Genomic DNA, 70,121 nt, shown 5'->3' on the forward strand with positions numbered 1-70,121 from the left:
AATGCTTGGTGCGCTCCAGTCTGGCCTCTAAGCACAGAGACCTCATCTTCTATGTGGTCAGAGAGAGGGTATACTCTGTGTTATTTCAATTATTTTAAAATCATTGAGGTATTTAGTGTGCTCTATCTTGGTAAATGTTCCATGGGCAATCAAGATACATTCTTCTGTATTTGGGTGAAATATGGTATAGATGTCAAACAGATCCTTTTGGTCAATGATATGATTGATCTCTCCTATATCCATGCCGATTGTCTATGGAGTAGTTCTATCAACTGCTGACAGAAAGATTCTGAGGTCTTTAATTATAATTGTGGATTTGTTTATCTCTCCTTTCAGCACTATCACTTTTGTTTCATAGATTTTGATGCTCTGTTGTTTGCACAAATGTACAAATTTGAAAGTTAAAATGAAAATACAACATACCAGCCAGGAGCAGTGGCTCACGCCTGTAATCCCAGCACTTTGAGAGGGCGAGGTGGGAGGATCGCCTGAGCTCACAAGTTTGAGACCAGCCTGAGATAGAGTGAGACCCCATCTCTAAAAATAGCTGGACGTTGTGGCAGGCATCTGTGGTCCCAGCTACTCGGGAGGCTGAGGTAAGAGAATTGCTTGAGCCCAAGAGTTAGAGGTTGCTGTGAGCTATGACACCAGGGCACTCTATCAGGGGTGACAAAGTGAGACTCTGTCTCAAAAAAAAAAAAAAAGAAGAAAGAAAGAAACGAAAATACAACATATCAGAATGTGTGGGTTGCAGCTGAAGCAGTGCTGAGAGGGACAATAAATGCCAGAAAAGAAGAAAAATTACAAATAAATATTCTACATTCCCATCACAAGAAACTATTAGAAAAAAAACAAAATAAAGCCAAAGCAAGAAGATCATAGAAAAATAACAAGGAAAAAAGAAATCAATGAGGTAAAAACAGGAAAACAATAGAGAAAATCAATGAAACAAAAAATTGGCTTTTCAAAATAAAACAGTGATATTTATAAGCAAGAATGAGAAAGACAAAGAGAGAGAAGACACAAGTTACCAATGTTATGAATGAAACTGGAGATATTACAATAGGTCTTGTGACATTAAAAGATAACAAGGTTATACCAAGAATGACTTTCATAAATTCATCAACTTAGGAGAAATAGATCAATTCTTCAAACTACAAACTATCAAAACCCAACCAAGATTAAAAGGACAACTTGAAGAGTCCTATAACCAATTTTTAAAAATTGTTGCAAATAAAAATTCAATCCTTCAAATCTTCATGGCTAGATGGTTTCACTGGACACTTATACCACACATTTGAAGAAGAAATAACACCAATTTTATACAATTTCTCCAAGAAAATAAAAGATATGGGAATCAATATCCACTTATTTCATGAGGCTAGTTAACACCCCAATACCAAAACCAAAATCCAAAAAAAAAAAAAGAAAAGAAGAGACTAATATCCCTTATAAACTTAGAAGCAAAGCCATCAACAAAATATTAGAAAATTGAGCCCATCAATATAAAACAAGAATTATATGCCATGACCACATCATTCATTGCAGGTATGCAAGGCTGAGCCAACATTTGAAAGTCAATAAATGTAATCCATCATATCAACATGATAATGGAGAAAAAGCATACAATCTCATTAACTAATGCAGAAAAGCATTTGGAAAAATCCAACACCCATTCATGACAAAAACTCCCAGGAAACTAGGAAGAGAGGTGGACTTCCTCAATTGATAAAAACCATTTTAAAAATCCCTACAGCTAGCGTCATACTGTTTTTTTATTAAGTCATTTGTACATAGATCATGAATGCATTTATGCCATTATGGGATTTAATGTGTTGATTATTTGTACAAATGGAGTGCTTGCTTACATCCTACTAATCAACATAGCCTTCACTTCATTTACCCAATTACACTGTTAAGACATTTGTGTTCTACACCTGATAGATCCAACTTGTACTTGGAATGTGCTAGATAGGTGTGGTTCCCCTACTAACCCTCCCTCTATTTACTCACTCCCCTCCCTTACCTCCTCCCTTACTCCATTCCTTCCCCCCTCCCTCCCCTTCCCTCCTTCATCCTAGGTTATAGTTGTGTTTCATTTTTCATATAAAAGCACTTTTTTTTTTTTTGCAGTTTTTGGCTGGGGCTGGGTTTGAAACCCTCTACCTCTGGTATATGGGGTTGGTGCCCTACTCCTTGAGCCACAGGCGCCACCCTTAGTATCATACTTAATGGTGAACGAGAAACGCTTTCCCCATAAGATCAAGGACAAGGCAAGGATGTCAGCTGTCATTACTGTTATTTGACATAGTACTGGAGTTCTAGCCAGTGTAATAAGACAAGAAAAGGAAACAAAAGGCATACAGGTAGGAAAGGAAAAAATAAAACTGTCCTAAATGGCAGATAACATGATTATCTATATAGGAAATCCCAGTAGATCTGTAAAAAATTCTTCTAGAACTAATAGATGAATTCTGCAAGGCTGCAGGGTACAAGATCAGCACACAGAAATCAATCCCCAAATCAGTTGCATTTCTATGGACTTGCAACAAACAAAGGGAAACTAAAATAAGTGTAAAACACAACACTATTTGTAACCACTCCAAAGAAAATGAAATACTCAGCTATAAACTTAACAAAACATGTATAGGATATGTGGGTTGAAATTGAAAAATGATGATGAAAGAAGTAAAATAAAACCTAAGTATACAGAGACATTAGAAGACTCAAAATAGCAAAAATGCCAAGTGCTACCAAATTAATCTATAGGCTTAATGTAATTCCTATCAAAATCTCAGCCAATTTGTTTGTAGGCATAGACAAGCTTATTCTAAAATGTATGGATAAAGCACAGATTTCAGACTACCTAAAGTAATCTTGAAAAAAAGAACAAAGTAGAAAGAATCACTCTACCTGATGGTAAGACTTCCTATAGCATAAGTCTACAGAAATAAAGGCAGTGTGGTATGAGCTGAGGGACAGACATATAGATTAACGGGATAGAAAAGAGAACCCAGAAATATTTCTACCCAAATATGCACAACTGATTCTTTTTTATAAAGATACAAAAGCTATTTAGTAGAGGAAGAACAGTCCTTTCAACAAATGGTGCCAGGGCAACTGTACAAACACAGGCAAAAATGAAAACAAAAACAAAAACCTTGAGATCCTTTCTTTCTTTCTCTCTTTCTCTCTCTCTCTCTCTCTCTCTCTCTCTCTCTCTCTCTCTCTCTCTCTCTCTTTCTTTCTTTCTTTTTTTGTAGAGACAGAGTCTCACTTTATTGCCCTCGGTAGAGTGCCATGGCATCACACAACTCACAGCAACCTCTAACTCCTGGGCCTAGGCGATTCTCTTGCCTCAACCTCTGGAGTAGCTGGGACTGCAGGTGCACAACGCCTGGCTTTTTTTTTTTTTGTTGTTGTTGTTGTTGTTGCAGTTTGGCCAGGGCCATGTTTGAACCCACCACCCTCAGTATATGGGGCTGGCGCCCTCACCCACTGAACCACAAGTGCCTCCGAAACCTACATTTCATACCTTATACAAAAAATTACTTAAAATGAATCAGACTTAAATGTAAACTGTAAGACTATAAACCTGTTATAAAATAAGAGAAAATCTTCAGTATCTTTGTCTTGATAAAAAGTTCTTAAACTTGATACCAAAAACATGTTACATAAAAGGAAATAGAGACAACAGAACTTCATCAAATGGAAAGGTTTTTCTCTGCAGAAGTCCATGTTAAGAGGAAAAAAAGACAAGCGACAGACTGGGAGGGGATATTTGCAAAGGACTTATACCTAAAATATATAAAGAGCTTTTGAAACTTGGCATTAAAAAATCCAATTAGAGGGCAGCACCTGTGGCTCAAGGAGTAGGGCGCTAGCCCCATATACTGGAGGTGGTGGGTTCAAACCCGGCCCCAGCCAAAAACTACAAAAAAAAAAAAAATCCAATTAGAAAATGGGCAGTGCTCGCTTTGGCAGCACATATACTAAAATTGGAACCATGCAGAGATTAGCATGGCCTCTGAGCAAGGATGACACGCAAATTCATGAAGCATTCCATATTTTTGGGAGGGTAATCGGTGGGACCTCACCACTGTGTATATTGCAAGCGTACTTGTGAAATATATTAAAATAGAGTAAAAATGTCTAAACAACAATTGAATAAGTGAGGTGAATAATATGTTAACAAGTTTGATGTGAACATTCTAGATTGTATATAGAGTCAGCGCATTGTACCTCATAATTGCAGTAATGTACAGTTATGATCTAATAAAAAATATAGAAAGTGGGTAGAAGACAAATAGACATTTCACTAAAGAGGATGGCAAATAAAAATCATTAGTGTTCAACATCATTAGCCATTAGGGAAATGCAAATTAAAATCACAATGACCCATCACTGCACACCTATCAGAATGCCTAAAATTAAAAACAAACACACAAAAAACCAGTGACAACCCCAAACACCGATGAGGATACAGAGAAACTGGATCTCTCATTCATTGCTGGTAGGGATATAAAATATGCCTAATGGCACAGACTCTCTAAAAAGCAGCTTGCAGTTTTTTCCAAAATGAGACATGAATTACCATACAACTCAGCCTTTGCTTCCTGAGCATTTATCCCAGAGAAAAACTTAAGTTCACACAAAGCCTGGATATCGATGGTTACAACAGTTTCTAGTTTGTAATAACTAGAAACTGGAAACATCCCAGATGTACATCAGCAGGTGAACAAGCATATTGGTACATCCATAGAGTGGAATACTACACACAGTAATGAAAAGTCCTCAACTATCCATACAGGCAACAATTTGAATGGATCTCGTGGGAATTCTGCTGAGTGAAAAAGCAAATCTCAAAATGTTACCTACTGTATGATACTACATAGATAGATAGCATTCCTGAAATGACAAAAGGAGAGAGAGAGAGAGATTAGCAGATTCCTAGGGTTGGGCTGTAGCTATGAAATGGCAGCATCAGGGACCATGTGCTCATGGACATGTTCAGTATCTCAATCTTGGTGGTGGACACATGAAAAAATTGTACAGAACTAAACACACACACACAGAGATACACAAAGGAGTGTGTATAGCAATGCTGTGGCTCAAAGGAGTAGGGCGCTGGTCCCATATGCCGGAGGTGGTGGGTTCAAACGCAGCCCCGGCCAAAAACTGCAAAATACAAAAAACAATGCTGATCAAGCCTATCCATGCCCACTTCCCGGCACTTATTTTGTCCTAGAGTTTTGGACGATGTTACCACTGAAGGATACCAAGTGTCTTCTGCACTACTTCAATGCAAGCCACAGCATGCATCTCACAGAGGACATGTACACTATCTCACCATGAAGAATAATCCCCATGAATATTTTCCAAATGTCCCAGGACATAGCCCATGTTGGATGCTGCCCAGAGGATGTGTGTATGCTGACTGAGATGTTGCCCGCAATTCTGGTGGGGATTCTGGCTGGGATGCTAATGGAGATGATGGCCTGGGATTCTGGTGGGAATGCTGGCCCCTTCTTCAGTTGGCCTGCAGGGGGCAGCCTGGCCCTGGAGGGACTGGGTCCTGTGGAGGTTATTTGGCTGACCATGGGAGCCCTGAGGTGCTGTGTTCCTTCTCTCTCTCTCTCTCTCTCTCTCTCTCTCACACACACACACACACACACACACACACACACACACACACACACACACACACACACACACACACACACACACAAACACCTCACAGCCCATGAGCTCATTCTGCCCACGGCTGGCAGTCTGGGTGGGATCACTTCTGCTTGAGTTCTTTGTCCAGCTCTGTTTCAAATGACTCATGAGTGGTTCTTGCCTTCTCCCCCGGGGGGACCCCCTGCTTGGTCTCATAAACCTTCCCAAGGAGGCAACGTTTCCTGATAAGTGGCCTCTCGCCCCACTCCTCCCAGACCACCTGAGACAGCAGTCCCCCCAACCCCTTTGCCAGGGCAGCAGCCAGCAGCCTCCCCAGCACCTCCTCTGGAGCCTGGAGCAGGGAGCGCGGGAGCCTCCACTCCTCATCCTCCTGCGCTCTCTCTGCCAGGACACTGATGCTCAGAGAGGTCTCCCTCTGTTCTCTGTCCTCCCTGTCTGAGGGGAGAGCAGTGATTCCTCATTCTCTGTCTCTGTCTCTGCCTGTCACTCTCTCCCTCATGTACTCTATCTCTCTCCCTCTCTCTTGCATTCTCTTATTCTGACTCTGTCTCTGTCAGTCTCATTCTTCTCCTTATTCTCACATTCATGCATTCTCTCTCTTACTGTCTCTCTCACTCCATGTCTCTCTGCCCATCTTTGTGTCTTTGTCTCTGTCTCTCATTCTCTCTCTTTCTTTGCCTCTCACATTCTCTCATTCATTCTTTATCCCTCTCTCTCTCTCACATTCTTTCTTTCATCTTGTTTTTCTGCCTCTCTCTCTCCACCCCTCTGTCTCTCTCCATCTCTCTCATTAATTCTCTCTGTCTTTCCCCATCACACTCTGACTCTGGCCCATGGCACAGAAGACTGAGGGGGTCCAGCCGCTGGACTGGACAGTTGTTTCAGGAGTGAGGAGGGGGTAGGAGGAGTCACCGCTGACCCTGGTTCCCAGTCTGGCTGCTATGCATTTGTCCAGCTCTGTTTCAAATGGGGCGAGGCATCACTCAGTTCCCCAAGGAGGCTTTTCCTGCAAGGCCTCAGGGAACAAGCCCTTGTTTATGCTCAACTGCATGGTAAGTGGAGTTACCCTAAGAACGTGAGGGCTGGTTCTATCTGACAGAGATACCCTGGCTTTCCAAAGGTGCCTCACCAGTGGAAATGCTTGAGTCCAGAGTCTTCTGAGTTTCACACAGTCCCCACCAGACCAAGCCTGCAAAAAACAAGGGGGTGGGCCTGGCCTGGGGGTGGGGTGGGCACCTCAGCAACATTGCAGAAGCTTGTGTAATTTGCTGATCTGCTGAGGTTCAGGCTGCCCTGCCCCCTCCTCACATTGGCATAATCTGGGTGGATCATAGCAGTCTGCAGGGCAGGGGTCTCCAAAAGTGCTTGGGTGTTGTTGAGTGTTCCCTTTCTGTGGCGGAATGCCTTCCAGAGCCCAGGTCCCCTCCCTGCGCCTGCCCCGCCCCCTTGGAAAGCATCCCCGAACCCTGGGTGTGTAGGGCCAGCCTTAACCACTTCCTGCTCTCCCTCACACCCTTAGGGATTCTGCCAGCTGTACAGTGTGTCTATTCCAATTATATATTTGGGAGCTGAGGACCCAGTCACTGGATGGGTTCTGGGAGCTGCCAGAGCTAAAACTCCATGGATCAACTGACCCCCAGGAGACCCTCCTATGACTAAAGCATCTTTCTGGGTCTCCCTGAGTCAGTGATGGTTTGCAGCAAGTGGTGCAAGTGTCCTGTAGTCCTAAGGGGTTCTGATTATTTCCTTTCCCCCAATATATGGTTACTCTGGTAGAAGGCTGGGAGAAAGAGTAACAGTGTAAGTTTTTGGTGATGTAATGGGGTCCTTCCTCAAGGGGACCTGGCCTCCCTTTCATTCAAGGGGTTCTGCCAAAGAGCTCAAGGCTGCGGACCAATTGAGAAGCCTTAACTCTTCTTATGACTGAATGGCTTCTCTGAATGGCTTCTCTGGCCTGGGTGGCTGTGCTCGGTGACAATACACCTTTCAGCCAGGGAAGCCCCAAAGCCCCGGCATCCACAACAGAAACACAGCCATTAGCCAGAGCATAGTATACTGGAGGGGAAAATGCTCCCCTGCTCACACGGTGCCCAAGGTTGTCTGGATGCAGCTCAGTTGGAAAAATCAGGAGGTAAAAACAGGCATTTGACCCCTAGCTTGCTGTGTACCCTTGGGTGGGTGAATCCTGCCATCTGCGAAGGGTGGCTCTTCCCAGATGGTCAAGTGTATCTCTGGCATTACCCTGCACCAGGTACTAGACCCCGCCACCCACATGATTTGGGCCACTAGGCTTTCTGATAGGTTCCTGACTGGATCTGGGCCTGGGTTTCAACTGGGGATTTGGTGGGACCACTCAGTGAACTAATGGCTCCCCCTTCTCTAAGGAAAAAGAACCCTTCCCAAATCCACAAATAGTGGATTGTCCTCATCAGTGCCCTTTTGCACCAAATTGGCCCCAGGAGTCAGGTGCAGGGACCAGAGCCTGCAGCCCCTCAAGCCTGCAGCCCCTCAGCCAGTCAACTGACTGCCTCTTTCCTCAGGGACTTGTTGAGCAGCCAACATGACAGCACTCCACTCCCAGTGGAAGGGAGCTTTGTAATGCCTGCCATTCCTTGTGACATGCACTCATAATCTCACCCATCATTTTTCTTGGAGGCAATCTCCATGCCTTTAAACATGTCATCGCTCTGGAGCTTCTGCCCCCCCGCCTCTTTCCACCTCTGCTGCCTCTCACTTACAGGGTGCTGAAGTGGCCCAAATCATGAAGCCCATGGTGGTGGGGTGGGTGGATTTCCCTGGGGGACCCCATAGCCTGGGTGAGCTGGGCTACCTTCTGTGTTCCATTCACCTGCCAGTCATTTTGTGGCGGTAGGGTGGGGGGTGGCCCAGCAAGGTGCAAGCAGAAGAGGACAAATGAGACCCTTCTTGCCCAGGGAAGAGGTCCCAGGGATGGTCACACCCAATAATAAAGCAGAACCACATGCCAGGGGTCCCACAGTGCGACATTATAGCTTAGAAAGAAGCCACATCCTCCTGGAGTAGGGTGGGTCTCAGGTGGAGAAACTGAGGCCCAGAGAGGAAATGATCTTCCCAGGCCCATTCTCCTCCCCCACTCCACACCCACCTGGCAGGACAGGGTGTGCTCACGGTGGGTGGCCCATATGACTGAGACTTCACAAGAGAGGCAGGGCCAGTCAGCCCATGAGGTGATCAGTTTGGCTGGGACCATTGTGGGGGTGAATTTTCTGTTCTATTTTCTGCTTCAATTTTCCTCTGAGGACTCTTTGTATATTTGCCTGTCCTGTACTAGGTCGCTGAGTGGTGAATTTTCACAGCTGTCAGGACAGCCCAGCCTTCCAGAGGTGTTCTCCCAGACCCTCAGGCCTGGGAGTCACTGTGTCAGAATCACCCCCTCCAAATTCAGAAGGCAGCGGCTGACAGGAAGACCTCCCTGAAGGCCCATGTTTCTGGGACCTGAAAGGACATGGCTTGGCCTGAGCACTGTGCCTTTATACTGTCATCCAGAACTGGCAGCCCAGCTCCTCTGCTGCAGGTGTCTGTCCTCTCCTGAACACCCTAGCCCAGCCTGGACCAGGGAGCCCTGTTCTCACTCTTGCTGTGTGGCTGCCTATGGGGAGGCACCCTGTCCAGAATACTCCCAAGTGCCACATCCCAAGTCTGTCTGGAATTTTGTGCACCTTTGTGTTTTTTAACTCAGTTTTTGTATTCTGACACCATCTTACTTCTCAAGCAGCCCCGGATGCTCAGTGACAATGGGGGCGAGTCACTGGGCAGGTTCTCTGGTCTTCCATCCTGCATCTTCCTCCCATATGTATCCCTGAGGTCCTGTCCTCCATACCTAAGAAGGATATGGACAGCAGGGGATTCCCCCGGGTGTGGCAGTGACTTCAGCCACTAGCTCCCCTCCCTCGATTTAAGAACCGAGATACCACCGTGGCCCCCAAAGGTTGAGAGCCTCACCCTGCACCCCTGCGGGTCAGGTCGCCTCATGCCCAGGCCCAAAGCAGCCAAAGCGCCCACTAAGGAGGTGAGCCTCTTCAGCTCCGCTCACTGAAGGGGTCAGAATGCTAAAAGGGACCCGGGCATCACCTGCCGGCTCATGTCCCCTCCTCAGCTGACCGTGCCCCAGAAAGGGCCAGACAGCCGGGTCCCCTACTGCACCATCCCTGCGCGTCCCGGCTTGAAGTCCTGCCGGCTGTAAACCGGGCGACCGGCGCCTCGCCCGCGTCCCCAGAGCCATCCCAAGTTTCCCTTCTAGCTCCCCAACGCTACTGACACTCCCCAACGTCCCCAGCCCCGCCCGGGCCGACGGCCTGCCGAGCGTCCTCTTTTCCCCGGTCCCCGAACGCCCTCCTGCCCCGGCCGTTCGGTCCTCTCCACCTCTGCCCGAGCTCTGGCTGCCCCCAGCACGCCCTCCCCTCCCTTCCTATCCGGTGGGTCAGGCGCACCCGAACCCGAGCCCCGCCCCGGGAGCCGCGGCCCGGGCCCAGAGTGGCGGGGCGGTAGCGCGGGCGGGGCGGCGCGCGAGGCTCGGGTTTCGGCCCGCCCCCGGCGCCGGCGTGCGCCCCGCTCCCCTCCCTTTTCTCGCCCCCCTTCCCGTCCCGGGAGCGGGGCGGGGCCGGGCCCAGCTGGCCGGCGCCCCGCCCCCGCGGCCGCAGCTCCGGGCGCTATAAGAGGGCGGTGACCGCGGCGCGCCCTGCGCGGAGCCGGGAGCGCGATGGTTAGCCGCCGCGGAGCGGCAAGATGCTGGATGGGCTCCTGCTGGCGCGCTGGCTGGCCGCGGCCTTCGGGCTGACGCTGCTGCTCGCCACGCTGCGCCCTTCAGCCGCCTACTTCGGGTAGGTGCCCCCGGTGGCCCACGCGCACGGGACGGGCGAGGGTGGCGGGGCCCGAGCTGGGGTGCCAGGAGTCCCCGCGGGCGGTGCGGGCCAGGTACTCCGGCTGAGTTGCCTAGAGCTGTTTGTTGGCGGCGCGCGCACGTCGTTTGGTCCTCGAATCGGTGTCCGCTACGGGGCAGCGCGGGTAGAGAGGCGGGCGGACCCGACGGGCTTGAGCCGGGCCGCGGTCTTGCATGACCCTGGAGTCGTCGTCGTCGTCGTCGTCGTCGTGGTCGGGCGAGCTCTGCTGCCAACGTGCTTAGGGTACCAGGATCTGGACCCGGCCCCTTGGGCTGCAGGGTTCTTGCCAAAAGGCTGGAGCCTCCCCAGACCCTGCCCGCCCACCCCCCCTTGCAGCTTTCCCCCTTTCTCTTCTCGAGAAGTTAATTTAACAATAACAAAAAAATACGTACAAAATCCAGATGTTCCTTGCACTGAGCCCCAAAGGGAGAAAAAGAAAAAAAAAAAAAACACCCTTCAAGCTGAAGGAATTTATTTTTCTTGCTCTTTGCTTCTGACGCTTGCCTAGGACTCGGCCGCGGCCCCGGCTCGCGGGAGCGCGTCTGTGGGATCTGGTTGGGTGCGCAGGGCCTGCCCGGAGCGTCCCACGGGGTAGCCGCCGTAATTCGCGGGTCTCCCCAGCAGCGATTTGCAGTGGTGTCGGTGTGTCTGTGACCGTCTTTCCTTCCTTCCCTCCGTACCCCCACCTCCTCCTTTCCCAGGTACTAGAGGTCCAGCCGACCTTTAGAGGAACCCTCGCTGCACTTTGGGCATGCTGAGGTCTAGGGTGGCACCACGCGAGGCAGCGCCCCAAGTCTTGCCGCCCCCCTTGCCTCCCGCCGCGGGCGCCGCCCTTGGGAGCCCCGTTGGCCCCCGGGTCCCGGCCCCAGTCCTGGGCGCCCTGGGCCGCTCCCTGGGCCGCCGCCCTCCTCCGGTCACCTGTTCCTTCGCCCCTGGCCCGGGCGCCGGCGCGCAGCGGCCTGGCCGGCAGAGGGCCCCGTTGGTCCAGGAATCTGGCACCCACTAGGGCGGGGAGAGGCCGGCTGGGCCGAGGAGCCCTGCAGGTGTATCCTGTTCTCAAAGAAAATAAAATATTTTCATGGGAAACTTTCCTTTTGTGTTTTTCTTTCTCCCCCTTTCTTCTCTCTCTGTTCCTTTCTCCAGGGTCATCTTCCAGGGTCAGCTCCGTGTCTCCATTTCCCGGGCCCCCACCCGCAGCCTTCTCCTGGCTCCAGCTGCGGGTACAGCCCTGGGCCCAGGCTGGCACATCCCTGCACGCCATCTGTGCAGCCCATAGCCTCACCCCCGCCAGGGCAGGAGGGAGGGCCAGAGGATGGCCGTCTGGCCACAGGTCCACGGTGAGTCACAGTGGCCTTGTCAGCCAGCTGTGCCTTCCCTCTCTTCAGGCCCAGCAGAGGCTCGGCTCCCCAGGCTTGGGACACACCCTGGGCTTGTCTATGCTGTAGTGGCTTTGCCCTGCCTGGATCTCTCTGCTGCTGATCCAATATATGAGAGGTGGACTTGGGGTTAGACTCATAGCCTTCTCTTTTTGTCACCTGTCTCTGAGCTTTGCACATCGGGGGGAGTCAGCTTTGCTGTTTTAGTGGAGGTAGGGCACATGCACTTTGTGTGGGTTTCAGCTCCTTGGCAGGGGATTAATCTTGGCTGGAGCACAGAATAAGGGCTTCAACACCACTGCTATGGCCTGCTGTTGGACACCAAGGGACCCAGGGGCTACAAGGAGCCTTGTGAGTCCTGACTGTAGGTGCAGTTCTTCTTGCAGCTGCCCTGCAGAAAGTCCAGAGGGCAGGTGTGCTTTCCTGGGGGACAGCCGGCTATACTGGGAACAGATAGACCTCTGTTTGATGGACCAAGGGTGAGTGCCTCCCCAAACCAGGGAAGCTTCCTGGGTGGGGGTAGACCAGGTGCCATTTGGATGGCTGGACTGCAGGAAGCCTTGGACCCCACCTTGTGGAGGTTCCTGAGCTGGGGCTGGAGATGACAGTGGGGATGAGATGAGCTCTCAGCTAGGCTGTGTCTGGGCTTGTGGGGGGCCTCTGGAGGGGGTGCCGTGTGTCCCTGCCCAGCCCCTGTCCAGAAAGCAGGGAGAAGCTGCTGGGCTCCAGGGCAGTGCTCTACCCTTCCCCCTCTCGAAAGCTCTGCCTGGCACGGAGGCTCCCAGGCAGGAACGAGGCTCCAGTTACAGCCCAGGAACCTGGGGCGGAGAGGCTGGCCCGGGGGAGGGTCACGTGGGCTGACGGTCGCCCTCCCTGCCCCCTCCCCGAGCTGCAACCCAACCCTGCCCGACTGGGGCTGCCCTCTTGGCGGCCTCTGGCCACTGGGCTGGACCCCTCCCATCTTCCCCTTGGCTGGCCCCGCATCCTGGCCAGATTAGCAGGTGGCCTTTCCATCTGGTTCTCCCAGGGCCCCACACCCTTCTTGACAGAGGGGTGAGTGGGAAGGGTCATGTATTGGGGTTGGGGTACAAACTCAGACTCTGTCCCTGGAGGTTGCAAAGGGAGGGTGGGCCTGGATGGGTTTAGGGCTTTGAGTTTATTCCTCATCCAGGGAGTGCTCCCTGGCACCAGGCCCTCTCTGTGTGGTGTTCTCAGGTGAAATGATGATAAAAACATCAGAGATTATTCCCCCCACTGAGCCATTCTGGCATTTAGAAGGGGAGCCCTATACCCTGAATGTGGACTCTGGGGTCAAGTCTGAGGACCCTCCTGGCCCAGTGGGACTAGGGGTCCCTGCTCCTTACTCCCAGGCTGCCCAGTTGCCCAGAACCTTGCAGCCCTTAGGGATCCTGTGCAGCAAGGGAGGCCCTTGGGGAAGTTGTTTTCTACTTTGAGGGCCCCAAGAGTGCTTCTTGCTGGTGGCCCCTTGTATCAGACAGCTTTAGGGAGCAGGATGGTGGGAAACAAGACCAACCCTGGCACCCAAGGGAACACTCTCACCACCCAGACCAGGTGTCCCCAGCCGAGGCCCCCAAACCAGATGTTAGTGCCGGAAGGGTGCTTGGAACCAGCATGAAAACCCAGGCTGCAGGAAGGGGACCCCTCTGAATTGGGAGCCTGGTGGATATTAGGGCCAGCCGTGGCTCCCTTTTTGTTATTAGATATAATTCACATCCTGTAAAATCCACCCTTCTGGAGCGTACAGCTCGGTGGTTTTTAGTGTATTCACGAGGCTGTGCAGCCTTTTCCGCTATCTCATTCCAGAACATTTTCCTCACCCCAGAAACCTCATACCCATTAAGCAGTCACTCCCCATGCCCCCCTTCCCCAGCCCCTGGCAACCACTAATCTGCTTTCTGTCTCCATGGATTTGCCTATTCTGGACATTTCATAGAAATGGAATCATACAGTATGTGGCCTTTTGTGTCTGGCTTCTTTCACTCAGCATAATGTTTTTGAGGTTCATCCATGTCATAGCATGAATCAGTGTTTCATTCCTTCTCATGACTGAATTACATTCGGCTGGATGGATATACGATGTTTCTTTTTTTTTTTTTAACTTGTTCATTGGTTGATGGATGTTTGGGTGGTTTCCACCTTTTGGCTATTATGAATAATGTTGCCATGAACAAGGGTGTATCCATCTTTAATTTTTTTCTTTTTTTTTTTTTGGTGGGTATGTGTGTTTTCAATTCTTTGGGATCTATACCTAGAAACAGAATCACTATGTCATAGGGGGACTCTGCATTTAAGTTTTTGAGGAACTGCCAAACTGTTTTCTGAAGTTACTGCACTATTTTACATTTCCACCAGCAAGGCATGAGGGTTCCTATTTCTCCACTTCCTCGCCAAAACTCATTTTCCATTTTGTTTTTTTGATTCTGGCCATTGTAGTGGGTGCAAAGGGTGTGGTTTTGTGGTTTTCATGTGCACTTATCTGAGGGCTAGTGATATTGAGTATCTTTTCACATGCTCTTTGGCTACGTGTATAACTTCTTTGGAGTCAGTTCCTTTGCCTGTTTTTCATATGGTTGTGTGTCTTTGTTGTTGGTTGTAAGCACTCTTTACATATTCTAGATCTCTCCTTGGACTGAGGAGAACCCCGTCTCTCAACCTGTGAACTGGTGGGCACCCTGGCATATACCTTCCTTGAACTGGGCTCCCCAGCCTGACACAGTGTACCAAGCCTGGGACTTGGCCAAGGGAAGCATGTGGCCCTGTGCCCAGGCTTGCTGACTGCTTGGATGAGGTATGCCCCACTGGTCCCTAGAGGAGTCAGAGAAAAAGGAGTAATTATACAGAATCACCAGGCTATGTGGAGGGTTGGAGAGGCGGGGCAAGAGAGAATAGGAGGTGTCTGGGGCTTCGGAGGGGCTGGCAGGAAGGGGCATATCCAGAGTGATCCCTTGGTGTGGTCTGGGGTGGGTGCCCTGGGCTGTGAGCAGGCTGAAGGTTTGGAGCAGCCAGGAAACTTGGGCTTGGGTTTGGGCAGGTTCCCCTGGAGACCTCTTCTCCTGCCTTAGGACACCCCAGGAAGCCCCTGGGGCGTAGTGTTTGGAAGACAGTTCACAGCATTAGGAGGGTGTGGGGAGAGAAAGGCCAGGGAGAGAAGGGCCCGGGTAGTGGTGGACTGGTTCTAGGAGATCATGGGGACCTCTCAGCATGGAAAGGAGAGGGTAGAGAGGTGGCCCAGGCTTCCTGCCTGGAAAGGAGGGGGTGTTTCCCTGGAAACCCGTGTGGCCAGCAGAGGGACCCAGGTGCCCAGCTTCCCTGCCCATGGAAGGCAGGCGGGAAGGGCCCTGGCCATAGGGTCCGCAGTTCCCCCCAAGGACACCAGAAGCTGTGTCCGGCCACCATGTGGTGGGATTTGAGGTGAGCAGGAAGCAGCCACCACCTGGCTCCCTCAGCTGTGTGAGCAGATGTCTTGCCCACAGCCGGCGGCTGTCTGGACAGGGAGACAGCTGGCCTAATCTTGCCCCCAGCCCTGCCACATGCCCGCCTTGCCTCCCGCTGCTGTGGTTCGGGTGCCCATTCTGGGCCAGCAGAACCAGACCCTCTGCTGGCTCCCAGGGTGGCCTGGGGCTGGGCTGTGCAAAGAGAAGTATGTGGGTAACTCTCCCCCTAGGAAGGAATGCACCAGCACAGATTCCTCCCAGGAGGCCTGGACCCCAGGGAGGGGGCTGAGGTGATAAGGGCCTGGGCTGCCTGGCTCCTCTGTGCTGGCTGCAGGAAAACGACACCTGTTGACAGGCCTCCGAACTTGGCCCTCTTAATCCGAGCCTGCCAGGCACCCGACGCCCTTTGTGCATTGTGCCGGGCAGGCGGCAGGAGCAGCCCTGCCATGCCCACTGGCCAGGGCTAGAAGGAGACGCAGTTGTCAGGGGAGTGGGGAGGCTCTTGGCACAAGCTTTCATGTAGCTGTTGACTAAGCCAGGCCCCAGAACCTGGAACACAGGCACCTCAGGGGTGCTCCCAGGCCCCAGGCTTTGTGGCTAGAACTCAACCCCTGATGGGACCAGGAGCCAGGGGTACCATTTCTCCTATTTACCAGGGTCCACCTGGGTTGTTACTTCTTCTTGAAAGCCCTATGATCACCCAGATCTGCCATTCTGTGCCTAATAGCTCAACTCTGGGGCAGCCCCGGAGGTTGTCCCTATGGGGTCTCCTCTGAGCTGTACGCAGTATATCCCTTGCCCAAAGCCTCCCTCAAGCCTGAGTCCTGCTGGGGATCCTTCTGCTCCATCTCAGGGGGATCCCTCTGTCCTGCCATTGGAGTGTGTCCCTCTGCCTGCTATGGGGGTCCACAGTGCTCATTCACCTGACAGCCCAGCCCCTGCCCTACAAACCCTTGACTTAGGCCAGGCTGTGTCCACACCTATGGCCGGATGTGGCTCAGTAAAGGCTTGGCTGCCAAGCTACCTCATTTTCCGGTGTGGACAGTGGACCAGGTGTCTGATGGCCATGCTGGAACAGCCATTCAGATCCATTCATTTTCCTTCAGGGGTTAATATGCAAGCACATCTGTTGGCTGGGCTGGATAGCAGGTGGCTAGGGATGATAGTCTCGCCGTGTACACCAACCTGGGTGGCACTAGGCCACCCCTGCTTCCATGACCTGAGGGCCCCAGCCGTCCCTGGAGTCCAGCCCACCACCCTGCTGGCCCCTCCCGACGTGGTCCCAGCTGGCCAGGCGCCGCTGCCCACAGGAGGAAACCTGGCCGCCCAGCTGGCAACCACGGTACCTCGGGCCCAGCAGCCGGACGAGGCGATGGAAAAAGGCAAGCCGCAAGCTGCGTTTGTTTTTCTTAGCGATACCTGAGGTCGATGCAGCCAGGGGAAGTGGGCTGGAGGTCTGGCCTGGGGGGAGATGCTACTGGAGCCTCTCAGAGCTGGGGGACAGCAAGGCCAACATCCCTCCCAGATAGATGAAGACAGAAGCCTCGGCCCTGAGGTCACCAAAGTGTGTGAAGGGGAGCTGAGCAGTCCCTGGGGTTCCCCATCTGTGCCACCTTGGGGAGAGCAAACTTCAGGGAGGAAGACACCCATGAGATGATGCTGGTGGTTGCCAGAGTGTCCCCTGGCCTCTCTGCCTGTCTTACCAGCTGGGTAGCTGCACAGGTCTGTAGCCATCCATGAGGGCTGTGGTCACTGGGCATAGAGGTGACCTGGCCACGCAGGCTCCTTCTAGAATCTTCCACTCCCTATCTTACCCTAGGCACCCTGTGTGCAGCCTCAATTGACATCTTAGGGCCCATTGTGACATTACTCCTGCTCTGAGTTTCAGTGTTCACCTCTGGAAAAGAGGCAATCATTTGGGCGGCCCTCAGGTTCTGGGGGGAGCTGGGTTGGCCTCTATGGTCTAGTCTTGGGGGTTCCCTGGGTGCTGCAGATTTAGTCGGGCAGGCTTTGCTCCAGGGGCTGCTTTGGGACACAGGAGCTCAGAGATGGTGGGTGGGGATTTCTCTGAGGTTTAAGGATACTAGGCCTGGCAGGCAGCACCTGGAGTCTTAGGGTGGTGGAGTTTGTTGGATGCACTGGTTCTTTGTCCCCCAGGAACCTGGCTTCCTCCTGGGGCAGTGTGGTGAGAGCCCCCCTCTTCCACATATGTGATGTCATGGGGCACATCTGGGCTCCAGGCAACACTGCAGCCCTGAGGGACTTGGCAGATGTGGTCGGTTGGAGACTGTACACGAGCTGGGCTGAGTTGTAGACCAAGGGGAGGATGGAGGGTTAAGCCCAGCACCAGTTTCCCAGCGTTGGAATTTGTTTTGATTTTGTTTCACACAGAAATTCAACACTGTCTGGTGGAGCTGAGGTTTCGCCGGCAGGGCGCTGTGGCTCCTGTAACTGCAGCCTCTTCTACCCCTGCCCCAGCCCTGGGGAGAGCTGGGTTCCCAGGAAGGGTGGCCAGAGCTACTGGTGGTTGGAGACCCGTCCTCTTGTGGAGAGGTCTGCCTGTATCTCTCAGGCTTCTACCTGAGGATTAGGATTGCCTAGCTGCCCTTGGGGGCCATGGTGTGTGATTGGCTGGGTCCTGAGAGGAGACAGCCTGGTCTTTGAGCAGCTGGAGCATGACAGCCTCAGGCCTGGCCCAAGGAGTGGGGAGCTGTCCCTGAAATGACTCCCTCTGTGTTTAGCCCAGCCAGGCTCCCTGTAGGCCTGGGTATGGTCTCTACTGAGCTTACAGAGGGGCTGGTGAGTTTCTGGGGCCCAGGGAGGAGGCCCAGTCACCCCAGGGCCAGTACCATCTGGGGAACTGTTCTCTGTGCCATGCAGTGTGGCAGCCCCAACCACATGTCAATGTCAGGCCTGCCATGACTTCTGCATGGCTATGACTGGGGCTGCTGGGGGTGCCAAGGGGTGTTGGCATCCTGTGCAGAAGCTGTGAGCTGGTGCAGGCTGTGGACCATGATGGGGCTACCAGTGGGTTACAGAATGCTTATTGTTTGAGGAGCTGAGCTGGGTTCTCCCTATCCCACCCACAGGCTGCACAGCCTGGCCACGTCAGTTAAGCCACTGAGTCTCAGTTCCCTGCCTTGGTGCTAAGAACATCCCCACCAGGATTTTCAGGATAGTATGAAGATACAAGAACATTGGTGAATGTAGGTGCTCCATCTCTACAGGGCCCAGGAGACTCATAGTCTTCTTGCTTGAAAAAAATAAGCTAAAGTTTTGTTTCTGTGTGTGCAAGTGTATGTATGCATGTGTGTACAAGATCTAACAATTAAGTTCATGAATTCATCCTAGAAAATGTGTGACATACCTCATTGCTGAATATCTCTATGGTCACTTTTGAAGTACCCCCCTTAGGAAGGTATGGACTGATGCCAGTGCCTAGTCTACACTCCAAAGCAATTTTGGAACTCTTTTTCCGGATTGGCCATAAAAGCTGTCATTGTACAGCACACAAAAACACTCAACAACAATAATGAATGCCACTCAGCAAGACACCAGCATGCATTGACATGAATACAACTGTGAGACACTGGTATACCAAGGTTATGAAACCTTATTGAGTTGTTTGTACAGTGCTGCCAATGTAAGTTCAGGTGGCAGTTCTTCAGCTTAATTTTCACACCTTGCATGACAATGACGCTGATGGTTATTCCAGAAAAAGAATTCCAAAATTGCTTTGAATGGTGGACTAGGCACTGACATCAGTGCATAGCTTCCCAAGGGGAGTATTTTGAAGGTGACCGTGGTGTTATTCAGCAACAAGGTATGTTGTACGTTTTTCTAGGATACATTTGTGAACTTAACTTTCAGACCTCATATGTGTATGTTTATATGAGTATAGCTGGGTGCATGTTTGTATGTATGAATATATGTATGCTTGTATATTTAGTTTCGTATGGGTTTGTTTGGTGTGGGGGTGTAGGGGTTGGGGTTTTTTTTGTTGTTGTTGTTGCCTTCTTTTTTTGAGACAGAGTCTCACTCTGTTGCCCTGGGTAGAGTACCATGGCATCATAGGTCACAGCAATCTCAAACTCTTGGACTCAAGTAATCCTCCTGCCTCAGCCTCCTGAATAGTTGGGACTATAGGTTCCAGCCACATACCTAGCTAGTTTTTCTATTTTTAGTAGAGATGGGGGTCTTTCTCTTGTTCAGGCTGGTCTTGAACTTCTGACCTCAAGCAGTCCACCCGCCTTGGCCTCCCAAAATGCTAGGATTACAGGCATGAGCCAGCCAATTTTATGAGTTTGTATGGATCTGTGAATATGCACATGAGTGTATATATATGTACATCAATGCGTACGCATGTATGTGTGCATGCATTTATCCACGTGTCTCCATGCATGAGTCTGTGTGGATGTGTCTGTGTATGTGTGCATGTGTGTCTGTGTGTTTATATATGTATTTAGCTTTACAAAATGCCAAGGAACTAATGAAATTAATGGATGACAAGTGCCTGTAGAAATAATAAGGATATAAAAAAAAAGTTGAATTTGGTTTGCATGGTCTCATAGGATGAGGGGACATAGCAAAGATCAGGCTTGCTGTAGGCAGGAATACTCAGAGGAGACCCTCCGTACAGCCATTGGGGACCCCGAGAGGATAACCTTGTGCAGGTGATGGCCCAAGTCCTGGATGTGTTCCAGGTCCTTGGCCTCCTTCTTGGTCTGGAGTGGGCTGGGTCTGGGACAGGAAGGAGCCCTAGGATCCCAGCAGGTGTGCACATGAGAGATCCTTTTTGAAATGTCTTAGCTTCTTGGGATTGCCATAACAAGTTAACAGAAACAAGGAGGCTTAAAACAGCAGGCCAATTAAGGCCACCTAGGTCTGGAGGCCAGAAGTCTGAAATCTGGAGGCTGTGTTCCCTTTGGAGGCTCTAGGAGAAGATCCTTCCTGTCTGTCCTGATGATGGCTAGAAACCTTGGCTTGTGGCTGCATCACTTCAAACCCTGCCTCTGTCTTCCTTGGCCTTCTCTTCTGTCTCTCTGTGTCTTCTCTTATTTCATGTAAGGACACCCTTCACTGGCTTTAGGGCTCACTCTCTCCAAGATGACCTTGTCTTGAGATTTTTACCTTAATTATATCTGCAAAGACCCTTGTTCCAAATAAGTCCCCTTTCTGAGATTCCATATCTTGTGGGGACAACATTCAACCCACTATGGTATCTTTAGCCTCTGCTTCAAATGATTCCTGCCAATAGTTTTCCAAATGCAGTGACGAGCACGGGGTTGGAGATAACTAGGAATGTGAGGAAATGCAGCTGAGGACCCCCAGAAATAGCAGCCAGGGCTCAGTAAGTGGGGTGTCCTGTGCTCAATGCAACAGTTCTCACTGTGCTCACAGAAGGAAGATAAGCTTGGAATATCTGCAAGGAATGAGAAACCACAAAAACTGACCCAGCAAGTTTGGAAAAACCAAACAGAATGGTGGGGGGGCGGGCGGGGGGGTGGGGAGAAATGTAAGTCATAGACTGATTTAAAAGGCAGATTAGAAACAGCTGAAGGGAATTAGCAAACTGGAAGATAGGTCAGGAGAAATTATCCTGAGCAGAGAGGCAGACAGATGGAAAACAGAGAGAGGTCAGGACACCTCAACATCATGGGGAGATGGTCCCAGAGGCGGGGGAGAGAAAGTAGGAATGAGATGTGATGTGAGTAGGGGAGCCTTTTCTGAAGCTGAATAAAGCAGTCAGGAAGATTCAGGAAGCCCAGTGTGTTCCCAGGCAGAACATCAAAATAAACATGTACTAGAACATGGCATGTTAGAACCACAGCACATGAGTTGTACAAGTAGAGAAAACAGAACACAGATGATGCCCAAGAGAGCCATAGGCTTAATGCCGACCTCAGCAGGCTGATAGTCTGTCTACACCCCAAATGTGGAAGGAATGAGTGCAAAGAGGATAGTCTCCACTAAAGTGCTCTGACTGGTAAACAGCACTGGGACCCCATGATGGAACTAAAATCTACAGTAATATATAACTTGGAGCAGGGGCATCCCTGGGATTATATTCTCAGGCCTTTGTATCACCCAGATTTGGAAGATGTTGATTGATGTCAGACTCAGGTACAGACTCCTAATGTAGAATTGATGGTCAATGACAACAGATGAGCAGAGGGAGAATGTGGAAAAACAAACCAATAAAAAGCCCCAAAAGAGGTTAAAAAAAAAAAAAGAAGAAGGGGAGGGTTGAGCACAGTGCTGTAATCCCAGCACTGTGAGAGGCCAAGGTGGGAGGACAGCTTGAGCTCAGGAGTTCAAAACCAGCCTAAGCAAGGATGAGACCCCATCTTTACTAAAAATAGAAAAATTAGCTGGGTGATGTGGTAGGTATTGGTAGTCCCAGCTACTTGGGAGGCTGAGGCAGGAGGATTGCTTAAGCCCAGGAGTTTGAGGTAGCTGTGAGCTAGGCTGAGGCCATCGCACTCTAGCCTGGGGCAAGTTTGTCTCAAAAACAAAAAAAAAGGGCAGCACCTGTGGCTCAAGGAGTAGGGCGCGGGTCCCATATGCTGGAGGTGGCAGGTTCAAACCCAGCCCCAGCCAAAAACCACACACACAAAAAAAAAAAGGGTGGGGGGGGAAGAAAAATAGCAACCAGGATAAGCATGATTGACAGAAAGTATGAAATGAGAGAGTATACCAATACTCTAGACCCTGGAAAATGGGCAGCTCTGGATATGAGGCTGAGTTGAGGAGGATATTGGTTAGGTGTTTAGTCTCATTAAGCCTCCTCGTGAGAGACACATCACACATAAGGACATAAGATGTAAAATAGAAGAGTGTGGGACTGGAACTCACCAACTCAGAGAGCTTAGGGAATAGAAGGAATCTGAACAGAAGAAAGAGAAGAGGGTCACATGGTGACATGGGCTCTTGTATGGTGATCTTAGGCTGTTGTGGCTGTGACTCAGGCTGTATATGGTGAACTGGGGCTGTGACTCAGGCTCTATACAGTGATCTCAGGTTGTGACTCAGGCTGTGTATGGCACCTGTATATGGTGAACTGGGGCTGTGACTCAGGCTCTATAAAGTGACCTCAGGTTGTGACTCAGGCTCTGTATGGCACCTGTGGCTGTGACTCAGACTCTGTGTGGTGAATGGGGCTGCAACTCAGGCTCTGTATGGCACCTGTATATTGTGAACTGGGGCTGTGACTCAGGCTCTATACAATGACCTCAGGTTGTGACTCAGGCTCTGTATGGCACCCTGAGGCTGTGACTCAGACTCTGTGTGGTGAATGGGGCTACAACCCAGGCTCCTTATGGTGACCTGAGGCTGTGACTCAGACTGTGTGTGGTGAATGGGAGCTGCAACTTAGGTTCTGTATAGTAAATGGGGCTGTGACTCAGGCTATGTATGGTGACTTGATGGCATGACGAAGGCTGTATATGGTGAACTAGAACTGTGATTCAGGCTCTACACAGTGACCTAGGGCTATGACTTATTAGGCTCTGTATGGTGACCTGAGGCTGTTGGGGCTGTGATTCAAGCTCTACATAGTGGCCTACGGCTGTGACTGAGGCTGTGGTTTAGTAGCAATAGAAATGATGACAGTGATAGCCCTTAAGTGTTATTTTAGAAGAGGAGAGAAACTAGAAAGCATTGAGCAAACTACTCTTCAAAAGCAAGAGAAAGAACTGCAAGCCAGGGAGGAGGGAGGGGGGTGAGGGAGTCACGGTGTATGGCGCACCTCCTGGAGGCAGGACGCAATTATAAGAGGGACTTTACCTAACAAACACAATCAGTGTAACCTAACTCTATGACTCTCAATGAATCCCAAACAATAAAAATGAGTAAATTTTAAAAAAAGAACTGCAAGCCAAGCTCAAAGGAAATAGGAAGATGATAGAAATAGTGCAAACGTTAATTAAATAGAAGTAAGCTTGCAGTGGAGATGACAGATTGCTTCTTGGGAGAAGTTTTAGGAGATATTGGAGACTGATTCAATGGGGGGAGGCTCCTTGCATTAGTGCCTGTCTGGGGGGCATCCCTACAGGTTTCTCAGACAAAAATAGGAGAAAGTAATGAGTAGTTTCCGGGCAAGGAGTCTGAAAATTTGCATGAAATGGACAAAAGCAGAGATGACATAGCAGAAACAGACTGAAGATATAGAAATATTGGCTGGGCATTTTGGCTCACGCCTGTAATCCTAGCGCTTTGGAGGGCCAAGGCAGGTGGATTGATTGAGCTCAGGCGTACAAGACCAATCTGAGCAAGAGTGAGACTCCATCTCTACTAAAAATAGAAAAATTAGCTGGGCCCCTATAGTGCAACTACTTAGAAGGATGAGGAAGGAATATTGCTTGAATTCAGGAGTTTGAGGTTGCTGTGAGCTAGGCTGAGGCCATGGCATTCTAACCTGGGCAACATAGTGAGACTCTGTCTCAAAAAAAAAAAAAAAAAAAGATACAGAAATATTGACTAACTCTCTAGTAATTACAGAAAAAAAATATATTTTTTGAGATGGGGTCTCACTCTATTGCCCAGGCTTGAAGGCAGCGGCATTCTCATAGTTCACTGTAGCCTCAAACTCCTGGACTCAAGTGATCCTCCTGCCTCAGTCTCCTAAATAGCTGGAACTACAAGTGTACACCACCACACCAATCTAATTTTTCTATTTCTTGAAGAGACAGACGTCTTGCTCTTGCTTAGGCTGATATTGAACTCCTGAGCTGACGGGATCCTCCCACCCCAACCTCCCAGACTGCTAGTATTACGGGTGTGAGCCACCATGCTGGCCTAGTCTGAAAAGTGATGGTGGAGATGGTTGCGTGTATCTGTGAATACACAAAAAATCTTTTAGTAGGTGAATTTGATGGTTTATGAATTCCAGGCATACCTCATTGTATTGTGTTCAGCTTTATCGTGCTTTGTAGATGCTGTACTTTTTACAAATTAAAGGTTTATGGCGACCTCCTGTCAAGTCTTTTGGCACCATTTTCCCAAGAGCATATGCTCACTGCCTGTGTCTGTGTCACATTTTGGTAATTCTCACAATATTTTAAGCTTTTTTGTTATCATTATATCTGTTGTGGTGATTTAGTGAGCAGAGATCTTTGATGTTACTATTGTAATTGTTTTGGGGTACCAAGAACTATGTTGAAGTAAGACAGTGAACTTTATCAATAAATGTGTGTGTTATGAGTACTCTGCTGACAGGCTGTTCCCCTGGCCTTTCTTCTCAGGGCTCCCTATTCCCTGAGACACAGCAATATTGAAATTGGGCCAATTAGTAACCCCACAATGGCCTCTAAGTGTTCAAGTGAAAAGATGAGTCCCACATCTCTCACTTTAAATCAAAAGCTAGAACTGATTATTAAGCCTAGTGAGAAAGGCATGTTGAAAGCCAAGATAGGCTGATAGCAAGGCCTCTTCTGACAAATAGCTCACCAAGTTGTGAATGCAAAGGAAAAGTTCTTGAAAGATATTAAAAGAGCTACTCCAGTAAACACACAAGTGATAAGAAAGTGAAACAGGCTTATTGCTGACATGGAGAAAGTTTGAGTGGTCTGGGTAGAAGATCAAATCAGCCACAACATTATCTTAAGCCAAAGTCTAATTTAGAGCAAGGTCCCAAACTCTCCTCAATTCTCTGAAGGCTGAGAGAAGGCAAGGAAGCTGCAAGAAAAAAAGTTTGGAGCTAACAGAGGTTGGTCATGACGTTTTAGGAAAGAAATTGTCTCCAAAGCATAAAAGTACAAGGTGAGGCAGCAAATGCTGATGGAGAAGCTGCCACAAGTTATCCAGAAGATCTGGCCGAGATCATTGATGACTGTGTAGTGTAGATTTTCAATGTGCATGAAATAGCCTTCTAGTGGAGGAAGATGCCATCTAAGACTTTCATAGCTAGAGAGAAGTGAATGCCTGGCTTCACAGCTTCAGAGGATAGGCTGACTCTTTTGTTAGGGTTAATATAGCTGGTGACTTTATGTTGAAACCAGTGCTCACTTACCATTCTCAAAGTCCTAGGGCTCTCAAGAATGGTGTTGAATCTATTCTGCCTGTGCTTTGTGACTAAAACAACAATGCCTGGATGACAGCACATCTGTTTATAGCCTGCTTTATGGAATATTAAACTCACTGTGGAGACCTACTGCTCAGAAAAAAAAATTATTTTCAAAGTAATACTGATCATTGATGAGGTACCTGGTCACTCTAGAGCTCTGATGGCGATGTACAAGGTGATGTTTTCATGGCTGCTAACACAACATCTATTCCATAGCTGTGGGTTAAGGAGTAATTTCAACTTTCAAGTCTTCTAATTTAAGAAATATATTTTGCGAGCCTGGCACAATGGCTCATGCTGGTAATCCTAGCACTCTGGGAGGCCAAGGCAGATGGATTACCTGAGCTCAGGAGTTTGAGACCAGCCTGAGCCAGAGTGAGACCCTGTCTTTAAAAATAGCTGGGCGTTGTGCCAGGCAGCTATAGTCCCAGCTACTAGGGAGGCTGAGGGCAGAGAATCTCTTGAGCCCAAGAGTTTGAGGTTGCTGTGAGCTGTGATGCCACAGCACTCTACCAAGGGTGACAAGATGAGACTTTGTCTCAAAAAAAAAAAAAAAAAAGAAAAAGAAATGCATTTTACAAGGCTATATAGCTGCCACAGAGAGTGATTTCTCTGATGAATCTGGGAAAAAATAAATTGAAAATTTTCTGGAAAGGATTGTAGATGCCATTAAGAATGTTCATGATTGACTGGGCACAGTGGCTCATGCCTATAATCCCAGCACTCTGGTGGCGGAGGCAGGTGGATTGCCCGAGCTCACAGGTTGGAGATCAGCCTGAGCAAGAGCAAGACCCTGCCTCTAAAAATAGCCAGGCCTTGTGGCAGATGCCTGTAGTCCTAGCTACTCAGGAGGCTGATGCAAGAGAATACATTGAACACAGGAGTCTGAGGTTGCTGTGAGCTATAATGCCATGGCACTCTACTGGGGCAAGAAAGCGAGACTCTGCCTAAAAAAAAAAAAAAAAGAAGAGGGTTCACACTTTATGGGAAGAGGTCAGAATGTCAACATTAACAGGAGTTTGAAAGTAGTTGATTCCAACCCTCATGGATGACTTTGAGGGCAAGACTTTAGTGTAGGGTGTAACTGCAGATGTGGTGGAAATAGCAAGAGAAATAGAATTAGAAGTGGAGGCTGAAGATGTGACTGAATTGCTGCAATCTTGTGATAAAGCTTGAATGGATGAGGAGATGCTTCTTATGGATGAGCCAAGAAAGTGTTTTCTTGAGGTAGAATCTATCACTGATGAAGATGTCGTGGAAATTGTTGAAATAACCGGAAAAGATTTAGATTATTCCATAAACTTAATTGATAAAGCAGTGGAAGGGTTTGAGGGGATCGACTCTAATTCTGAAAGAAGTCCCACGGTGGGTAAAATGCTATCAAACCGCTACAGGTAAATCTTTCATGAAGGGAAGTGTTAATCAATGTGGCAAATTTCATTGTTGTCTTATTTTAAGAAATCGCCACAGCTACCCTACCCTTTAGTAACTACTATGCTGATCAGTCAGCAATATTAACATTGGGGCAAGACCTTCCACCAGCAAGAAGATTGTGACTCACCAAAGGCTCAGATGATTGTTAGCATCTTTAGCAATAAAGGATTTTCAGTTAAGATTTGTTTATACAGTATATGAAACCAGCACATTGTACCCCTTGATTGCACTAATGTACACAGCTATGATTTAACAATAAAAATAAATTAATTAATAAAAAAATAAAAAAATACAAGAAATACAAAAAATAAAAAAAGATTTGTTTATACATTGTGTTTTTAGACATAATGCTATTGCACACTTAATAGACTACAGTATAATATGACATCCCTTTATGTACACTGGGAAACCAAAAAATTTGTGTGAATCACTTTATTGCAATACTCACTTTATTGTAATGGTCTGGAACTAAACTCACAGTACCTCCAAGGTATGCTGGATATCTCAATAAAACTGTCCAAAAAGAAAAGAAGCAAAACCTGGATCAGAAAGGAAATCCTTCCACCAAGAAAAGCTCAATACTAGATATTTTCATGGCTAGTTCTTCCAAACGTTTAAGACATGATTCTCATCAGACACCAACTCTTCCAGGAAATTTAAACAGAAGAACACTCACAAAGGCACTGAAACTCAACAGGGAAAATGCAAGAGAAGAAAATTACAAACACAGATGCAAAAATCCTAGGCAGGATATTATCAGATTACATTCTGATACATTCAACCCTTGTAGCAAAGGGTAGAAACCCTTCTGACCAAGTTGGGCTTTTTTTCAGGTTGGCTCCAGAAAGGCAAAATTCCACTTAACATCAATTAGCTCTTATAATTCCTCACTTTAGCAAGTCGAAGGGGAAAAAAAAATCTCCAAAGGATGCAAAGACCACATTTGATAACAGTCAACATCTATTTATATTTTTAAAAGGTCTTCACAAACTAAAAGCCAAAGGGACCTTCTTTGATCTGGTACAGGCTGTCTAGGTGTCATGCTTAATGGTGAAGTGTTCCTCTGGAGCATGGCTGCAAAAAATTAAGTCTGTTTCCCTCACAGAGCAAGGTCTGGTTCTGTAGGCCTGTTTTCCAGGTCTTGCTTCTGAGTCTCTGCCATCCTTTAAAATGTATTTAAAATAGAACTCCCATATGGCCCAGCAATTCCACTGGCTAGGTATATATCCAAAGGAAATGAAATCATAGGTCAAAGAGATGTCTGTACTCCCATGTGCATTGCAGTATTATTCACAGTAGTGAAGATGTGGAATCAGTCTAAGTGCCCATCAGTAGAGAAATGGGGGAGGGGATTGAGTATCCCTCACCTGAAATGCTTGGCATCAGAACTATTTTGGATTTGGGATTTGTTTTGCAGATTTTGGAATATTTGCAGATACTTCGCAATTGAACATCCCTAATCCGAATATCTGAAATCTGAAATGTTCCAGTGAGTACTTCCTTTAAGCATCATGTCAGTGCTTAAAACATTTAAGATTTTGTAGTGTTTTGGATTTTGTATTACGAATGCTCAGCCTATATACACAATCAAATACTACTAAGCTATTAAAAAAGAAGGAATCCTGTCATTTTCTTTTTTTTTTTTTTCCTTTTTCTTTTCTTTTTTCTTTTTTTTTGAGACAGAGTCTCAAGCTGTCGCCCTGGGTAGAGTGCTGTGGCATCACAGCTCATGGCAACCTCCAACTCTTGGGCTTGTGCAGTCCTCTTGCCTCAGTTTCCCAAGTAGCTGGGACTACTGGTGCCTGCCACAATGCCTGGCTATTTTTTTGTTGCAATTGTCATTGTTGTTTTAGCTGGCCCCAGCCGGGTTTGAACCCACCAGCCTTGGTGTATGTGGTCCATGCCCTATCCACTGAGCTATGGGTGCCACCAGGAAATCCTGTCATTTTCAACAACATAGATGAACCTGGAGGACATCATGTTAAATGAAATAAGTTAGTCACGGAAAGACAAATATTTCATTATCTCATTCATATGTGGAATCTAAGAGAGTCTAACTCACAGAAGCAGCAACTGGAATAGTGGTTGTTAGAGGCTAGAAATGGGTTGACGGGATTGGGGACATGTTGCTGAAAGAGCACAAAGTTTCAGGTAGATGGGAAGAATGAGATTTTGAGATTTTTGGCTGGGCTCGGTGGCTCACACCTATAATCCTAGCACTCTGGGAGGCCAAGGCTGGAGGATCCCTTGAGCTCAGGAGTTTAAGACCAGCCTGAGCAGGAGCAAGAGCCCATCTCTACTAAAAATAGAAAAAAAAAAAAAATTAGCCAGGCATTGTGGTGGACACAGTTGGTCCCAGCTACTTGGAATGCTGAGCAGGAGGAGCACTTGAACCTAGGAGTTTGAGGTTGCTGTGAGCTTAGGCTGATGCCATGGCACTCAACCCTGGGTGACAGAGTGAGACTCTCTCTCAATTAAAAAAAAAGGAAAAAAGCAAAAGGATTTTGAGATTTTTGCACAAAAGAGTAAGTAGATGAGGTCATGATTATGTTAATGAGCTAGTTTTAGCCATCCATTCTACTGTGTACACATTTGTCAAAACATTCACGCACCTCACCAATACATACAATTATTGTCAATTAAAAACTTAACAAAACAGACTGAACTCATCTCTTTGCAAACTGTATGATGCATACCTGAAGGTATTTAGAGATGAATTATGGCACATAGCAAGGTCATTGAATACTAAGTCAGTGCAGGACTCAATTGTGTTTTTGTATGTTGGCAAAATGGACAGAAAATGAACTTTGTAAAGATGTTTTACATCTGTTTTCCAACCCAGAATCTGGGACTGACTCTACCGAGAGTCCCTTGGGTGAGGAAGATCCTTGGGTGAGGGGAAGTGGGAAGGAATTCCAACGTCCACACTCACTGACCAAGGGGCACAATGTTGCAGACACAGAAGTTCCCTGCTATCTGATCCAGAAAAATCCTCACTGAGTGTGTGAGGTTTGTTGCACCAGTTCTAAAGTGTCATGCACAAACACAGAACCGACATGTCCACAGGAACCTGCAGGAAGGAACTCTTGACAAAGTCCCAGCAAAGCTTCAGGGTGCTGTTGGCCCAGGGAAGAACTTGGAATGAGCCACGAGTGATGCTGTGTTGAGGGCATTGCAGGGCAGCAGGGAGAGTCGTCTCTCTGATGGGTCATGTTGGGATACTTGAGTGCTCCTGTGGGAAGGGTGTTGGACCCCACCTGACATCAATGTGCAAGTCAGCTTCCACTGGACGAAGTGCTGAGAGATGGAGGCACTTTTGGGAGATAGTTTAGGTTCTAGGAATAGAGGTAGATTTCTGAAATGAGACAGAAACGGGAACAGGCAAAAGAGGTCAAATGTGGAAGTTTGATAAAATGAACTTTGGTTCCTTTGGGAGAACTCCCACACTTGCCTGGAGGGAGGTCTGTGCCTACACACTGCACACCCTGCCCCAGCAGCTGCCCTGATCCCAGTGGCAGGTGCGCCACATGGGGTGGGTGAGGTCTGTGCCATGCCATGCCAGGCAGCCAGGGTCACACCAGAGGCAGGGGGCTGGCCCGTGCCATGTGGTGTATGTTGAATGGATGCTGTAGGCTTTGGACAGCCCATAGAGACAACTCACAGCTATGCAGGGAAGAATGAACTCCCCCCTTGTGGGTCTTTTCTATCTGGTGCATCCACAGACACACATAGAGGGTCTTTGCAGAGCTTACCTGCATGCTGCCAGGCTCTGCTTGAGCGCATCCGGGGGCAGTCCAGAATCAACGCACATGGCTGCTGCTTTCTATGGACTGTGCCAAAGGCTGTTGAGTGGATGGATCTGTGTATCCAAGTGCGTGATGAGTGAGGATCGTATAACACATCTGCAGCCTGTGTTTCTAGAAGGAGAATTGATGGGCATCTTAGTCCTTGTGGGCTGCTATCACACAGTACCATAGACTGGGTGGCTTATAAACAACTGATGTTTATTGCTTATAGCTCTGGAGACTGGAAGTCTAAGATCACAGCATAGCAGACTGTGTCCAGTGAGGCCTTGCTTCCTAGTTCACAAATGGTGCTTTCTTGCTGTGTGAGGGAGCTCTCGGGTATCCCTTTTTTATAAGGACACTAATCTTATTCATGATCTTATCACCTCCTCAATGCCCTACCTGCTAATACCATCACCTTGAAGGTTAGGTTTAAACATAGAAGTTTTAGGGGAGGAGGGACAAAAAACCTTCAGGCCATAGCAGTGGGTTAATTCTAAATTTTATGGATACATCATTCCAGAGTTCCAGTCATGGAGGAGCAGATCCTATACAATAATCTTAGCAAACATTTTGGTCTGTGATTAACTGATGAGTGAAACATAATGTATCAATATAGGTTTTTTTTTTTTTAATGGGGTGGGGGGGTCTTGCTATGGCCTCTTATCTCCTGGCCTCAAGTGGTCCTCTCTTCTTGGCCACTCAAAGTGCTGGGATTATAGGTGCAAAACATCACACCCAGGTAATCAATGTAATTTTAATGGGCATTTCTTTGAGGTTGAAGATCATGTCATAGGTTTTTTTTTTTGAGACATAGTGTCACCCTCCAAAGAGTGCTGTGGAGTCACAGCTCACAGCAACCTCAAACTCAGGCTTAAGTGATCCTCTTGCCTCAGCCTCCCAAGCAGCTGGGACTCTAGGCACTCACCACAAACCCTGGCTATTTTTTGGTTATAGTTGTCATTGTTGTTTGGCAGGCCCTGGCTGGGTTCAAACTCTCCAGCTCCGGTGTATGTGTCTGGCGCCCTAGCCGCTGAGCTACAGGCACGGAGCCCATGTCATAGGTTTTATTTATTTATTTATTTTTTAGAGCAGGAAAGGACCATAACTTTATTTGTATTTCTTCTTACACAAACCCATCAAAACAAGAACAGAGAAGGACTGAGGAAAGGCTGAAAATTTGTTCCAACCATATGTTCTCTGGACCATTCCAGGGAGCTCTTCAGACTGAGTGTGTAGCTTCAGATCAAGCACTAATTCCTCTCACCCTAGCCTGAGATCTTCACAGGGTGGTTTGAGCCCTGCAACTAATTCTTATCCCTTGCCCACCTTGATGTAAGGTAGGAAAGCAGATCCAAATGCTCCTATCTGGTGGACCAGATGACTCATAGCACCTTCTGTGCTACTGGAGCAGAACCAGAAGCTGCTTCTAAGGCTCTGGACACTTGCATGCAGAACTAGAGGCCAATGGTATATGAGCGACCTTAATAGGGAAGAGGATGGGAAACCATTGAGAACATCCCAGGAGAGTGAGTCTCTGGACAGATACTCAGAGTTATGTCCTGATAAAGCACAGTCTCAAAGTAGTCTGCAAAGCCATGCAGCACTGTGTTCACCTCCAGGAGGAAACTCCAAGGTACAGTAGCGGTTGTCGTCAATCATAGGATCTCTGTTGGGATGGCTGAAGGTGAAACAAGGCTGGGGTGCAGATAGCTAGTGGAAGTTGTGCAGCCGTACCACATAAGGCATCTCAAACTGGGCCTCAGGGTCATGGTCCTTTTCCCGACAGGCTCAAACCTCATTGTGTAGCTTGGAGGAGGAGATGGGAGCCAGAAAGGGGGTGTATTCCCCAGGAATGCTCATACCGTCATCTTTTAGGAAATGCTGGGCTCCATCCAGGCACTCAGGTGACAGTTCATTGTCAGCAGAAGAACCTAGAAGCTCACTGACAATGATGTCTGCTTTCTCTGGAGTCACCCATTCCCTCATGTCTGATGAGACTGCTGTCACTTGGCTTCCCCATTCTTCATACTGCCAATTCTCTAGCGTCACCACAACATTTGGGTTCTTTTCCACAGCGTACAGCTTTGTCTGCCCGTCAGCCTGCTTGGCTGCCTGCAGGGAAGCATTCACAAGGGGACCCCGACCTGCTCCCAGCACCATTAGTACCTGGACATTGGTGTCCTTTCCCTCTTCTGGTACTCGGTCTAGCAGACATTGATAGATGGACTGCTGATACTGAGAGTATTTGATGGGGTCTTTTTTAAACACTTCCTATGTCTGAGATTCCAGATTGTCCATCAGTGGCTGGAGTGGAGACTGCAGATAGTCTTCATAGCCCTTGGCAAAGAGTTCATAAGCATTGGGTGGAAGACTGTTCTGGCTTAAGTATTCTAAGTACTGGAGGTAGGAGCAGAACTCCTTCTCTGAGTGGTGGCTGGTGCCCGTGATGATAAACTGCACCTCCAACTTGAGGAGCCGGAAGATAAGCCTCTGGTGCATTTTAGACAGAACAGGAAATCCCTTCTTATTGGTCAGAAACTGCTGGTAGGAAGAACGGCTGCTTTGATGGGCTCCCCAAGCCAACGATCAATGACACGATTAGATGGGAGGTCAGCCCCAATTTCAAGAGCCACTGCAATTCTCTTGCTATAGTTGCACAAAGTCGGGAAGTTATGCCACCACATCCATGTCTTCCCCTGTCCCCTGTACTCCTGTGTGTGTAGTTGGTGCATTCTCAATTATATCATCTCTCAGGTCTTCTGGTGCCACCAAGGGTACCTGCATCCAGAACATGGAGGAGTGGTGGCCAGCGTGCATGTGATTGGTCAAAATTCTGACCAGGTTGGTCAGAACCTTATCTTCTTGATTAAGGGGCAGCAGGAAAGCTGGAAGACCCAGATATGCACCAAAATTCAGTTCCTGCAACATGGCCACCTCAGAGTTCCTGCGGATCTTTTCCACTTTTGAATCTGGACGAATCCATGGAGAAAGCTTTCCCACAATTAGCATATTCCAGTCCCTTCCTGACAGCAGTAGGTCTGATTGTGTCTGGGGGCTGGACTGATTCTTAGCAGGTTCCTGAGTGAACCCCCTCTTGAAACGCGGGTGGAAGACAGGCATGCAGAAGAAATCAAACCCCTGTCTCTTGGAGATGACTAGTCTGCCCTTCTCCACCCCAGAGTTTGGACCCCACCTTCTGCTTGTCGAGGTCCGGCCCTCACCCCTGCTTGGCCACAGCCCCTAGAGTGTCAGCTGTTTCAGGAATGCAATTCAGGTCCCTCCCGCCAGACACGCGGCTCCCACTGACACCCCCAACCGACCGCTATCGCCACCATCTTTTCATGTCATAGGTTTTAAAAGTTTGACCTGGGAAAGTTTGTTTGTTTTGTTTTCTACTGATTCCTTTAGTTATTGATTTATAGGAAAAGGTATGTTTCCACTCACACACACAGTTGGCCCCTGCTCTGGATTGTGAATTACAGACACTTCCCTGATATGTCATTTGTTTGTTGGTCCTCTGACTCTGTGCTGCTTTATTTGCTATACAGAAGTCTTTACAATTTGAAATACTCACCTATGACTGCCTTCGGGCCTCAGGCCTCAGCTACTCCAGGAATGAGGACCACTCTCCCTCTACACCCTCTGCCAGTGTAGACGTAACACTCGCCAACCCCACCTGAGTTCAGAACAGAGTCAGCTGTCTATGGCTGTGTTTATGGAGCTACTTCTGGGTCTGGGGTTCTCAGGGGCTCATAGTGGGTGTCCTGCAGCCAGATGGCAGGGCAACCTTGGAGCAAGACCTCACATTGCCCAGGGACACCCAGCCTTACTGCTCTGCCATCTTTGTGATTCTGGGAGCGTCCCAAGAGAGGGTGGGGGATGGAGTTAATCACCATTAAAGCTGCTCTCTTGGCCCCACAGACTCTGGCCTAATTTTGGCTGGTGACAGATTGTGCTGGGCAATTGAGGCTATGGGTGCAGGTGGTGGGACCTCTGCCCTTCTCCCCTGCCCGTTGGCTAGGTCACGTCGGGAGGCCCCTGGCTTCAGGTTCCAATGTGCAGAGATTTGATATAGACTGCCTGATGTCAGCCTTCCCTCCCCCACCTCCTCCCCAAACACCCCACTGTGTTTTGCAACCACCCAAGGTCCTCCATGCCACCCCCTGTAGGGGTTCTCCTGGATGCTAGGACGTGCTGGCCCCGGCATAGAGCTACTCCGTCTTGGAGAATCCAGGCCTATGGGAGGTGCAGGTGGGAGGGAGACTGTAGTTTTTCTGTGGGGACACACATTCTGGGCACAACTGTGACATTCCTATCTGGGGAAGAGGTCTGTGGTCTCTGCCATATCAGCCATATCAGTGGCCTTTGTGTGTGGAGTGTAGCTTTTCCAGGCTCTGGCCCAGCCCCCACCCATCTGGGCTCCACATGGGCCGCTGTCTTGGGACCTCTGGTCTCTGGCCCTCCGACTTGGAGCTGTCTGTACTTAGATGTCCACAGTGCTGGTCTCAATGCTCCTGGGGAGTCCATTCCCTCTGCTGAGCCCCATCTCAGGGTCCTCAAGCCTTTGAGATGAAGTCATAGTTCTTGGTGGGGCTTCAAGGGACTTCTGCCCCACCAGCCCCATCTTACTCCTCAGGGTGACCCTTGGGGCCCTGACATGAACTGTGCTTCCTTACTTTAACCCCCAATCTCTCCCTAACTGCCTCTCAGGACAGTATCCCTGCTGAGAGGAACTGCCTAGCCCACCCATACTCTCCGTGAGCCTCTCTCATGCTTGTGTCATCCTGAAGACTTTTGGGACTGACTGGAAGGGCCTGTGGGTCACCCCATTCCACCCTTAGTAGCCTGGTGCAAGGGTGTGTGTCCCAAATCCTGACCATGGCTTTCCCTGGCAGAGACCCTCATAGTAACCTGTGTGAAGAAGGTGTGTGTGTGGGGGGGGGGGTCTTTCTTGGGGTCTCCATCTATCTCCGTCTGTGTCCTCTGCCTATGGCCCTGCTGGCAGACATCCTGTGGTAGCCTTGGGTCCTTGCCCATGGGAGGTAACAGTAGGGGTTCTTGATTAGCCTACCACACTGGTCCTTTCTGGTCCTTTCACGGTCCATTCAACCGTGCCCCTCCCCACCCCTCTCCTGCACCCTGGGCCCTGCTCCTCCTCCTGTGCCTGCACCCAGTTGTACCCCTTCCCACTCTGTACCTCCTTCCTCCTGCTCTACCCTGCTTGTACCCCAGGTGACGTTGCTGGGCTTCCACTTCCCATGGGTCTGTTCCCCACCTCAGGGAGAAGGAAGAAATGTGGCCCACGGCTTCCTGTCCAAAGGGAGCTGACCCAGAGAGGGAGGAGCTGCTCCTTCAGGGCACTGGCCTGGGGAGCTTATTTCTACTGATGCTTGTGTGGTGAGAGGCACTGAGCCCTGCTTGTGTGTAGGTGGACCCCTCTCCCAAGGACTGAAGTCCTGGGTCTGCTCGAAGTGGCTGTATCTGGCCCCCACTGTTGCAGTCCACCTATCTGGATTGAGGCTGGTGGTCTGAGCACGGAGCTGACAAAACTAGACGATGGTCATTCCCAGGGTGAACAGGTGATAACCTGAGGCTGACCCCATAGGCCAGGGTCAGGACCTGGGCATTAGTTGAGGTTGGGTTGGTTGTCCTCAGTGCTGGGGACTGGCACAGAGAGATAAGGGCTTAGCGGTCTCTGGGGGGCTGCCTAAGAGGTCAGCTTAGCTCAGGGCCTCAGCCAGGTCCTGCAGGTCAGCAAGAGTTTGTCTTGCATGGCCTTAGGCCTGCTAATGAATTACAACGGCTGTCTCCAAGAAGAGGGGAGGCCATGACAAGGCATGTCTGACCTCCCTTCTCACGGCCAGCAACTTAGCTTTAAGGTATTTCTGTGGTCCCTTTGGCCAAGAGGGGCCCAATCAATCAGCCGGGGGGTCCGAAGATTTTACTTTAGTTTTTTCCTGCCCCCTGGCTACGCTGCTCTCCCATGGGGCTGTGTGCACTTGACTCTGCTGTCTATAGCGCACTGGCTCACTCTCGCCTCTCTGTGCCCAGGCTGACCGGCAGTGAACCTCTGACCATCCTTCCGCTCACGCTGGAACCCGAGGCGGCCGCCCAGGCGCACTACAAGGCCTGTGACCGGCTAAAGCTGGAGCGGAAGCAGCGGCGCATGTGCCGCAGGGACCCAGGCGTAGCCGAGACACTGGTGGAGGCCGTCAGTATGAGCGCACTTGAGTGCCAGTTCCAATTCCGCTTTGAGCGTTGGAACTGCACGTTGGAGGGCCGCTACCGGGCCAGCCTGCTCAAGCGAGGTGAGTACTAACCATCTCCTCTCATACCCTTAGGGACACTCCTGGGGATGCCCCCAGTGGACCTAAGGCCTTGTCCCTGGGGCCTACCCTCCCTTCAGCACAGGCACAATTCTTCCTAGTGGTGTGGGCCAATTTGTGCAGCCTTTGGCAGGACCTCAAGCTGCCATGATGGCTCTTGACTCATGCCAGGTGGCTGAGGGCCCAGTGGCCTCTGCTCCAGGCAAAAACCTTCTTCTCTCTTCTGCCCTTCTGTGTGAAGGTGCAGGTACCTGTGGGAGGCATATTTAAAAATTGGGGACCTGAGAACCAGGGCAGGGCAGGACAGGACTTGCTAAGGGCCTCAAGGCAAGGGGCTTTGTAGGTTAGAAAGTAGGGTGAGGGTCTCCAGTCACTGGGCCAGAGCCATAGTGGCCTCTGAATTCTCCCCCACTTCCCAAAGCAGCCCCTCTTCCAGGGCACGTGCAAGTGCCTCCCTGCTCTCTGGGTGCCCACGGTTACCCAGGAAGGTACAGCACCCCTTGCCCTGACCCCAGGAGTTGAATACCAGCAAAGATCCTCAGAGCTCCCACACAGAATATGTGCTCTTGGAGGGTGGTTTGGCTGCAACACATGTGAAATAAACGGGAGCTCCCAGGAGGCCTGGACCCCAGGCCTCTCTGATTGGATCCTGCTGACCTCAGGCTTCAAGGAGACTGCCTTCCTCTACGCCATCTCTTCAGCTGGCCTGACGCATGCACTGGCCAAGGCGTGCAGCGCCGGGCGCATGGAGCGCTGCACGTGTGACGAGGCACCCGACCTGGAGAACCGCGAGGCCTGGCAGTGGGGAGGCTGTGGGGACAACCTCAAGTATAGCAGCAAGTTTGTCAAGGAGTTCCTGGGCAGGCGGTCAAGCAAGGACCTGCGAGCTCGTGTGGACTTCCACAACAACCTTGTGGGTGTAAAGGCAAGTGGGGCGGGGCTGAGCAGGGAAGGGTGGGTGCAGACAGAGGCCATCTGAGTAGGAGAAAGAGATGGAAAGGGGCTCTGGAGATAGGTAGCAGCTGGGTGGGCATTCAGCAAGTGGTCAGCAGCATAGGAAAGGGTGGAGGTCACTTCTGCTCCCACCAGTGCTCTGCCAACCAGGGCCCTGGAGTGTTCCCTGTGCCTACATGGAGGCTTGGAGGAGTGCCAATGGTCCTCCATGGACCCGTCTTCCATGGTCTACCATAGACAGTCTCTTTCGTCCTCCATGGAGCAGGCTCCCACAGCCCCACACAGAAGAGAGCAGCAACCAATTTCTTCCCTGTTAAGAGGAGGTGGGTATATCTGGACCCAGCTGGTCCAGGTCACCAGGATGATCTCTCTGGTTAGGCTATCTTACCAGGAGACTGGCAGGCTGGACCCTATCTGGTAGATGGCAGCCAGGGCAGGCAGGATGGCCAGGGGATCCCACTCTTCTAAGTCAGGGCTGTATCTGCAGCCCTGTCTGTGACCAGGATTCTCTTCTGAGGGACAGAAACCCAATTCAAAAGATGAGAGGGAGAAAGGGATCTCCTGGCCCTCTTGTGAGCCCTCCAGGGGCCACTGGCTGCTTTGTGGCTTGGCTGGGTGAACCTGGCTCTCTGGCTGTCCTTTGGGCTCCCTGCAGCCTCTTGGCTCCCATGTCCACACTGCTGGGAGGAGGCATAGGATTCTATAACCTTCATTCTGGACAGAACCCTCAGCATTGCCATTAAGCCCGAACAAGCTGGACCATAGAACACTGGCCCAGGGTTCAGCCAAGGCCATGAGATGGGCAGGGCCGGCTGCTCTGTCAGGAGCTGAGGGGTGTTTCTTCCTCCTACTGCCATCCTGTTCATGTTGGGACTGCGGGACGACGTAATTAGAGCCGGCCCTGCTCTGAGCCCCTCTTTATTGAGAAGTCAGCATTCTGAATCGCCCACTTATTCAAGAATCAATTTCCCCCCTTTTGGAGCAGAGCTCTTCCTGCTGGGGTTGGGAGGCAGTGAAGGTGGATTAAATCCCAAAGGCAAGACCTTTTCTTCTCCTTGTGCCCAGCCCCTCCCTGCCCACTTGGCCCTTTTGTAAGCGATTAATGAAAAGTCAGAAATGTGAAAAGTGCTCCATTAGCTCTGCGTAGCCTGGGTCAGTCACATTTTAATTAAATTGGTCTGGGTTTCTCAGCAAAGCATCATTAAATATGACTCTTCAGTTGCCTGGCCAGAGGGTAGCTACATTTCTTAATCCTCCTTGAGCCAACCCTCACGGGGGTGTCTGGCGTGGGAGCGCAGAGGCCTGGCTCGGGTCCCACCTGGGAAGGGGCCTTCCCACTGGCCTGTCTTTACATGTGGGGCCCTGAGTCCCCAGGTGGTGAAGGACCCAGTGAGGGTTTCCTAGCAGCTCCCCAGATCTGGAATGTTGTGCTGGGCCATGCCTGCTTCTGCCTGTTGTGGGTGAGGGGTGCAGCCCTCTCCTCTCTACAGCCACCCAGGAAGCCCTCCTAGAGTGCAGAGCTCTCTTTGTCCTTAGAAGTTACTCTCACCAGGAGGTGTGGCCTCCGCACTTCTATGGTGTCTATATCTACTTACATCAGCAAGCTGACTCATGTGGCCTGTGGGGTGGGGGGAAGCCCCTATACATGTGACAGCACCTGGCCCCAGTGCTTGGAGAATGAGTGAGTGCATGATCAGCCCAGACATAGACTACGGGGTGAGGTCACATTTGTCCTCACTCAAGCAGTGAGCAACTCACTGAGACCAGACACATGAGATCTTGACAGGGCTGGGATTGTTGACAGTCGGCCTTGCCCTTTGCAGGCACAGACTTCAGTGGGAAGGGAGTGTCTTAAAGGGGTGAGGACCAGCCTCTCCTCATAGAGATGCAGAGGTGACCCCAGTGGGGACCAAGGAGCTGGCCACAGAGTCTCTGTCCTGGGCGTCCATGGCTTGGAGGAGGAGGGACAGGCCTGTGAGTTGGGAGCCTCGGCTGGACATGTGATGGTTCTGGCCTCTCCAGGGCTTCTGTAGGCGGTTGGTGGGCCTGTCTGGCCTGGACCTTATGTCTTCCTCTCTCCCTCCTGGCAGGTGATCAAAGCTGGCGTTGAGACCACCTGCAAGTGCCACGGTGTGTCAGGCTCATGCACAGTGAGGACCTGCTGGCGGCAACTGGCGCCCTTCCATGAGGTGGGCAAACACCTGAAGCACAAGTATGAGACGGCACTCAAAGTGGGCAGCACCACCAACGAGGCCACTGGCGAGGCAGGCGCCATCTCCCCACCGAGGAGCCGGGCCTCGGGGTCGGGCAGCAGTGACCCTCTGCCCCGCACCCCAGAGCTCGTGCATCTAGATGACTCACCCAGCTTCTGCTTGGCTGGCCGCTTCTCCCCGGGCACTGCTGGCCGCAGGTGCCACCGTGAGAAGAACTGTGAGAGCATATGTTGCGGCCGTGGCCACAACACACAGAGCCGGGTAGTCACAAGGCCCTGCCAGTGCCAGGTGCGCTGGTGCTGTTACGTGGAGTGCAGGCAGTGCACACAGCGTGAGGAGGTCTACACCTGCAAGGGCTGAGGGGCTCCATTAGCACATGGCTGGGGTGGGGTTCGTGCTTGTGCCCCACGCCTCAGCCTCCTCCTCTGACCCGAGAGCATTGCGCCGATGCTCTCCGAGCTGACCCTGTCCAAGCATGCCAGGCCCCGGGTGAGGAGCAGCCCTCGGCATGGGCACCTTTATCACCATGTGGCCTTCATGCATGTGTGGCCACCCGTGGGAGACTGGCCTGGCATGGGCTGTCCCAACAGCAGCACTGTCTTCAGAGAGTGAAACCACTAGGAGAGGACAGAGCCCACCTGGTCCCTGGGGGCCCAGCTGCCCACATGCCTAGGCTCAGGGGACGGTGCCCTTTCCTCTCTGACGTTGAGCACTTCTCTTTGGAGTGAATATCCGTGACTTTTAAATTATTCTTCTTATTATTTAACTAATATAATAATTATTATTTCCTCCGTCCCTGCCATCCCCCAGGCTGCGACTCCCTTATCCCCAAACTGCTCTCAGCTCAGCCCCAATCTGGGAAGGCCTCTTCTTCCGTCCCTACACGTTCCCTCCTGTTTGCCTCTGATCTGCTTTGTTGTTTGAAACCACTAAATCAAGATAGATATGTTTTTGTTGTTAAAGAAATAAAGCAAGCTGTGTCTAGCTGCAGCCCTCGGGCCATCGGAAGCCAGCTCCTACACCCACGTGCCAACCGTGCCGTGCTGTGCTGTGCAGTTGTCCCTGTTCCATGCCTACGGGCACTTGACCTAGCGTCTGGGTGTCCCAGTGCAGATTTTGCAGCTGGGGGTGGCCAAGGGAGTTGCTGCGGTGAGGGTGCAGGGCGGGTTCATTCATGCCACGAGGAAGCCCACACTGTCTCTGTGTCACTGGGGAGAGGCAATGTGGGGACAGATGTAGGTGGAGAGAGTCTTGGGCTTGGGTTTGACAGTGGAATGTTGTTCTTTTTGGGTGTGCTGTTGTCTTTGCAGGGGAAAGGGTGGCCTATGCTGGCCTAGTGTGTTTTGAGTGTGTGTGTGCATGTGTGCGTGTCTTATGAGCATGTGTGTGCATGCTGTGCTGGTGTGGTCAGCGGTCAGCAGGGCCATGCCCTTCCTCAGAGCACTGGGCCATGCTGGTCTGCGGTGTGAACAGCAGCCTCTGGCCCTGGGCTTCATCTGGTGGGTGTCTCCATCTGGGTGGGTTGTGGGTGTGGATGCAGGAACTACTGAGCAAGCGGGTTCCTTGGAGCCCTGGGGTCTCCCGGAGGCTGGGGACTGTTTTTAAAAGAAAACCTATTTATGTGTATGTGGATCTCTGTTGTCCCTGTTTTATAATGTATATAGTAAAGTTTCTTCTCCTGTGGTTCAGAGAACATCTCCATGCATAACTGCATGCTGAGAAAACCGTCCCAAAGATGGGTGGCCTCCCCAAGGTCTTGTGCCCAGAAAAGAATGTAGGTGGCTGTGTGCAGTGGCTGTCAGAGGGAGAGGACATTGGGTTTGTCCCTCAGTCTAATGCAGGTTCGTCTAGGAGTTAGGGTGGCACAAACGTGTCTTCCCCAAATATCTGCACCTGCCGGGATCCCCAGCAGCAGAGCCGGCCATGTTCTCACGACAAGACTGTTGCTCAGTCACTTTTGGGTCTGTGGGAAGGCAGCAAGTCAGAGGAAGGGTATTTTTTTATTGAATACCGCATTTAGCTCTATGTCATAAATATTCAGAAAAGTATTTTTTTAAACAAAGCAGACTGAAAATGTCTGCTGGCTGGTTTGTCTCTATACAGATATATATTAGAATGTCTTGCTGAGTGAAGAAGTGACTCCCAACTATTGGAACCTCCTGTTTAATGTGCTTCTCTTCCTTGCAGCAGAGAGGAAGAAGTGTGGTGCAGGTGGGACATGGAGTGCCAGGGATGCCCCCTGTTTGGCCACACTGTGGAGCTAGGTGGTCCCAGCTGCCTTCTCCCAACTTGCGCCACTGTGGGGGATCTGGACCAGGGCCTGCCTGTGGCCAGGTGTGGGCAGGGAGGGGCAGATGGGAGAAGGACCCCTATCTTTGTGCTTGGAGTCTTGTGTGAGCCGATTGATTTCTCTACCTCATCTGTGTAGCTCTTAGGTGTATACCCAAGTGACTGTGGAGAATGTATTTATTTAACAGCTTTGTATAACAGAATTGAAACAAATGGAAACACTAAATAAATGTATTTTAAATTATAGCCACATCTCAATCTGCTGCTTTCACAGGAGTGTCTGGTGTCTGTGGGCCTGGAAGGAGGGCGGTGGGGGGGTGGGGAGGGGTGGATGGAGGCGGGCCTAGGGGGAAGGAGGACGGAGGAGAGGGGTCTGGGGAAGAAGAGGACCTAGGAGAAGGCGAGCTTGGTGAGCAAGAGGCCTAGGGGAAGAGGACAACCTGGGTTGAGGAGGGCTAGGGGAGGAGGAGGCCCTGGGGATGAGGACTTAGTGGGGAGGAGGAGGGTTTGGGAAGGAGAAGGATCTGGGAGGAAGAGGGTTTGGGGAGGAGGAAGTCTTGGGGAGCAGGGATACCTGGGAGGAGGAGAGGTAGAGGGCATGGGGAAGAGGTCTGGGAGGAGAAGGGATCAGGGAGGGGTCCTGGGGAGGAAGAGACCCTGGGAGGAGGGCCTGGGGGGAGAAGAACATGGGAAGGAAGACCTGGGAAGGGAGCCTGGGGAAGAGGAGGATCTTGGCAGGAGGGAGAGGTAAGGGAAGATAGAGAGGAGGGCCTGGTGAGGAGGTGGCCTTGGTCAGTGGTCTCCAGGAAGGAAGAGGGGCTAGGGAAGAGGAGGGCCCCAGAATAGGAAGATCCTAGGGAGGAACCCCTTTTCCCAGCTGAGATGGCAACCCTTGATAGTCACGCATCCCTGACTTGGTGGTCCCAGCATACTCTGGTCTCTCTGCCTCCTGCAGATGGTCTCTCAGGATGGGGGAGTTTGGGGGCTGCAGGGAACCCCTGTCCAATCCCCTGCACTCCCTCCCTTGTTGGTCACTTGCAGCCTTCCCACAGAATTGGGTCATCCCCACATGGCCTGGCTGTCCTCCTGCCCTGAGCCTGGGTTGCTCTGGGTACAGCCTGCCTCTCCCTTCCTTGGCTCTGGGCTGGCCCCTGGTCCCCAGGCCCTCCCTTCTGCTCATCTCCATTTGAGCTCACCTTAGGGGTCCCTCAACCCTCTCTGGCTCACTCCTTCGAGATCCCTGCCACACCTCTCCTGCCATCTCATGTCCCGTCTGTGCTGCCTGGACCTCTAGGGGCCACCCCTGCCACAATGCTGGGGGAGGAGATGCCTGCAGAGGAATATAAGGTTCTCTGCCTGTTGGGAGCACAGCTTCCTTTCCAGACCTGGGGACACGCTACTAAGAAGAGGCTGGGTGTGGGGGGCTCTTGGTGTTGGCCCCTAGCCTGCAGCTTCTGGCCAGGCCCCTTCAGCAGGCACAGGCCAGCTCCCCAGATACTGGCTGCTCCTGTGGGCCAGCCAAGGGCTCAGGCCTCTGCGTCCCGCAGGAGGTGGTGTGGATGGCCTGAATGGAGCCATTCTTCCTGGGCGACAGTACCTGAAACTGTAGCTGAATTCAATCTGAGTGCAGGTGGTGGGCAGCAGGCAGGGGCCAGGCTGTAGAGGACAGAAGTCATTGGCTGGGCAGGACCTGCATACAGGCCACGCGCACAGTGGGCTCCCTCTTACCAGGGCCTACCAACCCTCCCCACCCAAATAAGCAGCTCTTTGTGGACACTTGCGTCTTCTCCCCTTGGCCTTGAGGCCCAGCTTAATGGCCCGGGACAGATGCTGGGTCTGGCCAGTCTTTTGGGCGTCTGTTTCATGTGTGTGTATGTGTGTGTGCAGGTGAAATTGGGTCCATGTGTCTGTGTCTGCATATGTACACATATACGTGTGTGTGTTTCTGCATCTGTGTCTGCGTGTGTACGTATGCATGCGTCCCTGTGCATCAAGTATGTCCATGAATATGTGTGTGTCTGTGTCTGTGTTGTGCATGTGTTCCTGAGTGTATCTGTGTGTGTGGCTGAGTCCATGCATGGACTGTGTCCATGTATGTGCATATGTGTACATGCATGCATAAGTGTCTGTGTGTCTCTGCATTCAAGTATGTGCATGCGTGTGTGTGTGTGTGCATGCTGTGGGGATGTAGTGCTGGGCCACAGATTCTCTCCTTTCCAGCTGCTGCCTGGCCCCACCCCTCCGTTTGGCCTCCTCCCGCTGCTGAGTCTCCCAGAGGCAGAGGGAAGAGAAGCTTACCCTGTCCAACCACATCCACCAGGTGAGCAGAGCAGCCTGGAATGGTGAGGTGCTTCACTATTTGTGGGGCAGTCCCTGGGGACAGGGCATCTGTCTCGGCTGGCCTTGGCCGTCGGGGCTGAGGAGTGGTGGGCGGTCTCAGGTGCCACTCACAGGTGGGAGGCAGGCTGAGGACACACAGGTGGCCAGAGGCAAGCCTGGGCTGAGCCAGGCTGGCTGGGCCAGGCAGCTCATGGGCCCTGCTGGGCGGTGGCAGGCTTTTGGCTATCCTCCAGGCTGGCGGCAGGAGATGGCTGGGGGATTAGGTAAGAGGCACAGTTAGGTAATGTCTCAGAAGGGCCTCGCCTGTACAGAGAGAAGGTATGGGGCTGGGTCCTGCCTGGCCTTCCAGGCTGACTTCCAGAAGGAGGATGGAGGTGAGAGGAAGAGGGGAGTGGGGAGGGGAAAAAGAAGAATGGGGAAGAGAAGAGGGAGAGGGGAGGGAATGGAGACAGGGAAGAGGATAGGGAGGAGGAGAAGGAGGAAGAGGAAGAAAGAGAGAAGGAGGAGGGAAGGGAGGAAAAAGAGGAGGAGGAGGAATAGGAGGAAGAAGAGAAGTGGGAGGGAGAGAGAGAAGAGTCGGGCTGGAGCTCCGCAGGCTGTGGTGGGCCCCAGCATGCTCTTGCTGTGTTCTGGGCCCTGGAGACCAGGGAGGACCCAGAAGGGTATCGTCGCTGCTCTTGGGGCCAGCCTGGTTGCACATAGCAGGAGCCTGGGGGCAGCCACAAGGCAATCAGGGTGGCAGAAAGTTGCACTCAGGAGGTCCCAAGGTGCAGCAGGAGGTTCTAGGCAGATGGGGGCCACCTCCTGTACCCCTGGCTCTGGGCTGCCATGGTCTCTCTCTAGTCCAGCATCTGGCCTCTGCCGGAGCCTGGCAGAAGCAGGCCCAGGCAGAGCTGCTGATCCAGGGAAGAGCCAATGGCCTGGCTACCCAGGGAGGCCACAGGAGAGCCCTAGGCTAGGGCCAGGAGTCTTGGCCTTGTTTGTCACCCCCTCTGTGGGTCCAGGGCCTTGGTTTCCCTATCTACCCCAGAGGAGGTGGCCCCATCCTGATAGCCCCAAACTCTGGGCTGGGGTCTCACATCATGGTTGGTCAGGCAGGTGTAGGGGTAGATGTGGGGGACCTGCTGGGCAGCTGGACAGGAACTACCATAGGAGAGGAGGAGGGGTCTAGTGGGTTGCCAGGGAGATGAGAGCAAACAAATACTCTCCCTTGAAAATCTACAAGGGGGTCCCTGTGGCGATGACCTCATCTGCCCACCCAACCCTGCTCCTAAGGCCAGGCTGGGGGTGGGGGTCCTGGCTGTCTGGGGCAGGGATGGGAGAGACTACAGCCTACTGTGTTTGTGTTGGGCCTGCAGCCATGGAGACAGCTGGGGGGGGGGAGGTAGAGACAGCTCCTGCTGCGATGTGAGCCAGAGGTGAGAGGGCCCCCCTCCCAGAGCAGGGGAGGGAGAAGCTGGGCTGCGGGGGATAGGATAGGGGCTTGGGGGACGTGTCTCAGCCTGGAGGTGACCTTCACTCTCCGGGGGGGTTCTCCTAAATTGCTAAAACTATTTTTGAGCTATAGAAAAGGAGCAGCCACCCCTTGGATCACACCCTGATCCTTCTGGGGCTGCCGAGTGACAGGTAACCACAAAGTCAGTGGTTTAAAGCCACACAGGCTAATCACAGCAGCATTTCTGTGGCCTGGAGGTTTCTGAATGGGTTGTTGAGCTGGGATCTCATCTGAGGCCCAACCATAGCAAGTTCTGCCTCCAGGCTCAGTGTCCTGTTGGACAGAGACTTGGACCTCAGGAGCCATCCTCATGGTCACACTCAGCTCCTTGCTATAAGGGTCTCTCTGGGTGGGGGTGGCATCCTCAGTGCTGCTGAAGGAGAGGTCCTAGAGAGAGTGGACCAGCAGGAGGGGCCTCGAAAACTATGGCGTGGTTGGCCCCAGGAGCTGCTGCCAGTTTATATATATATTTTTTTTTTAGTGATGGGGTCTTGCTAAGGTTGCCCAGGCTGGTCTTGAACTCCTGGCCTCAAATGATCCTCCCACTCTATCTCCCAAAGAGCTGGGATTACAGGTGTGAGCCATCACACCTGGCCTGAGAACACTCATTTTGCTCAGCACATCTTTACTGTTCCGCTCTTTTCCAGCTTTAAACACAGTGTATGATGGTGGAATCATAGCAGCCATTTTGAGACCATGAGTAAGGAACCCACATAATAAGAACAGCTGCTGCTGTCCTGTTGGGTCAGGGTAGGCCACCCGGGCTTCAGGGGCCATGGGGACATCTGAGAGTCTGCCTTGACACCCCATATCCTGTGACTCATCATTCACATTTACCCTCGAACACATTGACCCTCAAACAACAGCTCTGCCCCGCTTATATGGGGATTTCCTTCTGACACTTCCATGCCTGAGACAGGAAGTTTAACCCCTCCTCTTGCTCCCCCTCTGCTTACTCAATGTGAAGATGAAAACAATGAAGAGCTTTATGATAATTCACTTCCACTTAATGAATAGTATTGTAAATACACTTTCTCTTTATGATTTTCTTAACGACATTTTCTTCCTTCCAGCTTACTCTATTGTAAGAACACAGTATATAATATATATATAAAACATAAAAAATACGTGTTCATGGACTATTTATGTTATCAGCAAGGATTATCAACAGTAGGGTATTAGCAATTAATTTTGAGGGAAGAAAAAAGTTATACAAGGATTTTTGACTGCATGGGGGTCAGCACCCATCACCTCTGTGTTGTTCAACGGTCACCTTCTGGTCACGTTTGCTTTCTCTTCTCTTCTGTCTTGAAAGATAGAGACAATTTTCAGTTGGCAACTGCAAGAGATAAATAAAAATAGATTCGTCTGGTTCGGTGCCTGTGGCTCAAGTGGCTAAGGTGCCAGCCACATACACCTGAGCTGGCGGGTTCGAATCCAGCCTACGTCCGCCAAACAACAATGACGGCTGCAACCAAAAAATAGCTGGGCGTTGGCACCTGTAGTTCCAGCTACTTGGGAGGCGGAGGCAGAAGAATTGCTTGAGCACAGGAGTTGGAGGTTGCTGTGAGCTGTGATGCTATGGCACTCTACCCAGGGTGACAGCTGAGGCTCTGTCTCCAAAAAAAAAATTCATTTTTTTGTTGGTTTTCAGTCCCTTTGAGAGCAGGGTGGAGACATCTAACTTTGTACCCCTAAATGGTATTCCTCTTTTAAGAGGAATTCACACCTTGAAAGACGATTTCACACCAGGCAATGAAACAAGGTGGATTGGCACCTTTCATCCCAACTCAGTTCTGCCCAAGACCCGTTTTGGCTAATTGAGTATGTGTCTTGTTCCTCAGGGGTTTTTTGCTCTTGATGTGAAAGGCAGTAGACACCTTTTCTCTGCATCCCAGAGATTTACATTCCACTTCAAGATGGTGAGTCATCAACTCCTACAGCCCACGTATAATGGTCTCAGGTCTCATGCCCATTCATACTTCAGTTATGACACCAGCAACTGGTGGCTGTCTCATTCTGTCATTCAACCCTAATTAGATGTCATTGTTCTATAAAGAAAAGTTTCCCCTACACACAACCTTTTGTTTTCTAGTATTGCTAAAGACACACGTATTCTTTCTTTTTAAAAATTCAACATATTATAATACAGCACCATAGTTACTGAGTGCAGCATTTAGTTTAGTTTTCTTTTTTTTTTTTGAGACAGAGCCTCAAGCTGTCGCCCGGGTAGAGTGCCATGGCATCATTGCTCACAGCAACCTCTAACTCCTGGGTTTTAAGTGATTCTCTTGCCTCAGCCTCCCAAGTAGCTAGGACCACAGGTACCCGCCACAACACCCAGCTATTTTTTGGTTGTAATTATCATTGTTGTTTGGCAGGCCTGGTCTGGATTCGAACCCGCCAGCTCTGGTGTATGTGGCTGGCACCTTAGCTGCTTGAGCTACAGGCGCTGAGCCAGCATTTAGTTTTTGAGGATTTTCTTGCTTTCTGGATATGAAGTGTTTTAGGCAGAAGTGAAATGTAGTCTGATTTATGTGTTCACAGAGTCACTCTGGGTATTTTAAGAAAGTTTTTAAAAATGACACTGGAAAAAACAAATAATTCAGGGCACAGAAGAGAATGTTTAATAAACTCTAATTAGCATTATAACTGAGATTGGGAAAAAATGCTGTCCATGGAAAAGGAACGATACAAACAGAAAAGTAAAAGTACTGGAAATAAAAATATGGTTAGGGAAATAAAATATTTCTATCCATAAAAATTGGAAAGATATAGCTCAAGAAATTTAGTGAGAGAAAAATAGGTCAGCTTTTCCTGGGCCAGCTTCCAGCTACAACAGCCACTTCTCACCTGTTTGGGCTGAAGAAGTATTTAAATAAATTTCTATGGAGAAAGGGTCCCTTCCCTAATAAACAGGTCAAGGTTTGCTAAGAGAATGCCTATTTGGAGTTTTTGTTTACTTTTCCCTTCCCTTCCCTTCCTTTCCTTTCTTTCTTTTTTTTGCGGGGGGACAAGGTCTCACCCTGTCACTTGGGCTAGAGTGCAGTGGTGTTATCATAGCTCACAGCAACCTCAAACTCCTGGGCTCCAGTGATCCTCCTGCCTCAGCCTCCTGAGTAGCTGGAGGTGTGCACCATCACACCTGGCTACTTTTTTATTTATTTATTTATTTATTTTTTTTTTTTTTATTTTTTTTTTTTTTGTAGAGACAGAGTCTCACTCTACCGCCCTTGGGTAGAGTGCCGTGGCGTCACACGGCTCACAGCAACCTCTAACTCTCGGGCTTACGCGATTCTCTTGCCTCAGCCTCCCGAGTAGCTGGGACTACAGGCGCCCGCCACAACGCCCGGCTATTTTTTATTTATTTTATTTATTTATTTTGACACAGGGTCTTGCTATGTTGCCCAGGCTGGTCTTGAACTCCTGGCCTGAAGTGCTCCTCCCGGCTTGGCCTACCACAGTTCTGGGATTACAGGCTTGAGCCACAGCACCTGGTCTATTTCTTTCTTTTCTTTCTTCTTTCCCCTTTTCTTTTTCTCTTTCTTTTTTCCTGTTTTCTCATTTTGTCTCTCTCCTTCCTTCCTTTTTCTTTTTCTTGTTTCCTTTCTCCTTTCCATTTCTCCTTTTTTCTTTCATTTTCTTTCTCTTTCCTCCCTCCCTTCTTTCCTACAATTCAAAGAATATCATATTTACAGTAAACAGAATTAGTCTAAGGCAGGCATCCTCAAACTTTTTTAACAGGAGGTCAATTCACTGTCCCTCAGACTGTTGGAGGGCCGGACTATAGTTTAAAAAAAAAAAAAAAACTATGAACACATTCCTATGCACACTACACATATCTTATTTTGAAGTAAAAAACAAAACAGTAACAAATACAATTCACACAGCTTCATGTGGCCCGCGGGCCGCAGTTTGAGAACGCCTGGTCTAAGGCATCCCTATGATTAAACCATAAATATGCCTCCATATTAGCCTCAGGATCCCCTGGAATGCCTGGGAAACACCTGGATTACAATTTACTTATGACTAACACGTGTTCCTTCTGAGGGAAGGAATTTGGGGTCATGTTATTCTCATGGTACATTATTTTTTATTTTGCTTGATTTTTAAAAACAAATGACACAAACCAATTTTGTTTTGGTTTGGGTTTTTGAAAGTCGTTTTCACAGCAGAGGAGGGTGTGCGTAGTCCATCCGATGCACTCAGAGGAGTGTGACAGAGGAAGGGCATGCTGGCTGGATATAGCCAGAGAGGCTCCCAGGCAATGTTAAGGGTCAGGCTGGGCCCTTAATATTGGAGCTGTGGGAAAGAAGCAGAGAGTAGAGAGGGCCATGCAGTGCAGGGGCTGCTTCTTTTCAAAGTCAATCCTTCCTCCCTCCTCCCTCTCTTTCTTCCTTCCTTCAATAAATACTCACTGAGAACCTAATACCTGCCAGGTGATGCAGATGCTAAAATTAGGCTGGGCATAGTGACTCACACCTGTAATTCCAGCACTCTGGGAGACAAAGGTGGAAGGATTGCTTGAGTCTGGGTGTTCAAGACCAGCCTTAGTGTTCGAGACATGGTGAGACCCCATCTTTACACAAAATTAAAAAATTAGCCAGGCATGGTGGTGGCACCCATAGTCTTAGCTACTCTGGTGGCTAAGGGAGGAGGGTAGCTTGAGCCCAGCAGTTGGAGGCTGCAGTGAGGTATGATCTTGCCACTGTGCTCCAGCCTGGAAACAGAGAAAGACCTTGTTTTTAAAATAAATAAACAGGCTCAGCACCTGTGGCTCAAGCAGCTAAGGTGCCAGCCACATACACCTGAGCTGGCGGGTTCAAATCCAGCCCGGGCCCACCAAACAACAACGGCTGCAACCAAAAAAACAGCCAGGCGTTGTGGCGGGTGCCTGTAGTCCCAGCTACTTGGGAGGCAGAGGCAAGAGAATTGCTTGAGCCCAAGAGTTGGAGGTTGCTGTGAGCTGTGATGCCATAGCACTCTACCCAGGGTGACAGCTTGAGGCTCTGTCTCAAAAAAATAAAAAATAAAATAAATAAACAAAAATAAATAAATGTAAATTAAAGATGTAAGCATTAGACCTAAAACTATATACTTAATGGAGGAAGATATATCTGTGGATGACTTTGCCCACACAACTCTCCTATCTCAAACAATATGGGGAAAACAAACTCTGCTGACTTAGATTATTTCAAGGTAAAGTCTTCCTGTTTGATACACAGTCAATGAGAGGAGAGATTTCCAGCATCTAAGCACAAAGGCGTCCTTGCCAACACATGAGGAAACTATGGCCACCCTGAGGAAGAAATCAGCAAAGAAAACTTGGGGTGTTGGGGAGTGAGGACTGCTAACTTTCTGAGAGGTGACGAGAGAGGTGTCAGCTGCCTTCATGAGGCAGCTGTGGACACCCAATCTACCAGGTGAGAGGCTGGGATGAGTGGGCTTCACTCTGCCCAGCTGAGAGTCCCAGGACGCCAGCAGGGTGGGCTAAATGGAGCAGATTTGGCATAGGGCAAGCTGGGAAGATGAAGACAACAACCTTTAGGAGACAGGAAAGAATCTCTGGAACCAGGTAAAGGAACTAAGATTGCTAAGAAGGGCTCAAAAATGGTGACAGGCTCAAAGGCCACTGGGCCACGAGGCTGAGGCTGAGGGTGCTGCTAAGTCCAGCACTTCCCAAAGGATCCATTGATATTTGAAATGCTAGTGTCCTAGGCACCTGGGGCAGGATCTAGAAGCCTCTAGTATTTAGAGTAGGTACTCTAAGTACTCTCTCCTATCTACCCTACCCTCTAGTTCAGGGGTCCTCCAACTGCGGCCCGTGGTGAGGCGGTGTGATTGTATTTGTTCCCGTTTTTTCACTTCAAAATAAGATATGTGCAGTGTGCATAGGAATTTGTTCATAGTTTGTTTTTTTTTTAAACTATAGTCTAGCCCTCCAACGATCTGAGGGACAGTGAATTGGCCCCCTGTTTAAAAAGTTTGAGGACACCTGCTCTAGTTCATCCAGGGGCTGGACAGGAATGACCTCTCTGTGGCAAGCAATAGGACCCATCCCCCTCCAGCTTAGGGGCCCTGGTGAGAGTCTCCAGGGAGGTGGCAGGTTGGGTGGTGCACCCTCTGTCCGTGATTGCTCTCTGAGTGGCTGGTGTCTCCTGGATGTGGATCCCCCCAGGGGGCTTGACCCAGGGGAGGCATGCTAGCTGAAGAGCCCTGGGAGGACAAGCCTGGAAAATATCACTGTGACTCGTATCTATGTTCAGCTCAGAGTAGCCCCAGCCATTCAGCTCCTGCACTTGCAATGCTTCAAAGTCCCTGCTTCTATTGACTTAGGTCTGGCAGCTGTGAGTACCTCAAGAGTGGGCCAGGGCTTGGCGCCTGTAGCTCAAATGGCTAAGGTGCCAGCCACATACACCAGAGCTTGTGGGTTCAAATCCAGCCTGGGCCTGCCAAACAACAATAACAACTACAACCAAAAAATAGCTGGGTGTTGTGGCAGGTACCTGTAGTCCCAGCTACTTGGGAGGCTGAGGAAAGAGAATCGCTTAAGCCCAGGAGTTGGAGATTGCTGTGAGCTGTGATGCCATGGCACTCTACCCAGGAGAACAAGCTTGAGGCTCTGTCTCAAAAAAAAAAAAGAAAAAGAGTGGGCCCAGTATTCTCATCAGAGCCTGACCCACAAGGCCCACCTGAGCTTCTGGAAAGCCACATGGCAAGTAGAAAGAAGCGATCAGCCACCCCCACCTTGGCATAGCCCACAGCACAGGGCCCAGGCAGGGTGGCCAGCTCTGGACATTGGTAACCATCACTGATAGCATCCAAGGCCAGTGACATTTATGGTGCCCCAGGGGCATTTTCTGTGCCAAATAGCTCACCAGGGACCACATATGGAGGATGAACACATGAAATCGAGGACGACACGGGGAATTATAAAGGTTTTATGATAAGCGGTCTAGGCCCACATGGGCTATAGGATAGGGGGTGGGGACCAGGCTCTTCCCAGGATTCCTTGGCTGCGCCACCAGCCCCCACCTGGGGAATCCAGCCCCCGGGTGATGCCTGTGTCTGCTTTCTGCCAAGTATGTGACTCCCTGGGCTGGGAAACTATTGGGCTGGATTCCCTGAGCCTGCTCCACCAACAATCTGCAGGATTCAGTGTATCCTGTGGGGTATAGAGACCCCGTTCTGACTTGATGCTCATGCACTGGTACATGGTGGTGCTCAATGCCTGCTTGTGTGTCAGATGGAATCAGAGAAGAGGGCAGCTATGAGGGCCCCTCCCCAGGAAGCCTCTGAAGGGAGGGGTTAAGGAACCCTAAGAGGAAGGGCCTCAGGTACTTGGGTTCAGGGAAAGGTGCTGACTCAGCAGGGGTGACACGCCCAACATCCCTAACCCCCCTGGAAAGACCAGAGCCCAGGATGACAGCACAGAGTGCACCCAGAGGAGGAGGGGCTTGGCTCCTCCCAAGCCCTGAAACCTCTTGGGTCCAGCCCCAGAGCTGCTTGTACAGAGGTTCCCTGCTAGTCCCTCAGCCCTAGATGGTGAGAGTGCCTGGGCTTGATAGGGGGCTGCAGAGGCTGGGTGGGACTGTCACCCTCTGCCTCAGCCTTCTGCTATGGCCCCTGACTGAAGGGCCATCCCTGGGTGCTGACCCCCAGCTGACCTCCACCTGATCCCTGGCTCCCAGAGTGTGTCCTGCCACTGCCTCCAGGCCCTGCAGGGTGGGACACACACCAGGCCCCTCCACAGATGGGTCAGGGCCAGAGTCCCATAATGGGCAGGGAGGGGCAGCTAGGGGTAGCATAAGCTTGGAAGCCGGGAAGTCACAGGGCATCCAAATATGTGATTCCTTCCTTGGTTGGGCTGGATTCCCCAAGCCCGCCCTATTGACGACCTGCAGGGCGCAGGCGCAGCCATGAGAACACACTCCAGCCTTGAGGACATGCTCCAGCGGGCGCCGGGAATGCAAGCCTGCCTGGCCAGCTGTGTGCCTGCGGCTGCCCTCCCTAATCCAAGCTGAGCTGCAGCTCACATGCCATGGTCATGGCCAAGGAGAGCTAGGGAAGAAGGGGCTCAGGCTTGGAGGGCCCCTAGGACATGCTGGACCTGTGACTGCAACGGTGCCCTGCATACCAGGGTGGGGCCACATCCCTCCCAGACATCAGGACAGGGCCACATTTCCCCAGACTCCAGAGTCCCCTTCCTCCAGGAAGGGGTCACATCCTTCCAACTGCAGAGTGGGGCTGTGTCCTTCCAGACCCCAGAACAGGGCAGCCTGTACTTGGTTTTGCCTCCACTAGCTTTCTCCCTGGCACTAGGTCCCAGAAAAATGGGATGCAACTTCCTAGGCCAATCACAGATGGAGGTCTGTCCATCTGTGCCCCCAAACTCTGTCTCTGTTGTCAGCATCCCCACCCACACTGCATTAAGGCCCTGGAAGTCTGTCTGGACCATCGTGGCCTTATCCATCCGCTGAAATCTCATCACAAATAACTTTAGTGTGCTGCCTCCTCCTGCAGGAAGCCTGCCAGGATTGTCTGCCCAGCCAAGGTGCCACTGCCAGTGGGAACATTTCCATCCTAGGCAGGATGCCCTCAGGGACAGCACCCGCCTTGTCTGGGCCCTTCTGGGTCTGGTTGGGCCCAGACCACCGGCCTAGCTGGGGCTCAGACTTGGAGAGGATGCCTGATTCACTCCATTTGCAACCCGAGAGGACCATGAGCTGGAGCCCAGGGGAAACTGGAAGGGGGCATGGGGGACGCAGAAGCCTGACAGACCATTTGCCTTTCTGGATAGTTGCGTGGGCAGTAGGAGGAGGAGCTGTTGTGTGAATGCCACGTGCCACCAGGCTGGGCCTGGGGCATCTCTGCCCTCTGTGTGCCCTGAGTGCAGTACCCCCATGGACTCTGACCTTTACAAATCCTGGGACCTGCAGAAGAAAAGGTTGGGACCAGGAAAGACCAGCCGATTACTGTACTACAATCCACTATGAGGACTCTTTCCCACAAGTCTGACACAAGAAAAAGAGAAAGGACACAGCTGGCACAACATAACTGCACAGGACACAGCGGGCTCCCTGCCTCCTCAGGAGAGCCAGAGGGTTGGTAAGCAACCATGGCCTTGCTGAAAAACTGAAAGTTACAGATGCAACAGCAGGAGCTCAGAGCAGAGAAGGCACTAGACTAGGATTAGATGGGATTAGGGGACCTGAGGGCCAGGCAGAAAGAGCTGGCTGGGGAGGGACATGTGTGAAGGACAGACATAGGACAGTGAGAGGACGCACAGGCCCAGGTCCCCTAAGGCACGCAAATGCTGTGGAGGGGTGCTGAGAGGCTGTGTGGACCCAGGTCCCCTTATATCTAAGAGGACACTGGGAAGCATATCCGCACGGCCCTGGGAGTGTAGAACTTTCAAGCTGTGGGTATCAAGGTTGTCCCCATAGTGCTGAGCGTGGCCTCACAGCTGGCAAGGATGGCAGGGAGGCTTTGGTCTTCAGACTATTTGCACCTAGGAGTTGTCCTGGGGCTTGATCCCAAGTAGCACAGCTGCAGCCGGAGCAGCCTTTTCCTCTGCAGGGAGCCAGACCACGCTGAGGCTGTGGAGGTTGGGGAACAGTGTTGTGGAAACTGAAGCTCAGACAGGATATCCCTGAGGCTGATGCCCCCACCCATGGCCTGGGTCACCTGGGTGCCCTTCCAATTCAAAGGCATGGTTCTCACCCTGGTGGGGATTTGTTTGATTGCCTGTGCCCCACCTCACGCCGGGAGGTTTGTAACAACAGAGCGTCATGTGAGCTGCAGGCCCCGCCATGGCCACACAGCCCAGAGGAAAACATCTGGAGTTGGGTGTGGAAGAAGGGATCTGTGCAGCAGCGGGAATGGGGGAGCAGGACTAAAGGGCTGATGCTCCCCGTGAAGGGAAGGACAGGTGACAGAGGGGAGGGCCCTGAAGAGGTGATTTGGGGATGGGTAGGGGTAAACCTTGTGCTATCTGAGGGAAGAGGCATCACTCCGGGACTGGCAGAAAGCTGCTCTCTACAGAGGGGAAGTTCATGTCCAGAGCCCAGCTAGGATTGGCCCTGGTGTGTCAACAGCTCAGGAAGGGCATGGCCAGTCTGTGACCCAGTTGTCACATCTACGTCAGAGCCCCACCCTCCCTGCCTGGTTGCTCCCCTGCGGCTCCCTTGGATCCTCTCTCCCTCTCTCTCCCTCACCCCCGACCACTCTGGTCCCAGTGTCACCTGACAGACACGTTATTTGTAAGTGGTGACCTTGTGTGCATGGGCCTACGCACGTTCATGTTCATGCTGAGAGGGAACATGTGTGTACATGTGAGTGGTCAAGTGTGTGTGTGCATGTGTGCAGAGCACCTGAGCATAAGCCAGACCCCACACACATAGGATCTGAAACTTCTGAAGGGAGAGAGAGGTAAGGACATCTCTGCCTGCACTTAGGGACATGGATGGGTTTCTGTGTACCAACCTAGACTTCTGAGTGACCTCTGCAGTGTCCCAGATACTGGAGGCTGTCTTCCCAATCCATTTCCTAGGGATTCACCCATGTGCCAGCTCATAATTCCACCCACACCACCACCATACACCCACCCACCTGTGCATCCACCTGTCCACATGTCTGTCCATCCATCTGTCTGTCGATCCCATCCTCTCTCCATGCATGGGTCTGCCTAGTGCCTGGGTTCAGATTGCCAGGGGGCCCCCGATGCAGGGAGTAGTCCAGAGTGCCCACATATGGAGTGTCCTCTGCCACACCTTCTCATGTGGTTCTGTGTGAGGTTATGTGACTGTGGATGTCTGTGCATATGAGGGTATATACCTGTGACAGGGGGAGGACATGGTCACGGGAGGCCTCTCCATCCCACTCATGGCTTTGTGTTTCTTTATAAAGTGTGGCTTTATAGTTCCACATATGGCATCCTGGCTTTATAGTTCTGCATATGGCATCCTGGCCTGTGAGTAGCTGCATGGCTGTGTGTTTGTGTGGTATGTGCACTGCCCCATTTAGGCCTCAGAGTAACCCCAGAGGAGGACAGTGATTTTCATCCATGTGACAGGTAGGGAAACAGAGGTGCCATGAGGCTCACATGTGCGAGGTCCCTCGGCCAATGGTCATGGGCTTTCTGACCTCCCACCACCCACCTTAGAGTTGGTGGGTGAAGGAGGAGACTCTGGGTATGCTGCAGGGCTGTGGCTGGAGGAGTCAGGGCTGCAAATCACTTGCAGGATACACCTTGGAGGCACTCCCAGACACAGAGCCCTGACTCTATGCTGGGCCATGTGCCTGCTATAGCCAGTCCCAGGACTCCTCCCTGCCTCCTTTTCTCCCTGCTCTGGAAATCAGGGATTTCCCACAGTGCAGAGGATGGTTGGCGCCTATGTGAGTGGCTGACCCTAGCTACAGCAGGGAACTCTCCGGGGCCAGCCTGCCTCCGCCTCTTGGCCCACCAGGGAACGCCTGGGTGAGGTTGGGACAGCCTGGCCACAGCTCTATCCTCTCAACTTTGGGGGTTGTGGCTCTGGGACCCTCAACTGTGCCTCACCCAGAATTGGGACACTGTGCCATCCAGGTTCCCTCTCCCAAGGCCCACCTGCCTAGTAAGGCAGTGGCCTGCTCTCCCAGCTTCAGTGGGAGCCTTGGGGCTGGGTTGTGATTCTGTATCTTACCTCCCAATTCCTTGGTGCCTAGTACCAGATACCACAGGCTGCATGCTGCATAATGGATTTGGTACACATTGCCACCAGTGACACCTGCCACAGCCTTAGGACTTAAGCACAGGTCAGGCAGTCCCCAGCTCCCTACCACAGAATGGAAGCCCCTGCCCTCACCATCTCCCAAAGCCTGGCAGCCACAGCTCTGACTGGGGTCAGTCTGAGGCCCCTAGGGCAGGGACTGGCCTGCTCAGTGGCTCCACACTCAGATGTCCCCTGCTCTGGGGCATCTTCCTAAACCCCACAAGCTCTTTCCTGATGTCATCTTGCATCCTGGCCTCAGCTGCCCTGGGTCCACTGGGGAGTGGCCACCTTTAGGCCCTGTGGAGCTGATGACTAAGGTGAGACCCCACATCTGCCTAGCCCAAGAAGAGGGACCCCACTAGAAGCCACACATTCCCCAGCAGGGGGAACTTCAGCCCTATTTTGAGTCTTTCTATTTCCTTCCAGTCCCACTGTAGGAAGCAGCTTCTAAAATCTGAAGTCTAATATTCCCAGTGCTGAGAGACCCATCTACCATCCTAGGGGGACCCCCTGGTCCTCAGTGATCCCCAGATGACCACTCCAGAGTACAGGACTTCCTTCTTTTGAAGCTGTGATGGGCTGAGACCCCTGGCAGATAAGAGCTGAGATCTCTGTCCATCCTCCATGGGCTGTGGCAAGGCACAGCTGGGCATGGAGGTAAAGGAGTGCTGGCTATGGGGCAAAGGCTTTGGAGGAAGAGGAGAGGGTATTTCTAACCCACCTTTCTTTCCACCATCAGAAAACTGCCTGGGCCCGTCTGCCTCTCCTCTCACTCTGGCCTGTGGGCCCATGGGGAGAGCCACCCAGACTGCCAGTGTCAGTGCCCTGGGCATTCTTGGTTTAGGAGAATACATTCTGGCTAGGTCCCAAGGATTGTTTCTTGTACTCTGTCAGAGGGCCAGATCTGACAGGGATGAGGGCTCTTCTATTCTCATCTCTCTTGTGCCTAGGCTACAGTCATGGGACCCCAGAACCACTGGACTCCCTGCCTTTGCATAGGCTGCCTGCAGAACTCTTAGTTCTTGAAATGCTCTTCTTTTTGAACTCCTAGTCACACTGCAAAGCCCATATTGAAAGCCCCCTCCCCTGACCCCCACTCCTGATTGCAGCCCTTGGATGCTGATAGCTCCCTGGACATCTTTCCATCCCAGACCTGACCTGGAGCTTCCTGCTCAAGTGCCCTCCTAACTGCCACTCCCCAAGGCAGGGCAGAGGTCTGAGCCCCCAGGGCCTGGACAGAGTCAATGAATGAGTGACCTCTCAGGGAACAAATGACTAAGCAGACAGAGGCAATGGGGAAACTGAGGTCCAGAGAGGGGAGGGAACTGAGTGAAGCTGCCTGCTAAGGACAGAGCCCTGGGGGAGGTGGGGGTGGCAAAGTTTGGCCCAGCCTCTGGGGTGGGCAGAGCCCTTCCTCCTCACCTTAGCCCAAAGACAAACAACTGTTTGTTCTCTCACTTGGGCTTTCTGGCAGCCAGCCCTGCTTCTGGAGGGCCAGAGGAGGAGGCATGTGGACTCTGGGTCCCTAAGCCCAGTGCAACTCCCAGCAGGGCCTAAGGCCAGCAGCCCTGGGCAGCAATCCCTGCAGGCTCATGGAGCCCCTCCCAGGAGATGAGACCTGGAAGTCCAGGCCAAGCAGTGGGTGTTGGGGACTGTCTACTCCGCAGCTCGTAGCCCCAGCAGAAACAACCACTTGGATGTTAGCACTGGAGGAACACAGAGGGAATGAAGAGTTCCTCCTTGGCCAAATTTATTCCAGTCTCCTGAACTTTGCTTTACCCTGCCCTGACTTGTAAACTTGCAAGTCTGTCTCTGCAGGGTCCAGTTTCAGTGAGAGCCCTGTTAAGTCAGTTACCCTGAACTCCCTACCTAGGGATCTAACCACCCTGATGATATTTCAGCTGTTCTTCATTTTCCTCCCTCCCTCAAGGGATGGCTGGTCACCCAGGCCTGCCTGCAGTGAGTCTTGTTGGGTTGGCTCATCCAGAATCTACTACTAGTAACATTCTACCTGCAGACTCCACCCTGCTCAATAATGTCCCAACTCACCTGAGTGGTGTTTGGGGTTAAGCCCAGTCTCTCTGCCCCACTGCACAACCCTATGGCCATGGGCCCTGCTGCATTTATGGTGATGAAGGTCCTTGTTGGTAAAGATTTCCTTACCAACTTTCTCAAATGTCATGAGTAGTTTTTTCTTTTAATAGCAGGTATTGTGGCACATCCAGGGCATGACTTTGTGTCCCCATGAAGCAGATGGGCCCATCAGATGAAAATGAGAACCCCATAGCATGATGGATAGAGGGGAAAGGTGGCTGACTCCAAGAGCTGTGCCCATTCTTTAGTCACCAGCCAGTCACAGGGTTATGGGGCCTTGCTGTCTGTAGAAATACGGCCCTGAACCCATCCCTCTCTTCCTAAGCTACCATGACCCCCCTAACCACACACACACCTCCAAGCTTGAGCAGAAGGCACGTGGCCAAGGTTGCTGGTGTGCATGCATGCACTCCAACCTTTGTCTGCTTACATTTCCATGGGCATGAGTGTGTGTTTCTATACTCTCTAGGTGCAGAGAGAAGAGCTACATGTGTGCTCACAGCTGCGGACTCTGAGGCAGCAGGATTGCGTGGATACCCCGCATTGTGAGTGCATGCTTAGGCACCGTGTGCGTTGTAAACATGTGTGTCATGAGTGCATGCATTATGGACCACCTTGTCTGGGCCCCCATGTGCCCAGGCATCTGCATTCCCAGGCTCTGGGTTATCCGCTCCATGCCACAAAGGCTGTGCTGCCCTGCCCCACCCACTCCAATCCTCCCATGGAAAAATCTGATGTGGTCAAGAGAAATTTCACTCCCAGGGCAGCTTCAAAGAGACAGATTTAGTTGTCTAAGGTTCAGGAGAAGAATATCCAAGACACTGCCGGAGATAAGCCTGGTGCCCTTGGCCTCTTTTTTCTTTTTTTGTCCTCTTTGTTTCCATGTCTGACTGTGAATGTTTATGAACTGGGGTGGAGGGCAGCTAGGACAGAACAACTATAGCCCTCCACACTTGAGCACCACTGGGCCAGGCCTGGAGGGGCAGACATGTGGAGACTCCCTACATGCCCCTAGCCCCTGAGGGTGGCCTCAAGTGCCTCCTTGGAGACCCTGTGTTATTCCCCAAATGCGTCTGGCCATCTGGGTGAGATCTGAGTGGAGGAGGAGGAGGAGTCAGGTAAGGCTTCCTGGAGAAGGAGGTACCCACTGGGTCTATGGGGGTCAGCCTCAGGAAGCCTCACGTGCCACATGGGGGCCTCAGGGCTCAGGTCCCTCAACTTCAGCACCCTTCTCCTAGGCATTCTCTTTCTTTCTCATTTGTATGGACTTGGGACCCAGCAGGGAGGCAGCCAACCACTGCCCACCCCCCTATGAGGACAAGATGGCTCAGGGACACAGCCAGCCCTTGACCTCAGGATTCTCTGTCTGGGGAAACATGCTTAAGAGCTAGAGACCCTGAGGCCCTTTCTTGGTAGGCCAACCACCAGACTCCAGATGGACTTTGGGGGTCTGGCCTCCTGTTCTTTTTTATTTTTTGAGACGGTCTCACTATGTTGCCCTCAGTAGGGTACCATGGCGTTACAGCTCACATCAACCTCAAACACTTGGGCTTAAGGGATTCTCTTGCCTTGGCCTCCCAAGTAGCTGGTACTACAGGTGCCCGCCATAATGCCCAGTTATTTTTTTGTTGCAGTTGTCATTGTTGTTTAGCAGGCCCGGGGCAGGTTTGAACCCACCTGCCTTGGTGTATGTGGCCACTGCCCTAACCACTAAGCTATGAGCGCCGAACCCCAGTCTCCTATTCCATTGGCCCTGCTGCCCTCCCCAGACCCCAAATGCTGGCCTTCTGGTGTCACTGGCTAGGCTCTTGCAGACTGCTCCAGCATTTTACTTATTTATTTATTATTTATTCTGAGACAGAGTCTCACTATGTTGCCCTTGGTAGAGTGCTGTCACGTCAAAGCTCACAGCAACCTCAAACTCCTGGGCTTACTCTTGCCTCAGCCTCCCAAGTAGCTGGGACTACAGGTGCCCACCACAACGCCTGGCTATTTTGTTGTTTGGCAGGCCTGGGACCAGATTCGAACCTGTCACCTCCAGTGTAAGTGGCTGGTGCCCTAGCCGCTGAGCTACAGGCACCGAGCCTGCTCCAGGATTTTAAAGAGAGGGGTCCTGGTCTGAGATGGAGTCATTGGGTGGCTGGTCTTGTGTCATCTTTACATCTAAATGCTGCCTGCTGTCTGGGTGCCACATCTCTCAAAGGCCCAGAGACTGACCTACGTGTATCCTTGAACTTGGACAGGTGATGAGGCTGGTGGCGCCTATGCAGAGATATAGCACAGGGGACACCACCCTGATGCCAATTTAGGAGGGCCACCGGGAGGAGGTGGCATGAGGAAGTCTGAAGAAGGGCTGCCAGAGGTGATGGGCTTTGGGGAGCCTGAGGACAGGAGAGCCAGCTGTTAGCCGGTGGAAGTTGTTTTTCCTGGTCCCTAACGTAGTGCTGGCTTCAGGAGACAGCAGAGAGGCTGAGAGAAGAGAGCAGTTAGCTCCCCTCCTCCCTTGTGAATTCCTGGAATTCCTTCCTAATCTCTCTTCTGGGCTGGGTGGGACCAGGCCTTCCCAGCACCTCCTATGGCCACTCAATCTGCTGTGGCTGCTGCTCAGCCACCAGCCCCGTGCACCTGGACTTGGGTGGGGCAGGAGGGGCTATCTGTGCTGTCTGTTGCAAGGGGCTCTGGACGGGGACACACCAGGTGCCCAAACCTCCCCTGGGCTTCCTGACAGCCTGGTGCTTGCTGGGCTGAGAGAGAGAGCCAGATGGAGACAGAGATCGATCGGGAGAGCAAGAGGCAGAGAGAGAGAAAGAGGCAGAGACAGAGATGAAGAAAGAAAGAAAAAGAGAGAAAGATAGACAAAGAGAGGTTGGCCCTATCAGACAGAGTACAGAAAGAGACAAAGAGAATCAGAGACAAACACAGAGATAGAGTGACCGGAGTAAGTGGGAGCTGGGCCACCTTCTGCTGGGACCCTGAGGCCCCCCACCATCACTAACCCCTGTGTCACTTGGGCCCCTCAGCCCAAGGGCCCTCCCTCCTGGTGGGAGGTACTAGAATAGTGAGTGGGACCTGAGGTGTTGCTGTGGCTGTCTCTGCATTTCTTGGAGAGTGCAATGGCCTTAGGGGTCCAACATGAACCCCACCAGGACCTGGAGCCTGTCTCTGGGCAGGTGGCAAGGCCCTCAAGTGAGGGGAGGTTTCCACCCACATGTCTGTGTCCACTGCCTCTGGGGAGGAGTGGGGGTGGAGGTTTAGAGAGGCAGGGGTGACCTGCCCTTGAGAGGGAGGCTGGACTGGAGTGTGTGCCAGAAGGATTCACCATGGGGTCCCCCTCCCTAGTCCCACTGGAGGCCACCCAAGAGACAAAATTTGTCCCTGAACTAGGTCAGACCACTCAGCACTCACTCCCCCACCCCCGCCCCCAACAAGGTCCCGTTCCCTCCCTGAGTCTCAGGTTCTCTTCCCAGCAGGTGGGGGTGGAGGGGAAGGCAGAGGGGCTGCCAGGGCTTGGAGCTGGGGATGCACAGAGGGGTTTCAAGGGAGGCCTGCCAAGCCTCTTTCCCAGAGACTAGGCTCAGCCTGTGCCTCGCCATGGGTGGGTGCCTCTGTCCCGCCTGTACACCCATAGCTCCACAAGGATGCAGTCCCAGCTCTCAGTGCTTAGGGTGGCCTCCTCCAGGCCTCTGTGTTAGCAGGGCTAAGTCCCCAACCTGGCAGGAGACCCTCTGGATGTGTTGGCACCTGTGCCTGTGAGGCCCTCCATGTGGGCCGCACCTCCAGCAATTCCTTGATGATTTATTCTGCTTGCTGGTGGGGCTGGCAGTGGGTAATGGTTTTCAGAGGCTGGTGTCTGGCAGTTCTCAGGACAGCCCTGGAGGGCTTCAGAAGAGTTCCCCCAGTCTGCAGAGAGGCACAGTGGGCAGTGGGCCACTTCTCTGGCTATTGGGCCAGGACCTGCACGCCTCAGCACACCCCTTCCTGGCAGAGGGGGAAACTGAGGCTGAGAGATAAAGTTTCTGCAGTCAGGAAGCACAGAAGATGATGGCACCCCTGGACTGGGGAGTTTGGTGCCTTTCAAAGCCTGCTCTCACCAAGGCTGTAGGCATTGTCGTGCCCATGCATTGTAAGGTGGGACGCCCTCTGAGCCAACCCAACTCTGGGTCCCTTGGGGAGGAGGGACCCAAGAGGCACATCTCCAGCCTGTTCCTTCTATGCACAGCAAGGATCACACCTTGTCATGGAGCACTCCTGTGCACCTCAAAATTTCTCTATTCTGAAAGCTGTGGGCCTTGCTTACCCATGCTCCTGACAGGGCTCTTTGTCCAGGGAAACAGCTCCTGACTGGGGACAGTGGTCTGGCCTCACCCCTCCATGTGATGTGGTCACACTTTGGCCAGTTGTTCTGTGACCTAGAATCTCTGCCTGGGTTCTCCCTTGTAGCCAGCCAGATGGGTTAGTGTTGCATAGAAGTCAATGGTCCAGGTGTGGACGTTGGTGACTCCACTCCTCCATGAGACCAAGGATGGGTCTGATTTTCATGCCTTCACACAAATTCTAGCCCCTGTAGACCCTGGGAGAGTGATGATCGCAGAAGGTCATTGTGTGGCCAGGTGGCCACCTCATTATCCACCCGTGGATGATGTCCAGGGGGCTTAGTATGCCGGATGGAGCCCACACAGTAGGGCAGAATTGGTGTCCAGGGCCAGGTGCCTCCTTTTCGAAGAAGGAATGGCCTCTGTTCCCGGCTCAGTATCCATGTCTATAAAGAGGAAAAGGTGTTTGCTCCTATAGTCCTAATGAAAGTTTTTCCAACTTGAAGGCAGAATCTCGGGCATGCCACCCCCTTGAGGAACCAGTGTGATGGGGTTGTTTGTCACATAGCAACTGTTGTCTGCTATACCCTCAGCATTGCTTTCCTAGGGACATCCCCAGCCTCCTCTTTGCCCTTTGTCATCCACTTTCTTTGCTGCAGCCAGAGGGTGTCTCCAATTTGAGGGCCTTGCTCCCCTGCAATATTTCTGGCAATGGGTGCCCTTGGAGAGGCTGCAAGCCTGTCTGTGGGATCCGGCCCTCCTTTGAGCACAGGGCAGGTGCACAGAGACCTTGTCTGGTGTCCCTCCCACAGGACACCCCCAGGCCATAGTACAGGTGACCAGAAAAATAGGTTCCAGAGGCCATCTGCAAAGTTTTCTGGGGAGTCCTCAACCCACCATGTGCTTGTGGGTTAACTCACCTGCCCACCAAAGCTGAGGATCCTCCAGGGATCAGGAACTTTCCTGACATTGAATAGGCAGGGGTCTGTCTCCTGGTCTGACCCTGCATGCTCTGACATGGGGTCCCCCAGGGCTGGGGCCCAGACGCAGCTTCCCTGGCCAGGCTCCCCGTCTTCTCTCAGCCGCCAAAACGTGTGTTATTTCACCTGCTCGATCCCAGCATTCCAGGGCAGGGTCGAGGAAGGTCGTAAAAACGTTGCGGTAACCTATATATTATTTTTATGCTGGTGCTTAACACGGTGTCTTTGACACATGTGCGGGAGCCCTGTCGTAAATCAGGCCTGGGGTCCACTCATGCCCACGCAGGGTGTCTCCAGGCCTCTTGCACATGTGCTCAGGCCTTTGGGGTTGGTGTGGGGTGCAGCTGCTGGTGGCAGCATCTCATCACCTCCCACATAACATCCCCCAGGGAAAGGGAGGGAGGCTAGGTCGGGAAGTCCCAGGCTACAGACTCCAAGGCCAAGTTCATGCTGATGCAGCAGCCAGGCGTGCATGCATATATGTGTGTGTGTGTGTGTGTGTGTGTGTACATCACCTGAGCAGACGCCAGCTGTCCTTCTCATCTAGTCTCTTCCTGTGGATGGGCCAGGGGAAGTTTCTTCATCTGCCCCAGTTGGACCTGCCTTTTTGGTCTCCTTAGAGCCCAGAGTCAGGGCCACATACTATATCCCTGGACAGAGGGATGTCACCTCTCTAGAATTCTAGGAGTGTGTTTGATTTAGTCCCGTAACTGAGGGAGTTGTATGGAACCAGGGCTCTTACCAATTCTCCAAGTCTCAGTTTCCCCATCTGCAAATGATAAGGCTGAGGGGGCTGAGGAGAGAGCACTTCTGCCCCTTCGGTGTTCCCATCTCTGGGCAGGGATGGCCATTCAGCCTCCCCAGAGAGGACCCCTCAGGACAAGTGGGCTTTCCACCCATGCTTGGTGGATTGAGGACTCCCCAGAAAACTTCACAGATGGCCCCTGAACCTATTTCTTTGGCTCAAGAACCCCTGATCAGGGCAGCACATGCTTCTGTGGGGCACAGGGCTGGGGTTCCTAGCCTCCTGCCTTCATGGGCCCCTCCTTGATCTAAACATGGGTATGGGTCTGTGTCCAACCTTCTCTCTGCTGTGGAAACAGGGAGCCTACCCTCTTTCCCCCGGTCTGCATGTGAATGGATGGTCAGTCCCTATGGCTGCCCCAGAGTGCACATGGGCATGACAGGTAGCCCTAAGCTCCAGAATGTTTTCTGAGACAACCATCAATGTCTTTGTGCACATGTGTGTGCCCATGTGCCTTAGTGGGCCTAGGGAAGCCCCCTCCCTCAATGAGGTGGCAGATACCACCCACTGGCACCCAGAAAATCACCCATCAGAGGACTTTAAGTGTTCTGACTGCAAAATAAACTACCCCAAATGAGTGGGCTGAACACAGCAATCACCAATGGTCAATACTGGTTTGCTACCTTTGTGGTCATTGTGGGTCAGGATTTGGGGACAGTGTACAGTCTGGCTTGGTGCTATCTTGGGGTGGGTCAACCCATAAAATGAGATTGCTGGGTTGGGGCTGGCTGTTGGCCAGGGGCCTCAGTTTTTCCACATGTTGGTCTCTCCTCAGTGTTGCTTTAGTGTCCTAACAGCATGGTGGCTGTTAGAAAATGAAGGCTGAAGGTGTGACACTTCTGTGATTTAGCCTCAGAGGCTACAGATGCCCATTTGCCTTCTGTGGGTCCCACGGGCCACCTCTGACCCCAGGCAAACTGAAGTCTCCTAGAGACAACCTCATGTCTTCTGAGTCCTACTGCTGATGTTTGGGAAGCTCTTCCCAGACACATGACGGATGCTGCCAGGCTGGGGGCCAAAGTAAGGATTCTTGACTGGTGATGGTCCTAGCTCCTGGGGTATAGAGCCTGAGAGCAGTGGAAGGAGTTTGGAACCTGGGTCACCTTCTCCCTCAGGACGGGTCCAGTAGGGTCTGGCCTGAGTGGGACTGCAGGGGTTGCAATTGGGCAGAAGAACTGAAGGTTCTGGCTGGTAAGGGCCATTCCTGAGTGGGGACTCCGGGGAGACATCTCTCCATCAGGTGGCTGGCCCTGAGTGAGTGAGGGTCTGCAGCTGGAGGAAGGTGAGCTCTAAGAGAGAAGCTGGCTCCTGATTCCACTGGCTAGAGAGAGGCTGCAGGGCAGCTCTAGACAGGACGCCTGAGTCCCTTGTTCCACCCATCCCCTCCTGGACACCCATACCCAGTCCCCTCCTATGTGTGGTAGGGACCTTCAGTGGGGAAGAGAGTGGTGTGGGGGTATTTCAGGCCTTAGGGCCTCCTGCATGAGCCTTCCCAGGCTCCTGGGTGTGTGGGGTCACACTAGCAGGCGAGGGCATGAGTCTGGCGGATAATGCTATCAGTGGCTGGGTGAGAAGAGGAGGCCCTATCGGTGCTGGCGGAAGGATGGGGCTCTCAGGGAGATAGCAGCCAGCGGCAGGCAGCAACACCTGATAAGCAGGCCTCCTGAAGAACCAGCCTGGGACCCTCTGCCTGGTGGAGCCCATTCTTTGCACCGTGCACACCTGGTTCTTGGATACCTGGGCTGTGAACACCTGGGCCTTGTATATCTGCACCTTGTATACTTGAGCTGCAGACACTTGGGGCTTGGATACTTGGGCTGTGGACACCTGGGCCTTGGTCACCTGGATCGTGGACACATGGGCCTTAGATACTTGGGTCTTCAACACCTGGGCTGTGGACACATGGGCCTTAGACACCTGGGCCTTGGACACCTGGGCCATGGGAACCTGGGCTGTGAATGCCTGGCCTTGTTTATCTGAGTCTTGGGGACCTGAACCTTGGATACCTGAACTTTGGATACCTGGGCTATAGATACCTGTGCCTTGTATAACTGGGCTGTGGGCACCTGAAGCTTGAGACAATTGCCTGGGTGTCTGGCTGCTCTAGTCACTTCCCTTAGTTGGTGACAGTGGGAGGTCTCCTGAGGCTGGACCTGCCCACACAGGATTTGCTGAAGCTGCCTGTGTGGTGCATGGGGTGGGCAGTGGAGCTCACCTCTGCAGGAAAAGCATGAACACCATAAACTTATGGCTATACTTCTGAGCAAGTTTCCAGGTGCTTCCAGTGTGTGTCCCACCCACACTCGCCTGCTGAGGCTGGGAGCCCCTCTGGAGGGGAGGGGAGTCCTGTCCCTCACCCCAGGGGTAAGTTTAGTGGTGGGGGACTCCTGCCCACCCAAGTGCAGGTCCTCCTACAGAGCAATGTCCAATAGGATGCAGGATTCATCCCTGAGCCACCCTGGGTCCAGATCCCTATCTGTGCTGGAGTGTGGCCCAGGGAGGGCAAGGGCAGTCAAGATACCTCACCCAGAATCCCAAGATGGTGCGCCCCACCCTGCTTCTGCAGAGGCACCAGGGAGAGGCGTGGGGGAGGCATCTACAGGTCCCAGCTCAGCCTGGCTTCCAACGCCATGAGGGCCCCACGGCTTCCCTATAGGGGGTCTCCAAGGGCCAGCCTCAGATGCACTGGGTTGGGCACCCCCACCCCCTTGCAGGGGGACCCATGGTACAGAGCCTCTCACGCACGCGCGTTTGTGCGCATACATTTTTATAAGGACATCAGAGGTAGTGTATGCCTTCCGCTCCGATGCATTCTATTAAAAAGGAAGAGGAGGGAAAAAGAAAGAAAAATAACCGAGCGGCTCCCACAAGGACCACACACAGTGGCGTAGTGCAGCCTCGGGGCAGGGCTGCGCCCCAGCTGGCACCCGCTGCCTGGAAACCCTGACCCCCGCGGTCGGGCGGCAGCAGCGGCGGCCCAGGGGTGGATGCTCGGCTCACGTGGGTTCCGCTGGCCTCAACCCAGGGACTACACTTGGGGTTCTTTACATGGCTCCTGGCTGCATGGTCCTCGTCCCGGAGCCGAGCCTGCGGCACCACCTGGGTCCACCCAAAGGGAGCGCTGGAGGCCTCAGGCTCACCGCGCGGGAGGGAGGCTGGACCGGGCCACAGCGGTGAGGGCCAACGAGTCCCCACCCCCCTGGAGTTGGGAGCCTCCGCTGGGCGTCCCCCAGCCCCCTCCCCAGCACTGTGTGCCAACACGCCCACCCGTGGGCCTGTCAAAAGCCGGAAGGCCCTTGGTAGGGTTGGGGGTGGGGTCAGATTTGGAATCCTAGAGCAGCAGTAGGGAGGGGTGGGGGTGGGATGGCGGTGGGGGTGGGAAGATCCTGTCCTAGGTCCCTCCCTTTGGGCGCGGCGAGGATTTGCCCCTGGGCTTCCCCCACCTCGGGCGGGGGCCCGGCTTCTGGCTCCTTTTCCCGCGCTGGGGCGGGGTCCTTTTTCCGCATCGCGGGTGAGAGGCTGAGGCTTGGGCCGGGTCGGGTGGGCGACAGCCATGAGCCCCTCCTCCCCTCCCACTCCCACCTCAGGGCGGTGAGTCCCCTGCGCTTCCCTAGGAGACAATCGCTGCGGACCGACGGCCTCGGAAAAAATGTTCTCATTGTGAACATAAACAGGCGGCTCCGGTCTCTGCCAGATGTTCCTGGAAAATGTTTAGGATCCGAGTCAACATATGAAATTTTCATCAAACTTTTTATTAATCAGGAGGCATTTGTTGTCAACCCCCGCCTGAGCCCTCTGCGTGTCCTGGGAGGGGCCCAAGCCTGTGTAATCCCCTCATCTCT

General features: G+C 51.7%; 1 protein-coding gene, 1 non-coding gene and 1 pseudogene across 5 annotated transcripts; 2 read left to right on the forward strand and 1 right to left on the reverse strand.

The window, feature by feature from the left end:
• The first annotated feature begins 3,968 nt into the window (after positions 1-3,968).
• On the forward strand, positions 3,969-4,072 carry LOC128573170 (U6 spliceosomal RNA). Its single transcript, XR_008376339.1, has one exon. It is a non-coding gene; the product is annotated as a U6 spliceosomal RNA (small nuclear RNA).
• Positions 4,073-10,360: 6,288 nt separating this feature from the next.
• WNT9A (Wnt family member 9A) lies at positions 10,361-42,745 on the forward strand. Of its 3 annotated transcripts, none has more exons than XM_053572963.1 (4): positions 10,361-10,541; positions 36,769-37,025; positions 37,706-37,968; positions 40,088-42,745. In XM_053572963.1, the coding sequence occupies exons 1-4, from the start codon at positions 10,447-10,449 to the stop codon at positions 40,568-40,570; spliced, it is 1,098 nt and encodes a 365-aa protein (XP_053428938.1). In that variant the 5' UTR covers positions 10,361-10,446; the 3' UTR covers positions 40,571-42,745. The 3 variants fall into 3 exon arrangements, with proteins under 3 accessions (XP_053428938.1, XP_053428939.1, XP_053428940.1); XM_053572964.1 differs by having other exon boundaries at positions 10,386-10,541; positions 37,745-37,968; XM_053572965.1 differs by lacking the exon at positions 10,361-10,541 and adding an exon at positions 12,410-12,456.
• Positions 32,144-33,875, reverse strand: LOC128573077 (protein arginine N-methyltransferase 5-like; annotated as a pseudogene). The gene has a single exon (XR_008376307.1). The product of XR_008376307.1 is annotated as a protein arginine N-methyltransferase 5-like (transcript).
• Positions 42,746-70,121: the final 27,376 nt, after the last annotated feature.

This window comes from Nycticebus coucang, chromosome 20 (genome assembly GCF_027406575.1).
Source record: "Nycticebus coucang isolate mNycCou1 chromosome 20, mNycCou1.pri, whole genome shotgun sequence".
Taxonomy (NCBI): domain Eukaryota; kingdom Metazoa; phylum Chordata; class Mammalia; order Primates; family Lorisidae; genus Nycticebus; species Nycticebus coucang.

Bases quoted from the DNA above. Each gene is read 5' to 3' on its own strand.
- WNT9A (XM_053572963.1), top strand. From the start codon at position 10,447: ATGCTGGATGGGCTCCTGCTGGCGCGCTGGCTGGCCGCGGCCTTCGGG. The intron at 10,542-36,768 runs GTAGGTGCCCCC...CTCTGTGCCCAG, and splicing joins CCTTCAGCCGCCTACTTCGG to GCTGACCGGCAGTGAACCTC. The intron at 37,969-40,087 runs GCAAGTGGGGCG...CCCTCCTGGCAG, and splicing joins ACAACCTTGTGGGTGTAAAG to GTGATCAAAGCTGGCGTTGA.